Consider the following 72,089-nt stretch of genomic DNA (forward strand, 5'->3'; position numbering starts at 1 on the left):
TGAGTAACTAAAGAATGCATAAAAAAGACCCCAGATGGCAGGTTTTGTCCCTGCTGGGATGTCTGTTCAGAAGGAATCTTGCATGGAGACCTGTAACCTCCCTGGAAGAAGTGTCCTTAAGTGAGAGTCTTCTACTGTATGCTGAAGAATGTCCAGAGAGAGCTATGTGGATGTGACAGCTGGAGGGGAAAGAAGTATTCATTATTTACTAGGAAAAGAGACTGTGACTGCTCTTATAAGGCCTCATGCTAGCTAAGTTGAGAAATGGGACTGTGGCTGTTTTTGCACAGTAACAGATTCTCAGCTGAACCAAAAAAAAAATAATTGGGTTGAGATTCACCCGGCTATACCTGTGTATGCAAAAAGTACCGCTGCTATTGTTTTTTGGGTATCCTGCTACCTGGACCTCTCACCCAGGAGTTAGCAATAATAAATTAAAGCATTAAAGCGTTTGACGCCCAGTTTATTTAATCCACTACATGCCAAGCATCCTGCCTGAAAGTGGATGTGGAAGAGCTACAGGAAAGCTTGAGAACTGAATCATTTAGAGATGTACACTGCTAGAATACCTTGGGGGTGATCCTACACCACCTTGGGAATAGTGCCACAATTATAACTGCATTCTTTCAGAGGCTGCTAGGGCAAATACAAATTTACCATTTTTATCAAAATCCAGTTATACGTTTTTATATGTTCATAGTTCATACTGTATAATTGTCCTTCCAACTCCGTTCTGCAAATGGCAAGACTTACCTAGTGTTGGATTCACGGCCCTGGAAACTCACGAACGAGAACTTTGCTTTGTTCTCTACCTACGCATGCACAGGCTGCTTCTATTCAATTTTACACAGTTCTGCGCTACTAGTGAGAGTGTGCATGAGTAAGGAACAAAGTCAAGTCCTCCCACCGGGGGGCTTAATACTTTTCGGTTTGGTATTGAGCATTGTCCCTGTAGGATTTACAAACACAAATCTTGGAGGTTGGACGATTTTTGTAAGTGTGAATTGAGAGTTATGGGATTACCATCAATTACATGTTTTCCTTGATTATATAGTGTATTTGAATACGTTCCTTGGTTTATATGATGACTGTTATTGACAGGTCTAATATTCTGCTCACTGGCGATATATCTCCCTCCTGCGGGTGACCCATTGTGGTGGACTCTTCCTATCTGGCACCTGCTCTGGGCCTGTTGGGCTGGATCTGCACCATCTCACGTTGTTTGTCGTGCACTCAGGCATAGACAATCCTCTGGTTGGAGTGGTGAGGGCTGCATTGATATTTAAAAAATATGGTAAATACATTTGTGTGCATATACTTATGATATATTTTTTGTATTCAGCCAAGATTTGCATCTGCGCTTATTCTGAAGAAGCCGTCCAGGTGAAACCGGTCAATTAAAGCGTAGTTATATGTGAATTGATTTTATAATTGATGTTTTATTAAATACATTTTTTTTTTATATACACTAGATTTTTCTATTGTCTATTTCTCTTCAGTTTTTTTTTTCATTATAGTCTGTCATCTTATTTTTTTTTTTTCTTACACACACTTTTTTGTTTACAATGCATCTTTTTCTGCATTATTGAGGAGAAACAACACAGGGGCAGACTGTACAGTGAATTATTATTGCTATAGTTATAGTATTGTTAGTACGAGACATGGAGCAAGGGGTTAATGTACATTTTAATGCATAGGAAAGTTTTGGGGGAAAAGTAAGTAAAGGTGAGCTAACCCTTTAAAGTCCATCTATGGACTCCGTGCTTTGATATACTTTTTTTATTTCCCATTTGAGGGAACCAGATGGCCTGGTTGGAGCCAGGGTTGAGGCTGTCATACACTTTCTTATGGGGTTTTGCAGAAATGTGCGACTTCCAGGACTTTTCCCTTTTCCATTCTAGTGTTGATTGTTTGCCAGGGTTGTAGTGGGCGAGACCTGGTTCTGCGCATAGAGAGGGGAGCAAGTGCATCCAGAGAATATATCAGTAAATTGTTGTAGACTGAAGTGGCCAGGTATAGGCAGGACAGAGGTGTGATTTTGTCATAAAGGCATTGGAGGACAGGGGGTTGAATACACAGAGAGTGTGAAGTTGAAAAGGTTGTTGTCAGAGAGAGGAAAAGGGGTGTTAGAGAGGTTGTAGGAAGTGCAGAGGTGGGTGAATACAAGATCAGGGGTGTTGTCGGTGGAGTGGTTGTGGGTGTCCGTTGCCTTAGGTTAATGGATGAGGTTAGGTTGAGTAGATGAAAGGTGGGACCTCAGAGGTGAGAAAGTAGGATATCCAAGCTGAGAAGTCATCAAGTAAGCATGACATTGATCCAGGAGGCTGATAAATCAGTACAATCCTCAGAGAAACCAGAGAAAAAATATGCATACAATGTACTTCTAAAGTGCAGAGAGAGAGAGAAGTGTAGGAAGAAAATGAAAGGTGCTTTGTGGGGATAGAAGGATTCCAACTCCACCTCATTTACATGCTCAAGGTCTGGGCGAGTGGAGCCAGAGGCCACCATGGGGGAGGACAGCTGAAGAGGCAGAATTAGATTCCTGAAGCCAGGTTTGAGTAACAGTAAGTAGGTTGACGATGTTGGAGGGGAAAAGACAGAGGCAAGGTCGTAATTTCCATTTGTTTGAACAGTCAGTGCATTTTAGTAGTGGTTATGTTCTCTGTTCTATGCACACTACAAATCTCATTGTCCTTAGTCCATCTGGGGAGTGAGCAAGAGAGGGTGGCTATGAATATAGCCACACTGTAACATGAAGTCAGATCACAGCAGCAAAAAAAAAGAAAAGAAAAATAAATGTAGAGATTTGAAGGAGGCTGAGAGCAATAAAATTTACTTTTTAAAATTAAGACTACATACTTTAATAGATTTTTTTTAAACCAGTGTTTAGTGTCATTTTAAATACTTTTGGACCACCCATAACAAGCACTCGAATCAGGAAATCATTTAATTATCTGTGTACTTGCAAAAGAACATGATCAGAAGATTAGCAATGGTAGCTTTCATGTTTTTCAAACAAATTTATTCTAACCTGGAATTGCTCAATTTCCACAGAGCTAGTGATTAATAAAAACCCACATCTTCAATTTAATGTTTCAAATATTTAACATTTATTTAAAAAAAATATAACATATACATATCTGATTGTTTTTACAACAATAAAAATATGTATAATAAAGTTTTAGACTTGCAGTGTGGTGACAGTGAGTTTACTATAGCAGCGGATCTTATAAAAGGCTGGAAGGTATCTCCAGGTCTCCAGCTCTATTAGAATGAAGCCAGTCTCTCCCTGAGTAGGCAGGATGAGGCAAAAATAGAGAATCAGTCTAACTAAAAGTAAGATTTCAAAATAACTCTCTTAAAACGTATTTCCACTTTTGCAGTCAAATTATGTGTTTGTTATGTGTTCCTATTCATATGCCTATTTTTTTTTTTTTTATTTTAAGATATTTCTTTCTTTTTAGATCTTTTTCAGGACAAGGTGTCATGGCTGACAGCAAAGTTTTTCAACAATTAGAGTGAGTCTGTCCCAAGTCTGTCCTTATTAACATATAATGCAATAAGTCTATCACCTAAACCTCTAACCCTTTGATAGGACAGACAGTGTTCAAATCTAGTTACAACTGATAGCGAAGATCTGCCTGCACAGTACAGACTATTATGGCAAACACAGCTACCCAGCCCCCTCACAAACAAAGAGAATTAGGTAGCATTTTTTCTTGTTGGAGGGTCCATAATAGAGCATCTAAAAAAAAAAGTAAGCTGAAGTTTTTAAATATTTTTTTACGTTACTTATAAGTTACCGGTATGTTATGTGAATCAGGTACTGTAACAAATATAAAGTAGGTGGTATCCCAATTTGTCCACAAAAGTGGAAATACATCTTGAAGGCTCACCTCTGACAATATTTATATTGCAAAAAAAATAAAATATCATACAGGAATAGAAAATTCCTACTTAAAGGGTATTTTCACTTTTTCCAAAATAATGAAAAGTTAAACTAACTCCAAATTTCTTGTCCACCCCTCTAGACCCTGCATTCCATAGCGGACATGATTCAGATTCAAAATACTTTAATAATCCCAAAAGGAAATTGTTATTAATCCCAAAGGGAAATTATTATTAATCCCCAAGGGAAATTGTTATTTTGATTCCCCTGCTGCCAGTGTAGTGGTCTGTACACCATGCACCGCAATATACAGCCATGTAAGTGGCAGGTGCTTATTGGTCCATGTGACTGTGCTGCCCAGTAAGAAGCTCATCTGAGTCTTCTTGTTCTGGTAAAGTGTCCCAGAAGGAAATAAGTGCTTCTCATTAGTCAACAGTCAGGTGGTCATGCTGACCAATAAGCACTTGCTGTTGCAAGCATCATGATGGATACTCACTGCTGGGCTGTTTATTGCATTCTATAGTGTACAGGGCACTACACACCGGTAACACAGGGTTTAATGGCTGCTATGTACAGAGGGGTCAGGAGGGGTGGCCATGGTATCTGGAGCCATTTTCACCTTTTTAATTTTCATGAAAAGGTCAACTTACCCTTAAAAGTCTATTCTAGGATAAGAAACGTATGCAGTTCTTCCCTGAAATATACTGTAGTCAGATTTCCCCATGTTGTATCCCTTTAAACACCCTGATTGTACAAAACAATACCTGTCAATCTGTCCGGAATGCTCTGAGTTCCTAAGTTCTATCATGGGCTGCCAACACACAGCATTTTTATGGACTGAATGGTGTCAATCTCCCCTTCCCAGTTTGTTTGTTTTTTAATTTGTTAAACTACTCAAACCCTCCCACTCCCACATCTCTACAATATAGACAGTAAGGGTCCATGTATAAAACATTGCGGATGTCTTAACCATCCACACAGGCACCAGGAATGTTTGTTATATTGTTTGAAATATAATTATCTACTAAGATTGCCAACACCATCTAGTAGTCACAATGTAGTATTATCCTGAAATACCTGAATCAAAAACAAAAAATCTGCAATGTAGACACTAAATGGAGCAGACGATTATGGGATATAATTATCCACTTGACGATCAGTGATGTACTGGTATTTTGCTGGACTTCAAGTGGCTATACCAGGATGATGTCTGCAGCTGCAGGTTTCATCCAGGGATTGTTTTTTAAACCAATGGTTGGCTTTCTTGTAAAAGCAATCCTAGCCGCTAGTTAGCTGCTGGATTGCTTTCACAAGCAGTGAGAGGGGAACGTCCCTTCCCTTCTGAGGCTTTCTTGGGTTCTCCAGTACCACCAGAACACCCAAGCGACCAGCCGGCAGAAGCTATACAGGTTTTCAGAGACCGGAATGGCTCTGATCACCTCTATGCTACAGGAAACCGGAAGCGATGAGCATTCATCACTTTCGGTTTCCCCGGATGTAAACAGCGCCATTTTTAAAAAGGTAAAGCATCTGATCACACTGATCTTGGTGTGATTAGATGCTTTTAAGGGCAGAGGAGACCTCAGATCCCTGTGATAACAATAAAAGTGATCAAAGAAAGACCCTTTACACTTCTAAATTCTGTGTGTGTGACAACATTCAGATCAAAACTGAACTGCGAATTAAAGAAAATGATTTATAAAAACATAAAATTCAAAATTCACATCTGCGGACCAAACTCCCAGCAAGCTTTGGAAGTCATCACAGCTTTTAATTAAATATAAATAATTATTTGACATTGCTTTCAGTTATCTTTTTCTAATATTTTCATTCTCAATTGTGTACAGTAAGAAGAAATCCTTTTTCTTCTCGATTGTCTATATATGCCAACTGTGCTGTGGTCCTACATTTACTGCAGCAGACTTACATCACCTTACTCTTTTCTATGGCATCCAGTGCTAACACAAGCTGTAAATGGAGCACTAGAGGAACCAAGAAACTCAAATAAAAGAAACTGAACCTCTGCATCCTGAATTATGTGTCACAGATAAAAATTACATGACAACTTACTTATCAGCCATGATCAATATAGGCCATGATGCTGATCACTTATAGAACTTTGAAAATGTTTTAGTTTCTTTATTTTTGCTGGTTCTTCATCTTTTCTCCGTTCAGGCCTGCTGAAACATTATTGATGTTGATTGCAGAAATGTCCCAGTGTATAATGATTAGTTATCAGTTATTGTGTGGGATGAAGATTCCATGCAGGTCCAGATGCATGTTGGCATTGATACTGGCATGGCCTATTTCTTTAAATGTTTTGGCATCCAGTATGAGTAGAAATGAAGATTTATTTGGATCAGAAGACACAATGGAAGATAATACAACCCCTGCAATGATAAAATTAATATATAATGAGTATTGAGGGATTCTGAAAGAAGGACCATATACTGCAGGTTATAAATTACATTTTAGCCTTTACTGCAACACTGTATAGACAGGGAAGATACACTGGAGGATTTTCAATTTACAGATTTATACAATCTCATTTTGAACTTGTAAAAGGAAAAGTGTTAATTCTTGGAGAATTTTGTATTTTATTTATAATTAACTCTAACTGACATGTCCATATATTTTTAGAGTTTCTTAATAGGTTGGTGGTTATCCTTACCATGTTCTCTGAGACGTTAGCCAATCTCATGTGTGTCGCTGAAGCTATACACTCGGTGTACAATATATCCCTGTAATCTGATTCAGAACATAACTCTTCCAATCAATCTTTTGGCTTAACCTCACGCTTCCACATTTTTTTGCCCTACCGGATGGTCTGCATTGGGTACAACAGGGCTTTCCATATGTGACGGAGTGCCTAGCACCCTACTTGGGTGCCTCCCTCAAGATATAGTTTCCTCCAAAATCAGGTAAGAGCTTGAGCACATTATCCTAAACAATGCAAACTATAAACAGTAATATATTTAAAATATCTAAGGAATAGACAACATAAATAGTAAGCTAATTGATAACTAGTCACCTAGACAAGCCTAAGTGACTCAGGTCACTGACCACCCAGACAGGGCTTTGATTAATCAGGGATCCCACCCCACCTCAGACTGTCCAGCAACAGTCTATGAGACAAAACTTAAACAATGTTCCAGCAGTCTGAAAAAGTGGAATACCTTTATCTTCATAGATTTCTTGATGGCGATTGTTGATACATTTTTATGTCACAAATTGGGGAGCCTCTCCAACCCAGTCTGCAGGAGGGTCACCATATTTCCTCTGACTATTCACATGTACAAGATTAATATTACACCATTCCATCCACTCCAGAAGCGAAGCTTAATTGTCTTTATTCAGAAAATGTATCACATTGTTGTCCATAATTAGAGAATGATCTGCTCTCTCTATTGGATTAGAGGCTGACATGAGCTTTTTTCAATGCTCTGACCGGGAGAAGCAGACAAAATCCCCAGACTCCTCCATGGGCCATAATCAGTGGTTAGAAGGCTAGCCCCTTGTCCCCTCTAAAAGCTTCTGTCTTGGTTAGGTTTGTCACACAATATATTCACCAACTGTATTTCTAGGGCTCTTTTATAACTTTTTATCCCTGTACTACAACAGATGCTAGGTATCACATTAAATTGGCATTTTAGATACTTACAGTGTAGCCATGCTGCTGAAGTCCAGTTAGGACTCTGGGAGGAGATGTACATTTTCAAAATTCCAACTTAGAGACAGCCCCACTTCAACAGTTCATACACATCTCACTTCCACCTTCTATCCCATTCTTCTTGGTGGTAAGTTCCCCCCTCTCCTCAAAGCACTACTTAAAGAGGTTCTAAAGGCTGAAGGTTTTTTCACCTTTATGCACTCTATGAACGAAAGTAAAAAACCTTCTGAGTGCAGCTCACCTCCTAATACTTACTTAAGCCTGATCTGGATTGAGTGATGTGCATGAGAGTAGCTGCTCTTCTGGCTCTCTCCCTCCTCGTTTGCTCAGATACAGCAAGGGGAGCCATCGGCTCCCCCTGCTGTCAATCACAACCAGTGAAAAGGGAGTGAGGGCAGGGCTGAGCCGAGCCCTGTTCTGTGTGTCCATGGACACACAGAGCAGCGCTTGGAAGCGAGAACGCACAAGTGCCCCTCGGGGGCACTCAGCAGGGGGGAGGAGTCCAGAGCGCTTGTGGGAGACCCGAAAAGAGGAGGATTGAGGCTGCTCTGTACAAAACCATTGCACAGAGCAGGTAAGTATAACATGTTTGGTATTTTTTTTAAATTTTCCTTTAGTATCACTTTAAGGTTAATAGTTGATAACCTAAATTGGTTCCCCTTGTGCAGTCCCTGCATTACAGTAAAAAATTTCCTGGTGTTTGCATCGCCCCCTCACAACCCCTTTATCCTTACTTGGGTCCTTTTTTGATCCAGCGCTGTATGCATTTGCAGTGGCTTTCTCATCTCTCTCTGCTCACAGAGGCAGCAGCAAGACCCATTGGCTACTGCTGCTGTCAATCAAATTCTGTGAGTACAAAGCGGGAAGCGGGGTTGAGTGATGCTGTGTGTGTCAATAGATGTACACAGCCTGGCCTGGGATCGACTCCACATAGCAAGTGTCTTTCTATGGGGGCACACAAAGAAAAGGAGGAGCAAAGAGCATCAATAGAGGACCCCAGAAGGGGAGGTCCAGGGCTGCTGCGTGCAAAACAATTAAGATTTTAATGGTTGGGTTTTCATCTTCTTTTAAAGAGCAGTAGGGTGGATCAGAAAGTGGAAGGGCTGAGGCAAGCTCTGCTTATACAGTAGTAGGTGAGATTTTCATATAATTGCAGCTATTTCCACAGAACATTTTAGCTCTAAAATTAAACTCTGAATGAGTAAAACACTTCAGAGAAAGAGGCTGACAGAAACTTGAAGTTCAATAAAGTTTTATTGTTTGTCTGTTGCTGCTGTAGTGTGGCCTTTAAAGACTATTTTGACCAGTGGGTTCACCAAGGCTAGCTTCACACCTTTATGTGCATGTTGTCATGTGTTTTTACATGCCTTATCAATAATCATGCATTTTAATTGTGTCACCATTGACATTAGACCCTTCAATGTGTGTTGATGCATTAAAAAAAACAAAAACAAATGTCACACAGACATGAACTGGCACCATTCAAATCAATGGCTAACCTGAAGTGTATTAAAATCTATGCATTAAAATGCATAGGTATGAATGAGCACTATAACTGCAACTTTCACGAAAAGTTGGGTGTAAATTGCCTACGTTTGTTGCAGGCTTATGTTATTAATGTCTTTGTGAAAGTAGTAGGATGAAACCAACTAAAACTTACCATCATCTTCTTCTTTGGCATCTGGATGTGGTACAAACACAGGTTCAGCAGGCCAGCACATGTCATCAGTCCATTCAAGCATTTCCTTTGTAACAAGGTCAAACTTCACTATCTAAATATTGTACAACAGAGATATGGTTATTACAAACACAGCAAACACATGCATTTAGAAAGATGTCAGTTTTGATTACATTGACATATGCATACTTTGTTGCTTCATAAATATGAGTAGGACTTTAAGCAGTATTAAACCCAAAAGCAAACATTTATTATACAGCAGCTTACCAATTCTTAGATGTGATGGGTGCAATAATTTTCTTTTTTTAGGCTCTCTTTTATTTTCACCTAAGAAAGGAAATGGTCTGTGTCTGCACTATGGATCTGGGAAGATCTCTGTCTTCCTAGATCCATGGTGCAAACACAGAATGGCCCTCACACCTCTCAGCCAGGACAAGAAGCCTCCATCTTCCATCGGGGATACAGAGGAGAAACAGAGAAGAGCCTCAGATAGGTCAGAGCAGAATCAGCTTCACGTCTACAGTCTGCACATTGCAGGCCTAGGACCCCCACATGGTGGAATGACACTTTAAGGGGAACTTTCCCCTGATTGTGGACACTTGTGAGCAGGAGGAAGAGAAGCCGAGAGTTGGGAGAGATTTCCCCCTTCATGTCCAGTCACTGTGCTAGGAAGAGTCAAAAGTCAACCAACTATAGAAGACTCATCAAAGGAGCTCCACATCAACCTCCAGAACAGGACACCGTCAGCCAGGGCAGGGTGGCAATTGATCAATGTGTATTTATGCCCCCCATCTGTGGATGATCCCTCTGGAAATCTGAATGCGACAGGAGGCCACTGTGCTTCATAGAAAAAGTTCAAGGCTTATTGATGTCCGCTATCTGGTGAGTGTATAGATTGGTGGAGGTGCACAGTCGTGGCAGTCCATATTTTTTACATGCTGGGTGAAGTGCTTCTTTTTTTGATGCTTGACAATATTTAATTGCTGGTGAGTGTTTCAGACACAGCACACCTACCATTGGAATCTTTCTGAACGTAGGGAAGAATACCCTCAATCACGGCACAGATTTATTTATTTTAGAACTTTATTTGCTTATCACTTATTAAGATTTTTTGTATGTTTGTCGCAATTGAGCCCTGCCCCCCATTTCCTTGTTATTGACTTTTGAAGGTTTTATATTTACTTTTGTGTGCTAGCTACTTACCTATTCATACAGTGCTTACTTGATTTTGATTTCATTTTCATCCGATGATTTGGCCAGCAAGTCTGTTGTTTTTCAGTTACAGGGTTGAGACAAACTATTTACTACTGACAGGGGTGCTTAAAGTGATCAGCTTTTATATATCTAGGTAAAACCTTTATCTCAATAGGAAAAAAATTGTGGCTGTTACTTCTTAAAAGGGGTTAGCTGGAGTTTGGCTTTAACGTTAGTGCATTTAAATCTGCTTGGCTTCAATGGTAGTATAGTAGTATAGTGTAGATGTCGATCAGTATATATATATATATATATATATATATATATATAATGGAGGCATTCCCCAGTAATAAACAGGGAATGAAAATAATTATATATATATATATATATATATATATATATATATATACTGATCCGCACCTACACTATACATTTTTTGGTAGGTCTGTATGGCCTGAGAATGAGACTCTTGCTGTTTGGGCTATAGAGCGTCCGGTGTGAACATCTCCCTTTTGGACTGACTTGTTCTCAATCTTCCCTCATACCACCCTGCTTGCATGGGTGCCCTATGTTCTCTTTTTCTTCCCCCTTGGGATCTGGGTAGGTACTTATGAGTACTCAAAGGTACATCTATAGTAGCATACTATGTTATACAGTATGTTTAATGTTCAAAAATGTAATATGATAGATTAATGATGTTGAAACAGACGCATGCATTTTTGTATTATGTAGTAATTATACTGTATTTCCCGGTATCAAGTGGAAAGCTGTAGGTGAAACGCGTAGCGATTCATCGGTTTACCACGCTTGAGATCCCTGTTTGGCCAGACGTTAAAGATCACCACAGATTCTGCGCTAACACGTACCAGATCTTAGCTGTATATGGGCATGTAACAGGTTCTTTTGCAAATACTCACCTACCGTGTATAGGGGGATGTTGTATTGTTTCCTACACACAACTATCTTTCTGATATGGTTTTAGTATCTTTTATCATGTTGTTACAATGAAAAAAAAATGTATTTGTACTTTTTGACTACTCGTGTTTCCTTATGGGAATATTAGTGGCTACCTTAAAAGTCCTACCTATTCCTTATCTATTTGCTATGCACTAACTGGATGTGGTGCCACATACTTCTAAGTCACGTCTTAATTTCTAATATATACAGATGCAAAGTATGATCTTTACCTTGGTGGGAATTGGGCGCCATTCAACATGAGAAGCATAAACATATCTGTATTTCTTGCTGTTGTAAGCGTAGTTAATTCTAGGTAGTTCGATTCCTAGGAGTACAAGACACAAGATTACATAACAGTCATGAGAAATCTAAGGTGCTAGCTGATACTACTTTTTCATCCCCTAATGGAAAAAAAATGGTGGCTATAGATTTGGCTTATAATATGAATGACATGAACATAATTCTAAAGATACTTTTTAAAAAGAATAAATAAAAACAAGTCATACCTACCTGCTCTGTGCAATGGTTTTACACAGAGCAGCCCCAAACTTAAACTTCTGGGGTCCCCCACCAGCCCCTCTAGCCCCTCCCCCTTCCAAGTGCCCCCATAGCAAACTGATTACTATGAGGCACTCATGCGGACTACCTTCTGAGTCATGCTGTTTGTGTCTATTGACACACACCGATCGGCTCTGTTCCGCCCCCTACTCACATGGTGTGATTGACAGCAGCCAATGGCTCCTGCTGCTCCCTCGATGTCTTGTGAGAAGAGATTGAGCAAAAAGAGCCACTGCTCTCGGGCACAGTGCTGGATCGAGATCAGGCTCAGGTAAGTATTTAAGGTGGGCTGGGGGGAGGGAACTGATCACAGAAAGTTTTTTTACCTAATGCAGAGAATGCATTAAGGTAAAAATACTTCTGCCTTTAGAACCGCTTTAAAGTCACTACCCAAGTTGCACATTTCAAAATAATATAAATACATATAAAAAAAGGTAGTTTTCTTTTGCATGGTTCAATAAGTCATTTTAATTCGTTTTATTATTTTTTTTTTCTTATGTTCAATCGGTTTTTAGTAGATTTCCAAACAAAATCACGAACAATACAGAGAAAAAAAAGATAACATTGATAATATATAAACTACTGTCATTGCAATCTGGAAAGCTTAAGGTACATGCCAGGTAGTTACCAGAAATGTACAGTAATATAAACTGTGACTTTATTAATCAAATAATAATTGCAAGGTATGGTATCATTGAGCCTCGTGTGTGTGCCTCAACTGCACGAGAGACCCGATTTTATGAGATTTAGCTCAATCTAGATCGCAGAACAAACTAGCACACAGGAGAAACCAGCAACATTAATATAGAAATATATAGTACATGGTGAAACAAGAGATCAGAATCTCTTGTATGGAAGAAGTAGGTATGGAAACTGGGTTTACTTATAGTAACCCAGGTTACTAGGTTATAGTAAGGTTAAGAGAAAGATAAGAGGATTCGAAGAGAGAAAGAAAAAAGAGAAACAAGAGAAAAAAAAAACACTAAAGGGGACAAGGTAAAAGGTAATCTCTACCCCTGAGAATGGCCCGGATCATCCGCTACAAAGGCTGAGGAGAATTGGAAATGGAGCCATACAGTCCACATATTGGAGTGGGCTTCATTTGTGCCTGTGTCCCAGGAAATTATGAGTTCCAAATGTTCGATCCTGTCCATTTCACATGTTCAATCTGCTATGGAGTGTGCAAGCGGCTGCCTCCAACGTCTAGCAATCACAGAACGGGCAGAAGTCAGGAAGTGTCGAATTAGGGTTTTTAAATTTGTTTATAGGAACCGGGCAACATGGACAGTATGGTTATACGAGGATCATTCGAGAACCTGTCCCCTGTGAGTCATACAGGTGAAGAATTTTATCCCAGAAGGGAATAATCCGCGGACAGGAGCTCCATATGTGCGACATGGTGCCAGGTGCCTGCAAACATCTTCAGCATGTATCTGGTATGGCATGGTCAATTTTATGTAGGACAGTAGGGCAACAATACCACCTAGATAAGATTCGGTAATAGCGCACTTGGGCTATAGAGCTGACGAACAATTTAAAAGGAAGTGCCAGTGTTTTGTTCCACTCCATCTCCACACCAGGTACACACAGTTCCCGTTCCCATTTAGAAATAAATGGAGGAGGGTCAGGGTGGGTTTCTTGTAACAAGATCTGATAAAGTTGGGATAACAAGTGTCCTGGTCTGTCAGATTGGGACAGTATTGATTCAAAGATTGTTTTTGATCTAGTCAGTTCATAGTTTTATTATTTTGATGGAGGTATACCTAAAATGAAATAATGAATAAAAATTTTATAGTGTGACAATGCTTGATACTAATGACAGCTTCATATTTCATTGCTGATTCTATTGTAGCTCAGTTATAAGCTGCTTCTGGCAGTTATAGATGTGAGATATATTGTATATATATATATATATATATATATATATATATATATATATATATATATATATATATATATATATATAGCACCCTCCTAGATAGATGCTAGGTTAAAAGCATTGTTATGCTCTATCTGCTTATCAGGGGAGCCTGATCTGTTAGTTATGCCTGTTACATGTGTCCAGGTGTGAGTCACTTGGTCTGAGGGAGTGTCCCCACTGTATCCAATAGGGGAGCCTGTTGGACAGTGGAGGAAACCTGACCAGTGGCAAACGGGCTTTTGTGGCAGTTCCAGTGGGAGGGCACCACTGCAGTGCATCCTGGGATTGACCATAAAAGCCAAGGGCACATGTGACAGGGCATCTTTGGCGGGAAGCATGGTCCCAGTAGGAGGGTGACGGCTGTCTCTCCTCCTCCTGCAGCCTGAGGAAAGTGGTCACGGGCAGTCAGCCTGGTGAGCCAAGTGTGGAGCTGAACCTCAAAGAGTCCTGGAAAGCTGATGGTGGAGCTGCGGGCAGAGTCAACTGGGAAAAACAGTGTCCGTGAGTACCAGGGGGCTTGCCAAGGGGTCTACCCAGGAAGGGGGACCACTCCAGTGAGGTTAGAGGACAGAGGGTCAGCTCACATAGTAAGCAAGAGTAAAGGGGGTGCCGAGTAGAACCCTAGAGTAAGGGTAAAAAGGGGGTGCCAAGCGGGGCCCTGAAGAGTATTTCGCTACATAGTTTGCCTATCAGACACTTCACTTCAGTGGCAAGGTGAAGCAGTGGCCTTGCCACACTCAACATAGCTAGAAGTCCTTAAGTTGTGCATAGTTCATTCAGTTGGAGTATCCCACTCATCCCTTCTCCTATCCCAAGTTCCAGAATAAAACAACAAAAAAACAAATCTCCTGGACTGTTTCCTGACTGAGCCAAGTACTTAAAGCACTGAGAGTCGATAAGTTGTTGCTATAGGTAACCCAGGGGAACCTAGGGAGTAGTGCTATATATATATATATATATACATACTATAATGATAATTTGTTTCAGCTTCTTGCAGTCCCTTGTATAGCAGAGGTCAGACTTGGGTAGGTAGAAGCGCAAGGAGCCAATTAGTTGTGCTACAGTGCAACCAGCATGCTGATAGAAGGAGACAGCAGAATGGCCTGCTACTTCTTTTTACTGTACAGTCACAGGCTGGGGGAGAGGGGAGAATACCTGTAACACTTACTGAATTGCAGCAGAAAATAATCAGGCTTCCTTCCCTGACAGTCAGAGCATGGACATACATACAAATCCTTTGGCAGGTAAAACAGCTCTCTTATATGTATTCCATTTGTGGATTAAGATATTTGCTTGGAGTTCAGCTTTAAGCTTCTTATCCTGTTGTTCAGTGAGCCTTAGGGAATAACTGTGATCTCCCTACCTTCACATTTGATCTCCGGCTGGCAATATATCTCTCCTTCTTTAACTTTGACCGCTGTTGCAGTAGTTTCAGAAAGCCGTACAAGGTTCATTCCCACTTCTGCTTTCTTTAAAGTTAAATAGAGAATGTTAATAGTTATTTTAAATAGCGTGTATACACAATGCAGTAGCAAGCTATATAAATGGACAACGTGGAAGAATAAGTACGTGTCAAAAAGCACAGATAATGAAAAAATAATAAAAATATCGGCATACACTACTATTTGCATAGTACACACTAAATACAAATATTAATAATAATAATACACAATTTATATAGTATCAAAGGTTTTTCACAGAGCTTTACAATATAAAGTATCCCTACAATAAAAATCAATGCAATTCTTCCTTTACAGTTTCTAATGCAGTATTGGAGGAGATGCAAAGATTTACCAATACATATTTTATAATGAATCCTGTACTTTTTGCTGCAGCTATAAGCATGGATGTTGCTGCTGCTCATGGATTTTGGGATCCAAATATCTGTCGGCTGTTAGTAAAAAAGAATTGCCATTGGCTTAGTTTGCAAATAACAGCTGTGACCTTACAATATATATGATCAAAATAAGATCATAAAAAATCTATTTGTACTATTTTACTAATTTCTTGTATAACAGATTTCAAAGACTACTTCCAAATTCCAAGTAACTAATGCCTAGTAATATGTTTTGCAGGATATTCAGGAAAATCCCATACACAGGATTTATTCTGACTGTTTACTTCTTTAATATTTACAATTCTAAGAAGAACACGGCTCCTGCTAATCTTGGCAGGAATAAATCATAATCGCAAGAATTTTGCAGCACCCTTTCCTCATTATACAGTGCATCCGGAAAGTATTCACAACGCTTCACTTTTTCCACATTTTGTTATGTTACAGCCTTATTCCAAAATGGATTAAATTCATTATTTTCCTCAAAATTCTACAAACAATACCAGATAATGACAACGTGAAAGAAGTTTGTTTGAAATCTTTACAAATCTATTACAAAAAAATCCCATGTACATAAGTATTCACACCCTTTGCTCAATACTTTTGTTGAAGCACCTTTGGCACCAGTTACATCATCAAGTCATTTTTGAGTATAATGCTACAAGCTTGGCACACCAATTTTTGGGCAGTTTCTCCCATTCTTCTTTGCAGTACCTTTCAAGCTCCATCAGGTTGGATGGGGAGCGCCTGTGCACAGCCATTTTCAGATCTCTCCAGGGATGTTCAATCGGGTTCAAGTCTGGGCTGGCTGGGCCACTCAAGGATATTCACAGAGTTTTCCCGCAGCCACTTCTTTGTTATCTTGGCTGTGTGCCTAGGGTCACTCTCCTGTTGGAAGATGAACCCTGGCCCCAGTCTTAGGTCCAGAGCGCTCTGAATCAGGTTTTTATTAAGGATGTATCTACATTGCTGCAAATTGAACAATATAATAGCGCACACATACACAAAAAAAAGTTGCTTACAAATCTTGCAAGGCTACTTAAAAACACCTGCTCTTATTAAGTAAATATGGGGGTTTAGTCACACCATATGGCCATATTGTGCTTAAGCCCACCATTACGTCAAAGTACCCCATTTTCAGTGGGTCCTACACTATTCATAGAAAAGATAAATCTCACTTTTCAGAACCATAGGGCATAATCATTCCTTGCATGGGAGAAGTTTGTTAACTGCAGATTCCTCTGCTAAAACTGCAATGAAGGGACCCCTCCTATAACTGCTCACGGGTGGACAATGATAATGAGGTATTGGTGTTGGAGAGTGGGGTGCTCCACCCAGAAGTCTGGTCAGGACTAAACATGTAACAAAAAGATATTGGGGGGCACACCCTAAACACACAATTCTAAGGTTGGTGCTGCTAAAAGACCAATATACAAAATGAACAATATAATAGCGCATACATACACAAAAAAAAAGTTGCTTTCAAATCTTGAAAGGCTACTTAAAAACACCTGCTCTTATTAAGTAAATATGGGGATTTCACTACTCCTTTGGCGGTGCGTAGGTGTCGGGCACGATGGGTGGAGGAGGTACTGGACTTGGATGGTGATGATTGGGATGATATGTGGTGTGCTCCCTTCGCTTACCTGGTCTCTGCTAGGGACCGCCTGATACATTTTAAGTTCCTGCACAGGATCTATTATACACCGGCAAGGCTGGCCCGTTTCTATCCCACGTCTTCTGTGGAGTGTTGGCGTTGTTCCCACTCTCCGGCGGATTTTAGTCATATTTTCTGGTGTTGCCCGGTGGTCCGGGATTACTGGACTGCTGTGCTGGCCTGCATTACAGAGGTGGTTAAGATCCCGGTTCCTAATTCTGTTGAGGTCTGTCTTCTGGGATTGGTCGATGGTTTGGCCCCTGCGAGGGCCATTCGTACGCTAGTCAGCTTGCTCCTCTTTTATGCCCGTAAGGCCTTGCTCCTACACTGGAAGAGCCTGTTAGCCCCCACCATCCTCTTTTGGAAGAGTCTGGTCAATAAGGTGACTCCGCTCTATAAGACCACGTATCTCAGCAGGGGATGCCCTCACAAGTTTGATAAGGTATGGAAGCTGTGGATTGACTCCCCGGCCTTGACCTCTGCTGGACAGTCTTAGGGAGCCTTTTGTACTTATAATATGTGAGGGCTGGGGGATGAGTTATTGAATGCCTGTGTCACCTGTCTACAGCATTGAAGCTGTCCATTTTTCCTTGTCTTTCCATTTATTTGCTTCTCCTTTATGATTGAACGCTGCTGCTGCTAATTGCTGCTCGCTTGCTCTGTGATGTTTCTATGCCCTAAGGGCCTTTTGATGTTGGGTTGAACTAATCTTGAGGGGTTGTCTTTCCTCCTTAGGGGGGCTTTGTTTCTGCATATGGAGACCACTGGGTGGAGCCTGGGGAGGGAGGTGGGTGGGGGGGGGGGGGTTGGGTGACCTGTTGTCCCCTGTTTCTTTTTCTGTGTTTGCCCTGTGTGGCATTGTGATGTGTTATGTGTTGTCTTTTCTTGAAAACCTTAATAAACAGAAATTTATAAAAACAAGTAAATATGGGGATTTAGTCACACCATATGGCCATATTGTGCTTAAGCCCACCATTACGTCAAAGTACCCCATTTTTTTTTCTACATTGCTGCATTCATCTTTCCCTCAATCCGGACTAGTCTCCCAGTTCCTGCAGCTGAAAAACATCCCCACAGCATGATGCTGCCACCACCACCATGCTTCATTGTAGGGATGGCATTGGCCAGGTGATGAGCAGTGCCTTATTTCCTCTAGACATGATGCCTACCATTTAGGTCAAAGAGTTTAATCTTTGTTTCATCAGACCACAGAATGTTGTTTCTCATGGTCTGAGAGTCCTTCAGATGCCTTTTTGCAAACTCCAGGCGGGCTGCCATGTGCCTTTTACTGAGGAGTGGCTTCTGTCTGGCCACTTTACCATACAGACCTGATTGGTGGAGTGCTGCAGAGACGGTTGTTCTTCTGGAAGGTTCTCCTCTCTCCACAAAGAAATGCTGGAGCTCTGTGTCTTGGTCACCTCCCTGACTATGGCCCTTCTCCCGCGATCGCTCAGTTTGGCCTAGGTTCTAGGAAGAGTCCTGGTGGTTCCAACATTTACAGATGATGGAGGTCACTGTGCTCATTTGGACCTTCAATGCTGCACACATTTTTCTGTACCTTTCGCCAGATCTGTGCCTCGATACAATCCTGTCTCGGAGGTCTACAGACAATTCCCTAGACTTCATGGCTTGGTTTGTGCTCTAACATGCACTGTTAACTGTGGGATCTTATATACACATGTGTGTGCCTTTCCAAATCATATCCAGTCAACTGAATTTACCACAGGGGGACTCCAATCAAGTTGTAGAAACATCCCAAGGATGATTAGTGGAAACTTGGGCTCAATTTTGAGTGTCATGGCAAAGGCTGTGAACACTTATTTACGTGCAATTTTTTCCAGTTTTTATTTTTAATACATTTGCAAAGATTTCAAACAAACTTCTTTCATGTTGTCATTATAGGATATCATTTGTAGAATTTTTACGAAAATAATTTAATCTATTTTGGAATAAAGCTGTGACATAACAACATGTGGAAAAGGTTAAATCCTGTAAATACTTTCCGAATGCACTGTATGTACCAGTAAGGCATGGAGCTGCAAAGCTCGCAAACAGTTTGCTGAAGACAAGCAGACTAAGGACATGGATTACTGGAACCAAGTCCTGTGGTCTGATCAGACCAAGATAAACTTATTTGGTTCAGATGGTGTCAAGCGTGTGTGGTGGCAACCAGGTGAGGAGTATAAAGACAAGTGTGTCTTGCCTACAGTCAAGCATCGTGGTGGGAGTGTCATGTCTGGGGCTACATAAGTTGCCAGCAGCACTTAGGGGAGCTACAGTTCACTGAGAGAACCATGAATGCCAACATGTACCGTGACTTTTGGAGACTGGGCTGCAGGGCAGTATTTCAACATGATAACAACCTCAAACACACCTCTAAGACGACCACTGCCTTGCTAAAGAAGCTGAGGGTAAAGGTGATGGACTGGCCAAGCATTTCTCCAGACCTAAACCCTATTCAGCATCTGTGGGGCATCCTCAAACGGAGAGTGGGGGAGCGCAAGGTCTCTAACATCCACCAGCTCTGTGATGTTGTCATGGAGGAGTGGAAGAAGACTCCAGAGGAAACATGTGAAGCTCTGGTAAACTCCATGCCCAAGAGGGTTAAGGTTGTGCTGGAAAATAATGACATAATCACTTAGGGGTGTACTCACGTTTGTTGACAGCGGTTTCGATATTAATGGCTGTGTGTTGAGTTATTTTGAGGGGACAGTAAATGTACACTGTTATACAAGCTGTACACTCACTACTTTACATTGTAGCAAAGTGTCATTTCTTCAGTGTTGTCACAACCAAAAGATATAATAAAATATTTACAAAAATGTGAGGGGTGTACTTACTTTTGTGAGACACTGTATGTATTTATATATATATATATATATATATATATATATATATATATATATATATATATAGATATAGATATAGATATAGATAGATATTTATATCTATCTATATCTATCTATATATATATATATAGATATAGATATATCTATCTATCTATCTATCTATCTATCTATCTATCTATCTATCTATCTATCTATCTATATATGTATATATATATATCACAGCTATAACCCCCAGAGGCAGCTTATAACTGAGCTACAATAGAATCAGCAACAAAATATGATGCAGTCAATAGTATTAATTATTGTAAAAACCTTGAAACCCTTCTCTTTAAAGAAGCCTACCCGGCTACTAACTAATAACGCTGTTTCACTTGCTCCATCAGCTCATCCCCCACAGCTACTGCCTTTTGTATCAATTGACCCTCCCTTTTAGATTGTAAGCTCTAACGAGCAGGGCCCTCTGATTCCTTTTGTTCCAAATTGTAGTGTAACTGTAATGTCTGCCTTCATTTTGTTAAACGCTGCGCAAACTGTTGGCGCTATATAAATCCTGTATAATAATAATAATAATTGTCACACTATCAAATTTTTATCAAAATTATTATTTTTTTTTACATTTTAGGTATACCTCCATCAAAATACTAAAATTAATTAAAATGACTTATCGGATCTGTATTTTTCTATGCTTGCAGTGTCTTTAAAAACACAAGGCAAGATTCCATGATCCCTAGAGATGGTTAAGGGATTGTGGCAACCCTTACCCCAGATTGTCCTCAGTTTTATTCTCTAGCGCAGTCCCACTAATGATCTCTTAGCAGTATCCTTGCATATCTGGTGACACCCTATATACTATTTCCTCCAGAATAGATAGACTATGACCACACATAAACACAAATGAACAATTGCAGTATGGGGTTGTTAAAAATATGTTAGCCAAGGTGGTAGCAATAAATGTTTGGCAAGGGCTTGTAGCAGAATTAGGTGGCAGGAAAGACCCTAATTCCTATGGCTCCACTGACCTGGTTACTGTTACAACTGCTAAACTTCTACTGACCTGTCTCTGCTGCATGTTATAAAGAGTGGTAATATCATTCCCCAGCCTCACCTCAGCAGATAGGGTTCAGTCAAGTACCTTATTACCCAATGTACATCAAGCTGTATTAATAAGGGTACAGTTGTACAATAGTAGAAGCCAAAAAAATTAACATAAACTGACCTTGGCACACTGAAGAGGGATAACAAAGCGCTTGCAGGTTGGTATTGAGGTCATTGCAGTCTCTGGCTTGAGGTTATTTCTTATATTGGCCATATAAAACATTTCATATAAACTATTGTCCTTGTATGCAACAATGTCGAATACAATATGACCGTCCTCTTCATAAGCATTAATGTGATGGTAAACTACCATAGAGTCAGAATAAAACTTTTCTGTGACTGGCTTTTTGGTTCTCTTGTCAATAATATGAAACCAAGTCTGAAAAAAATAGAGTGAAATGTTTACGCTCAATATATATATATATATATATATGAACAGGTGAACCTAATAAAGTGACCGGTGAGTGTGTATATATATATATATATATATATATATTATAAAATTCTAGTTATATATTCATTACAAACAATTACAAGTATTTTTATGTATCACTAACATTACCTGAGTGTGTTGGTATCAGACTCCTCTAGTCCTGGTTTTGCAGTATTTGGCACTGAGAAGACAGCATATGGCTTAATGAAGGACCCTTGGCACTGACAGCTCCCCCTGAGCACTCCCCGAAGCCCAGCATTAACTGACCCTTAGGCTACACCATAAATGTTCCCTTTTCCTGAACCCTAAAACTTAACCCAACCTCATAACGAAATTTCAACACATACTGTAACTGTTAACCTATCCCTGAAGCATTTAATCTGAACCTAATATGTAACCTTTAGGCTTTAGCCTTAACCCTCAGCATTACCAATTGCTCTTGCCCCTAACAATAAACCCCCTAGGACCAAACCCAAACTTCAACTCTTAACACCTTTTTCTAACCTTGACTTAGATGATAAATTTGCATTAACATGAAAAACATCCTCCCAGGCCCCCTCAATATACACAACTGTGTATCCCACTGCAAGTATTTACTTTACTTGGGGGCAAGGGTACAGCTGATGAACTTGTATTTTACAGGCGATGTTTACTGTGTTGGTAAACATTATGATGCAGAATAACCCAAGGAGCACTCACAATCCCAGAGTGAGCCTTAGCAGAAAGAGTGTAAAATTATCCTTAGGACCATAGGCATGGATGATGATGATCTATCTGAGTCTATCTCTGAGATCTATCTGAGATTCAGCCCTTCTGCAGTTGTTACATCTAGACAATGAAGGGAGATTTCCTTCTGATGCACTGGAGATGGATCCAGGAATAGAATAACAATGTCCTGGTTGAGGAGGAAGGCCGTAACCACCTTAGAAAGGAATGAGGTTCTGAGCCTCAACAGCACCTTGTTCCTGTGTAGGATCACAAATGTTTTGTTTTGCAAGTCAAAGCCACCAGCTTACAAATATATCCCGCAGAGGTAATGTCAACAAGGAAGACAAGCTTGTGAGTAAGAGTGGAAATGGGAATATCCACAATAGGTTCAAAAGGAGGTTTTTGAAGTGCTAAAAGAACCAAATTCAGATTCAGACCCTATGGCGATAAAGGTACATGCACAGGGTGAGCTACATGAGAGACACCCTGAACAAAGGTCTTAATTAGAGAACAAGAACCTAGCACTCTCTGGAACAAGATCACGAGTGTTGAGATGTACTCTAGGCCAACTGTTCATCCAGGCCTGATTGCAAAAAGTAGAGGATTCTTCCTATGGGGTACTTCCTGGAATAAAAGCTTCTTTCCTCACACTAAGCAAAGAATGTCTTTCACGTGCAATGATAGACCTTGTGGGAGATAGACTTCTTGGCTTTTAACAGTGTAGAAATCACCAATTTGGAGATACCCGTTTCTCTAGACTTTGACTTGAACAGCCATGCCGCTAAAGCAAGTGATTGTGAAGCAGGATGCTAAACCCGTTCTTGATATATATTGTCCTTATGATCTGGAAGAACCCAATAGAGTATCTGACAGAAGTCTGATCAGGTCAGACCACATCTGCATTAACCTATCTCAATCCTGTCTCCCACTTGTGACACAAGTCTCAGAATACCTCTGGTTGTAGAAAGCAGTCTTTTGCATCCAGGTGCTGCTGACTGAGGGTAACATAGGGATAGATAGCAGCACCGATCTGAGTACAGTATATAAAGTGATAGTGATTTATTGAAAGCAACTCACAAAATGAAAGAGATTAACTAGGCATGTATCAAGCAGTAAACCTCTCTGCATGGGTTTGTGTCACTGTGCTCAATGTTGACTCCAGTCAGGGCTGCACTGGTGCTGTCCAGGGCTACAAGGCGGACAAGTGAACACAGGGCTAACAGTTGTGAGTGTGACATCAACGGATGGGAAGGAAGGAAGTGTGGCGGCCCGTGTTTGGAGCATGCATACTCCTTCCACAGGCCCTGAAGCAGCCATGTCAGTTGTGATTTTATAGACAAACAAGGACTGGCGGACTATAATAGTCAACAAGCCAGCACAACAGTCCACAGGTCACAACAATTTTGAGGTCCTCATTCATGCCACCTGGAGTTATGGTGTCTAGGGTATAGATTCAGTAGGTCTCCCTCCTGCAGAAAAGTTTGAAACCTCTGGTAATGGACTCCACCACCCAGACAGTAAGGAGACTACTGGATCTACACTCTAGACACCATGACTCCGGGTGGCCTGAATGAGGACCATGAAATTCATTCTATTCTCTGATCTAATTTACTAACTCTTGTATATCGTTTTCTTTTGGATATATGTCCATCAAGGTCCATCAAGCCATCATGTTACCTATTTTCCTATTTCATATATATATTTTTTTATATTTTTTATATTAATTATATATATTGTATCTGACAAGGTTCATCATATATTTGGTGGCCACATCATCCCCTGGAATCAGGGTCATTGTAACCCACACCTTTAGAAGCCACACCCCTTAGCATTTATAAATATGTCAGTTTATGTTTGTAGCATGTTTATAATCTTCAATGGACACCATTCTTAATATTGTACAAATATTTGGAATTATGAATTATTTACCATATCATCTAACACAATCAAGCTTAACTATTTACCCTACTAATACCCTACTAATCGAATATAGTCTCATATGGTTTAATCTGTAGCCAGGTGACCTAGTGTTATACCTTTTGTGTGCTATTTTTAGAGAATATCATACATACATATATGTATTAACCTTAATTTTACTTCTTCATTTCAACAGGACCCTTATAATCTTTTTTTTGAATATGACTCATTCCACTGTAAGTACATATGTGATCATATAGAGTATATCTGGATGATTAAAGTCCCCCATTATAATGACATTTCCCATCCTTGCTGCCAATCCTATCTGTAAAAGGAGGTCCGCCTCCCCCTCCTCCCTCTAGTTGGGGGGCCTATAGCATACGCCCAATATTACCTTCCCCACAGTGCCTTCCCTCCAAGTTCTACCCATAGGGATTCTGCCTCGTCCATAGCTCCATTATTAATATCATCCCTCATATTTACCTGTACACTGTTCTTAATATACAGACATACCCCTTTCCCTTTTTTACCTTCTCTATCTCTGCGATAAAGGAAATACCCCTGAATGGTCGCCATCCAGTCATGAGAGCTGTCAAACCAAGTCTCTGTTATCCCCACAAAATCTAAGTCCTCCTCAAACATCAGTAGCTCCAGCTCTCCCATCTTGTTAGCCAGGCTTCTGGCATTGGTATACAAGCCTCGTAATTTTGAGTTTAACGCTAGCCACAACTAGGCTGCTGCTTCATCTTGCCATAAGCAGTGAAATAGAATTGTGTGAACTTCCTGAGGTAAATTGTACTGTACTGCAGAACAATATTCAGGGCCCTTCCTGGCACCCCCTTTGTTCCTATTCTTCAGGGTCAAATACACGGCACCCCCTTTACTGTTAAACTTCCTGTGTGAGCTAGCTCCTTGATCCCTCCACTTCTCTGGAGTGGTCCCCTCTCCTAGGCAGACCTTGTGGCACATCCCAGAGTACTCACGATACTGTTTTTCCTGAGAGACTCTGCCACCAACTCCACTGTCAGCACTCTGGATCCTCTGCAGCTCAGCTCCACACCCGGTTCACTAGGCCGACTGCCTGAACCACTTTCCTCACACCTGTAGGAGGAGAGACCAGCCATCTGCCTCCTTCTGGGACTCTGCTTCCCGCCAAAGACGCCCTGTCACATGTCCCCTCCGTATTTATGGTCAATCTCAGGATGCATTGCAGGAATGCCCTTCCACTGGGACTGCCATTAAACACGATGTGCCACTGGCTGAGATTTTCCTTCACGTTCTGTCCCACAGACTCTACAGGCAGTTAGAGGAAATCTCCCAAAGTAAGGGTAGTCCCTTTCTTAGACAGCTGTCCCTGCAACTGGTTTCCCAAATGGAAGATTTCTCCTTATTCTAAAACTCTACAAATTTAAATTTAACCTCAATTTCTTCCCAGTGACAATGGTCACCAGTACAAATACAGGTGTGAATCTCTCAAATGGGGACACAGACAGCAATAAAAAATTGACAGAGGGTCTAACCCTTCCTAAAAAGACCCATTCAGACCTATGTGTTATGGAAACGCAAATGCAGCAATACATTTACTGTAGTGAGTGGATTCTCAGTTCACTAAACCAACGCACCACAAGTGCACTTACATTAGAGCACACCACAATGCATCATTTTGGACTGCCATGCAATGTGGTGTGCTGATTCAGAAAAAAAGTAGTGTTTCAAATTCAGGTTAGTTAGCAACCTGTTCAAATAATTAGGACTGCCTTAATGCAAGGCACATGCTCTAACGCATTGCAAAGGCCCGAATAAGACTTAGGTCTCATTTACATGGGAGTACTACAATGTACACCCTTGCAAATGGCGTGTTTACTCACATGGGGATGCACAGGTTATCCATGCATGTCTATGCAGGCAGTCCCATTCATGTAAATTGGTATACTGAGGCTACATGGACACAAATGCTGCTCCAAATATGACATCCGCACCAAAAGCATATTGTCTGCTGGGTTCAGTGGCTGTATCCTTGCGTCCCAATTGACATATATGGAACTCCATGCATAGGGAATGCGCGGAATACTTATGAATCTAAGTTCAGGATAAACATGGCCTTCGCATGGGTGTACACTGTAGTATGCCTATGTGAAAAAGGCCTAAATTGGCCCCTAAAACAACTTTAGAATTATTACTTGTTCACAAAGCTAAAGCATTGTGCCAAAAACTAGCTGATTTTCATTTAAACTGGAAAGCCCCTTTATATTCTGAAATGGGAAAACAAATTATTTGAAATGCATCTGTGAATCAAAGTTAATTTTTCTAACATTTAAAATCCTGCAGTACATTTAGCTAAGCATGTGGCTCATGTATTCCATATTTGTAGATGCCCTGGATCATACCTTGTCATCTTTATTGAAGCTAATGCATGAAGCCCAGTTAACATTGCGGAAGTAGGCAGTTGCAAGTTTCATAATTTCCAGCTTTAAGGGCTGTTCTATGAAGATGATGTAATTCTCTGTCATACCAAAGCTATGGTAGTAGCTGGGGCTTAGAAGATGATGGGCAGTAATGGAGCATAGAACCTCAGCATTCTTCAAGGGAGACTTGTTATTATCTACAACAGAATAATGTCACGTAAACATTTTTAATTCTAGTGCAACTATGTTAAAAAATTGAAGCTAGCTCTAGATTATACCACAGCGCAACTGTTACTACACCATTCTGACACCCCGGTATCTGCATACTGCAATATGCTTCCCCTACACATGATCAATGCTGCCAATTTGTGTATTCCCATTCACTGGGGTTCACAACACATTCCCTCAATGAATGAATGGTTTAAAAAAATCAACAAGATTGCAGAAATGGAGGAACTCATAAATATTGGCAAAGATACACCAACAAAATTCTACCAGACTTGGGCATGTTGGTTGCACTTCCGAACCACAAACCAATACACAGGACTTAAAGACGGGATTATCTTACAACAAACATAACACATTTTACAAGAAATCCGCATATAATTTAGGGGTAGTATACTTTTTCCCTTGTGAAATTCAAACTCTATCTTTACAGGGAGATATCCCCCCCCCCCCTACACCAGGGATGTGTGGGGCTATCTCTCTTCAAACAAATTGGCTATACAGTTTTAAACATCTTTGATCCAAACTGGCACATGAAGAGCTATGTCGTATCTTATAAATGATGGTCTAAATTGATCCTGTATTTCTTCTTGCCTTTCTTTCACCCCCCCCCCCCCCAACATTTGTATTAAGTTCTAGAAACCTATTCTAATAACTTCACTTGTTTATGTACCAAGAAGAGTGTTACTTTCTATGTATTCGATTTATGTTGATTATCGCTGTATTGTTGTTCATTTAATTTGAATAAAATAAAACTTTTATTGGAAAAAAAATAAAAAATAATTGAAGCTGTAGATCAGGGGACAGCAAACTTTTCCACATTAAGTGTCTTGTTCACAAGGATTAGACAACCTGCAGCCAGTGAACAGTAATGCATTGTAGACATAGATTGTTTTAAATTTTTGCACTTATAATTGTACTGCTATTGACAAGTTAAACTCATTATTCATCATATTCAATCTCTGCATGCACTTCAGACCTTAAGCCGGTTATACATGGATCAAAATTCAGTCGGTTCGTCTCTTCTGAACTGGCTGAATTTTGATCCATGTATTGGCAGGCTGATTGTACTTAAGTCAATCCATCAATTGACTTGAGTACCACCATCCTGTTTGATTTTTGGCATGAGATTACTGCTGGCAGCTATAGCTGCTAGTAGTGATCATTGTGTTCTGGAAGGCTCCCCGGGTCCCCCAGTCAGCAGAACACAATAGCGCTGTGGACGCATTTCCCATCAACAATGAATGTATTGATGGGGAAAACAAGCAATTTTCATTCCTTCTACCAGTGGTTTAAATTTAAATTAATAAAAAGAACATATTATCCAGATGCCATTAAATTTTCAGTAAGGTAATTTAATTTACTATTGGGTTAAGTGGTTTGCTCCATCTTACCTGCAGCTACAGGAGGAACCTTAAACAACATGTATTTTGTTTTCCCTTTGTCACCAATTGATGTCCCCATATTTATTGTGTTTCCAGCACTGTCATAATGTGGATGAGATGTGGCCAAATTAACCGTCATGTACTTCATATAGTCTACCTGCAAAAAAGCCAAATTCGAAAAGATTAGGAATAGTTAGATATTCCTGATATTCCTGTATACACTGTATGTATTTATATATATATATATAGATATAGATATAGATAGATATTTATATCTATCTATATCTATCTATATATATATATATAGATATAGATATATCTATCTATCTATCTATCTATCTATCTATCTATCTATCTATCTATCTATCTATCTATCTATCTATCTATCTATCTATCTATCTATCTATCTATCTATCTATCTATCTTTCTATCTATTTAAAGTATCTCACAAAAGTGAGTACACCCCTTACATTTTTGTAAATATTTTATTATATCTTTTCATGTCAACACTGAAGAAATTACACTTTGCTTCAACGTAAAGTATTGAGTGTACAGCTTGTATAACACTGTAATTTTGCTGTCCCCTCAAATAACTCAACCCAGCCATTATTGTCTAAACCACTGGCAACAAAAGTGAATCCCCCCGTAAGTGAAAATGTCCAAATTGGGACTAAAGTGTCAATATTTTGTGTGGCCACCATTATTTTCCAGCACTGCTTTAACCCTCTTGGGCATGGAGTTTATCAGAGCTTCACAGGTTGCCACTGGAGTCCTCTTCCACTTCTTCATGACGACATCACAGAGCTGGTGGATGTTAGAGACCTTGCAATCCTCCACCTTCTGTTAGAGGATGCCCCACAGATGCTCAATAGGGTTTGGGTCTGCAGACATACCTGGCCAGTCCATCACCTTTACCCTCAGCTTCTTTAGCAAGGCAGTGGTCATCTTGGAGTCATGTTTGGGGGTATTATCATGTTGGAATATTGCCCTGCGGCCCAGTCTCCGAAGGGAAGAGATAATGCTCTGCTTCAGTATGTCACAGTACATGTTGGCATTCATGATACCCCAATGAACTGTAGCTCCCCAGTTCCGGCAGCACTCATGCAGCCTCAGACCATGACACTCCCACCACCATGCTTGACTGTAAGCAAGACACACTTGTCTTTGTACTCCTTACCTGGTTGCCCCCACACACACTTGACACCATCTGAACCAAATAGGTTTATCTTGGTCTCATCAGACTACAGGACATGGTTCCAGTAATCCATTTCCTTAGTCTGCTTGTCTTCAGCAAACTGTTTGCAGGCTTTCTTGTGCATCATCTTTAGAAGAGGCTTCCTTCTGGGACGACAGACATGCAGACCAATTTGATGCAGTGTGTCACGTATGGTCTGAGCACTGACCGGCTGACCCCCCACCCCTTCAACCTCGGTAGCATTGCTGGCAGCACTCATACGTCTATTTTCCAAAGACAACCTAGCCCATCTTTATGTAGAGCAACAATCCTTTTTTTCAGATCCTCAGAGAGTTCTTTGCCATGAGGTGCCATGTTGAACTTCCAGTGACCAGTATGAGAAAGTAAGAGGGATAACACCAAATTTAACACACCTGCTCCCCATTCACACCTGCGACCTTGTAACACTAATGAATCACATGACACTGGGGAGAGAAATTGGCTAATTAGGCCCAATTTGGACATTTTCTTTTAGGGGTGTACTCACTTTTGTTGCCAACGGTTAAGACATTAATGGCTGTGTGTTGAATTATTTTGAGGGGCAGCAAATTTACACTGTTATACAAGGTGTACACTCACTACTTTACATTGTAGCAAAGTGTCGTTTCTTCAGTGTTGTCACATGAAAAAATATGATAAAGTATTTACAAAAATGTGAGGGGTGTACTCACTTTTGTGATATACGGTATCTATCTATCTTTATATCCACTAGGGAAATTTGCCCTCACTTCCTGTCCCAGAGACAGAGACCCGCAAAGAGGATCGGATCCTCCTAAACAGCAGCCTGCAAAACCTCGTGACCAAAGGAAGCATTCACAGATGCCAACACATCCACCTTATAAAACTTTGTAAAAGTGTGCACTGACGACCAGGTGGCCGCCTTGCAAACCTGTGTCACTGACTTCTGATGACGAAAGGCCCAGGAAGCACTATGCACCCTAGTAGAGTGCGCTTGACAGGGAAAGGAGGAACCAGACCCTTGATGGAATAGTCCTAAACCACCGTCTGTCTGATACATCTGGAAATGGTCGCAGAGGAAGCGGACAACCCTTTTCAAGGTTAGTCCATGAGCACAAAAAGAGAGTCTGACTTTCTGAAAGACTCCGTAGCTGCCAGGTATATCCTATTTGCCCGGACCACATCCAATGCATGCAAGGCAATTTCCTTCAGATGTTTAGACCTGGGACACAGGGAAGACAAAAATGAAAATAAGAGACAACCTTTGGAAGGAAAGATGGACAGGGGCGAAGAACCACCTTATCCCTGAGAATCACCAGACAGGGTGAACGACAGGATATCGCTGCCAGTTCAGACACCCTGCTCGCAGAGGTGATAGCCACCAAAAAGGCCACCTTCTGGGACAGCATAAACAGGGGAATCTCCCGAATATTTTCAAAGGATGGCTTCTGTAGAGCTGAAACCACAAAATTGAGATCCCAAGGCGGCAACGGAGCCCGCACTGGAGGGACCAAGTGTCGGTCACCCTGAAAAAAGGTACGCACCAGGGAGTGTGTGGCCAAAGGTCTTTGGAAAAAGACAGCCAAAGCCGACACCTGGCACTTGATGGTACTCAAGGCCAACTTCTGTTCAACCCCCTGTTGAAGGAAGGTTAAGATCCGAGCCACGAGAAGGAGCAAGGATGAACCCCAAGCGACTCACACCACGCAATGTACGTCTTCCACATACGATGCTAGATCTTCCTAGAAGTAGATTTCCTAGCTTTCAGCAGTGTAGGAATCACAGATTCAGATAAACCCCTATCCTTCGGGCACCTGGCGTCCAACAGCCAAACCGTCAAAGCCAGCGACTGTAAAAACGGATGGAAGATTGGTCTTTGGGACAGCAGATCCTTCCTAAGAGAAAGCTTCCAAGGAACGTTGGCGACCAGCCACACCATATTGGCATACCAAGTGACAGCGGATTTTGCGTCCTTATATACCATCATCCAGCACGAGGATGCTTTATTATCCCTAAATTGGGCCTTAAATTGGGCCTACTCTTGCCCGATCTGCCCCATATGCAAAAGAAATTTTTGGGGATGATGTTGGACTATTGCCTCACTCATAATTACTTCTGGTATGGAGGACAGTTTTATACACAAAAGAGGGGTGTTGCAATGGGCGCGAAATTTCGCGCCCAGCCTCGTGAATTTATTTATGGGTGAATGGGAGGACAAATGCATCCACGCTAACCGAAGAAGTGAACTAATAATGTACAAAAGGTACATAGACGATCTCTTCTTCTTATGGGCTGGGACCAAATCATCCCTAAAAGAATTTGCTGAAAGCCTGAATTTCAATGGGCAAAATATTAGGTTGGATTTCACCTGGAGTCTGGATAGGATCAACTATTTGGATGTGTGTGTCTATTTAATAGATAAACAAATAATGACTAAAGCGTATTTTAAACCAACAAATAGGAATGGATTTCTTCCTATCCAAAGTGGTCACCATCCAAATTGGTTGAGGAACATACCTAAAAGACAAATGCTTCGTATCCGACGCAATTGCACAACGAATGAGGATTTTATCTCCCAAGCAACAATCATAAAAAATAAGTTTGTGGAGAAGGGATATAAGCCAGAGAGTATTGATCAAACGGTGAAAGAGGTATATGAGACGTCACAGGATACCTGCCTTTTAACAACCAACAAAATACCTAATGATGGACACCAATGGGGGTTCATCACGGACTATAATATCCAATACAAAGACTTTGAGGAAGTGGTTAGAAAACATTGGAATGTCCTAGAACTGGATAAAACACTGGGACCGGTTCTACCTGAACATCCCAGGTTTATATACCGTAAAGCACCGTCCATAGGAGATCGAGTTGTCAAAAAAGTGCTTGATCCCCCACAGTTGCCCAAGAGTTTTTGGAATATGACAGGTTTTCATGCGTGTAGGCGATGTAAGGCATGCCAGCAGGTGAATACCCACTACAGAGGGCTGACCTCCTTTACATCAAATGCAAATGGAAGATCATTTGAGATAAAGGAATTATTTTCCTGCCTGTCCACCCATGTTGTATATGGCATGGAATGCCCATGTGGGCTCATATACATTGGACGAACGAAAAGGCGATTGGGTAAACATATTTCAGAGCACATCTATAAGATTACTACGGGCTTTAAAGAGCATAGTGTGCCATTGCACTTTAGAGAGAAGCATAATAGAGACCCATCAGGTTTGAAATTTTGGGGGATAGAGAAGATGCCCCACTTGTGGCGGGGAGCGAACAGAGTGAGGGAATTATCGAAAAAGGAAACTCAATGGATATATTTGACCAATGATCTTACTCCCAATGGGTTAAATATAGATCTAGATCTTAACTGTTTTTTAGGCAATTATTAGTGGTTGTGTTCTAATAATTTTTTAACACCTGATAATTTATTAATTGCTTTTAACATTCTTATTAGTTTTCTGCCATTTAGTATTGCTATGTAACCTAGGTTCAGTATTTTAGTGCAAATTTTATTATGGAGCTTTTTGAGCTTAAGATTTTATAGTAATATGATATATTTATGATTTTAGTCATTGGTGCAATAACTGAATTTATTGTGTATTTATTTGATTTGTTCAAGCATCAAGCATTAATCGGTTTACATAAGGGCATGGATGCATGTGTGGTACCATGCAACAATATGCCTATACAGACAAATTGTCAAAAAATGCAATTTTAAAAAAAACGACGATTGCATGCAGATTGTATGGTGTATGTGGTTGTATACTGCAATACCGCTGATCTGATTGCAGGTCGGGACGGATGCTGCGAGGCGACGCCTTGATGTGTGCACCGCTTATGGAGTCTGGGAGGCCGGACTTAGTGGGGGATAAATTGAACGTCAGGGGAGCGTGCTGACGTTCTCTGTTGAAGTCGTTTTACGACGAAACGCATCAGAACGCCAGCACGCCGCTATCCTGGAGACGCCAGGAGTCGGATGCCCTTGCAGAGAAGCCGTGGCTTCCATAGCAGAGGTGGGAGATCTGCGGGGAGCTGACTGATCGGCCGGATTGGGCTACATACTGGCGGTATTCCGTTAATTTATATGCTGAATATCCTACACTTGAATGTAAGCATGTTTAACAGGGGGGGGGGGGCGGATTGATTGTGTTTTTAGCAATAAACAGTTGAAAACTTTATCACACTATCTGAGCCCTACTCTTGTCTTTTTCCATTGGTCAAATTGTGTCACATGGTACTGGAGAGTCTGAGCACAGGAAACAGGAAGCTACAGCGCGCAGTGATCTGTATCTATTAACCAGAGATTTGGAGAGACAACTGAAAGGCAATAACATAGAGGCTTCTGATCTCTGTTGGTCTGGTGAGTGTTTAATCTAGAGGGGAGCACTGGATGTGTGGTGGTGGACCCATTTCACTTTATCCGGATTGAAGTACCACTATTCATTCGATCATTATGAACTCCATGTCACTCTGACAGTAGAAGACCTCACTGGGGAGTTAAAACTATGGCCCTCCAGCTGTTGAGGAACTACACATCCCATGAGGCATTGTAAAACTCTGACATTCACCTACATGACTAGGCATGATGGGAATTGTAGTTCCCATACAACTGGAGGGCCATAGTTTGAAGACCCCTAGTGTATATTATAGGGATCCTACAGGTATTTGGAATAATGTATGTTCCTTCTTTCTTATTCAAGAATCCTTTCTTCATACCCTTATCCACCAATTTTTCCAGCTCCTTCTTATAAGTTCTTGTAGGGTTATTTTTGTGGTAAATACGTTGCTATATCTTTCAATTGTCTATCTAATTCAGCTTTATAAGCATCTTTGGTCAGAAGGACAATTCCTCCCCCCTTGTCCGCAGGTCTACTCACCAGATTTTTTCTATTTTCTAGGCGTTTGATTACAATCTTAATGTTCTTAGCCTCTTTAACCTTTCGGAGTTAAATTTTTTGTAGATCCTGCGTAACTAACTTTTTAAAAACTTCTATGTGACCATTATCACTGACAAAAGGGTTACATAAAAAAGTATTCTTCAATACCGTTTGTTGATATTCATTACTTATAGGCATCACCCTACTCTCTAATGGTTTTGACAACATGTATTTTTTGATATTCAATTTTCTCACGTACTTTTGAACATCTACATACACATCAAATTACATCATATTTCTCACAGGTGCATATTTTAATCCTTTATCCAAAACTTAAGTTTCTTCCCTTGTCAATTGTACGTCAGTTAAGTTGAATAAACCCTCACCTACTGCTCTCTTTTTGTTTGCTTCTTGTATCTTGCTCTACATCCCCTCTTCCTGGGGGGGCGTCTTCTTCCCTGGTTGTCTCTGTTCGTTTGTTTGGGAGTGCTGTCCTGCTTCCAATCTTCTAAAAAATGCCTCAGGGTCCTGTTTGTTTCCCACTCATCCCTCAACAGCTCATACCTGTTGTAAGTTGGAAAGGGACTTCTCATTTGATATCCATAGTCCCTATGTGGTTTACGCCTATTATAGCCAGGTGATAGGCTCCTCACTTGAAGCCCATACCCTATAGAAGCCTCATGTCTGGGATAACCTTGTCCTGGGCTCCTTCTTTTGTTCCTTTGATTCCCATAATTTTGATAATTATAGTTCCCATTATAGTTCACATTATGGTACTGTCCTCTATTGTGATAATAAGGTCTTTCACCTCCTCCATAATTATTATTACCTCTAGGTCCCCTGTATTAGCCATTATCCTCTCTTGGTTTCCACTGACCCCTTGGGGTTCGATAATTACCTCCTTGCTGGTCCGGTACCAGCCCTGGGCATCTATTATCATGTGTTGTCATTACAGAGCTAGGCCTATTGGAAATCCTCACTTATTTTTCAGGTGTTGTGTTGGGTAATGTGGGTTCTCCTTCTCTAAGTTGTATTTGCCATTTAAAAACCTCATTAATTTCATAATAATTTTTATCTCTTTGGTATTTTTTCTTCTTACGATTTTTTGTTTCTTGATCCTTAATTTTGATATGGCCCAAATTCTGGTGTATCCAATTTATTTTTGTGCTAAGCAATCGGCTGCTCTAATTTTCAAATTTTTCTTTGTTTTCTTTTTAGCAAAAATTGAATTAGCTCTAGACCTTTGTTGATGAAAAATTGAAAACTATTCTTTTATGGACTCTTGATTTACGAGCCCATCATTAATAGGGACATCCCACCTAAGCCTTCTAGGTACTAGATTTGCCTTGATATACCTCTCATGTGATATAGTGTCCCACCATGTGTTTACTTTTTTTTTCCATTAAGTGTCCCAACTTCCTAAATATATTTTCAATATCATCCGACTGATTAGTGTTGGTGGTGTTAAATACTTCATCTAAATTTACTTCACATGCTTGTACAAACCCGAAAACTTAAATGGCTCTCTTTCTATGTGTTGCCCTGAATCTGTATGTGAACAGTGTGGAGGCATTGTGGGAATTTGAATGTCAGAAAGTATTCCTAATTTTGCTATGTTGACCCCTTGTGGGTCTAGAGTGGAGGTGAGCATGCACTACACCTGGTGATTGGAGAACGTGTTTAAAGGTGTGTTTTTGGGAAGCGCATCAGTATATTAGAGACTTTGGATTCTGCACATATTAAAGGAGGATCACCACTAACTTTATGCTAGCCCTTTGCAGTGTTTTTTGCACTTTATATTCAATAATAGTAATTTTTGTGCTGTTCGCACCAGGACTTTTTTTGATTTTATGTTATGTAAAATACATTTGTTTTTTTTTTCTTTTATTTGTTATACGTTTTATGATTGGGTTAGCAGCGCTATCACATTTTTGTAACAGGAACTGTTCCCACAAAGTTGGGAGCATGAAATTGTCCAAAATGTCTTGGTATGCCGACACCTTAAGAGTTCCCTTCACTCGAACTAAGGGGCCAAGCCCAACCCCTGTTAAACAACCCCACACCATGTTCCCCCCACTACCAAATGATTTGGACCAGTGCACAAAGCAAGGTCCATACAGACATGGATGAGTGAGTTTGGGGTGGAGGAACTTGACTACCCTGCACAGAGTCCTGACCTCAACCTAATAGAACACCTTTAGGATGAATTAGAGTGGAGATTGCAAGCCAGGCCTTCTCTCCAACTTCAGTGCCTGACCTAACAAATGCGCTTCTGGAAGAACGGTCAAACATTCCCTCACTCCTTAAACCTTGTGGACAGCCTTCCCAGAAGAGTTGAAGCTGTTATTGCTGAAAAGGGTGAACCAACTAAATTTTGAACCCTATGAACTAAGACTGGAATGCCATTAAAGTTCATGAGTGTTTAAAGGCAGGCGTCCCAATACTTTTGACAATATAGTGTATGTTTCTCTTTCTAATACTGTATGTTTCTTTATATATAAATGTAGCCCGATGAAGGCCTGGTAAGGTACAAAATGGATGCTGATAGTTACATTGTCTATTATTTTGGACAGAATAATATTATTATAATGCTTCAGTCTTATTACTATTATTGTTAATTGCAATGTTGTAATTGTATTAATAGTAAACAGAGGCACACTGCCACCTTCTGGCTGCAGAGACAACTACAGTGTCATCTGTGGGCTAAAGTCTATTTTGTTAATGAAGCCTCCAGCCTGCAGGGACCACTACAACAGAGCTGACATAGTAATCACATGAACAGCAATCACTTTGGATGGCAGTCCCTAGCAGCCCAACATTTGTATTATATGTTATAGGGCACTTTTTCAGGGTGTTCTATATTACAGACTAACCTGAGAAACTGATGGAGCCAGCAGCTAAACCATGCACCAGAATATGAGGCTATTAGGGACACCCACACACGCATTTCCCTTCTGTACAATGTACACTAAACGGAAGTCTTACATCATTATATATAGAGAAGGCAGTCAGTTAAGAGCTGGTTAATATAATGAGTATAATGTAATTCTAATCTACAAAGTAGAAAAATAAACAGTTATCACACTTAAATACCTTTTCTAGGGTATCCAGAGTCTGTGTATCTATTTTTCTGATAAAGTTGGTTTCAGAAGAAGCATAATAATCATCTCCAAACTTTATGATGTTGATTAAGCAATTATCAGTGAACTCAGGCACCACATGTGACAGGTACGTGAAGGCTCTGTCATGTAAGCGATAAAGCATTAAAGGTGGAATGAGATGGCTTTTTATTACCAATTCTATAGTTATTAGTGGCTACAGCATTTATAACTGAAAATGACAGTATACCATGTTCTACCTAAAGCTTCCAAGCTAAGGTTATTGATGTATAGACAGTGCTATAAGGTGGCAAATCGTAAATGCATGGTCGCAGACAGTGCTGTTTGGAACCATTGCAGTTGATAGAATAAGTATAAATCCTCCACACTCCATAATGCTGTCTTCAGTGCCCGACCGACCCATTATTAGGCAGAATAATATAACATGGGGGGCAGAGGTGTGTGCCTTTGCAGATATCAACTTTCAAAAAATAGCCATTTGCATTGGAATTTCAGGGCTCCGACAGGCACTGCAAAAGTCCCTAAAGTAATTATATACAGCAGCAACCTTAGTTTAAAAGGTATTAATAAATCACTGGTTTGCTTTAAAGCCAATATTTATTCTTAAAATTTTACTTATGTTAAAAAGACATATTTATAACATTCACCAACTTGTACAGTCATTTTAAAGCCAAGACAACTGAGGCAGCTACCATTGGACCTAATGCCAGTAAGCCTCCAGCAAGTACTGTACATGTTCTTAAGCATCAGAGGTTGGCCTTATAAATTCAAAGGCACCTGAGCTCACCATCGCCTTTTGTTTATATGTGAATATGCAATTAGATGTCTTCTCTATTTGGGTTTATAATGTAATGGCCACACATGCACAGTAGACTCAGCAGAGAGGACTAATGCCTTAGCCAGCATAGGCTATGGTCAGAGGAAGTAGTTGGCTAATACAAATGTTTTACTTAGATATATGTGTGGGTAGGGTTAAGAGCATGTGGGGTAGGGGAAGGGAGCAGTTGGCCCAAAAGTTTTTTTAAAGTATTGTCATCCTTAAAGTGGAACTAAACCAATTTATTTAATGGTTTAAAAAAAACAGTTACATTCCCGGCATGTCACATATACAGGTGCTGTCAAACAAACTGTCAAACCATCCAATGTCTTATGTCATAACTGATCACATGTGCAGCATCATGGCAGTTGAAGATCAAACAAAGGCTAAGATGGCAGCTTCCTTGGTTGAAAAGAAGAGGAGTGTTTACATCCACTTTGAGCCCCGGTTCACACTTATGCGATGCGGGAAGGCTGCGAATTTGCAGCCTGTTCCCGCATCGCAAACGCACCCCCGGCAGTTCACACTGCCATATGCGATACGCTGGGGGTGTCAATGTAATCTTAACGACACCCCCAGTTTGATCGCATATCGCAGTGCGATCTTGCAGTTTGCACAGGATCTGCTGTACGATCCAATCCTGATGCGGCTGCAAAAAAGGGTCCTGTGCGTCTTTGCTGCGGGTGCGGTGCGAATTTAGCCATACAAAGTGTTTGGCTAAACTCGCACCGCACAGCCGATCACATGTAATGAAGGAGCAGTGCGCTCCGACATTACATGCGATCGCCGCAGCCGCATCAGTGTGAACCGGCACTCAGTGCACATAGTCCCTCCAAGGACATGGGGACAGCAACCAACAAAAGGACTCTTTTCAGTGGAGTGAAAATGTATCAATAGTGGAAAAAACAACCACTCTTTTTGCCTGAATGCTCCAACTGCCATGTATTTTATATTAGGATTTGCTTTCCTCATTGATCATGAATTGGAATCCTCCATTAAAATCTAATTGTGACTCAAGAAGCAGTTGTGATATATTAAGATTAAATAAATAGTGTTGCTTTGAGCCACCTAGATGACATCACTGCCACAAGCTCTACATTCCACCTAGTGGCTAATAAAGAATTTTCCCCAAGTGGAGCTCACTACCAGCTGATACTAGACACCATTTGTATTACCTTGAACAGAGGAAGCCGCAATTTAAAGCTGCAAAACCCATTTTATTTGGGAAAGTAAAGTATTGAAGAACGTTTAACCAAAGTAGACAACTCATGCCTATCCTTTAAACAACTACATCCTCTGCCAATCAAACTACCTATGAGCCTTTTTTGCACTGACTTCTTCTACTACTTCGTTTACCCACCTGAGAGCCCCCTAAGAGCACGCAGGATGGGAATGTGAGAGACAGGTTTACTCCACCTGCACTATAGGAAGGCCATTTGTTTCCCCAACAGCCTGGGTGGCCACAGCCTCGACAGTTGTAAGTCCATTTTGACCTTTTTTCCTATTATTGTGTTAGGACAGGGTTCCCCATTTAATTATGTTTGTGTGAGTGTATGAGTTTGTGTGATAATCTGTTTTATGCTCTACATGTCTTTGTAGCACGATTCGTGCATGGACAGTAGGAAACTGGCAATTTCATTGCTGGTTTCCCTTAGCGAAGACGGCGGTGCCATCACTCAACAGCCGATTCAAGAATTGGCTCAGGTGAGGACACTGCTGGATGCCTGGACAGGTAAGTGCCCTAATAGTAAAAGTCAGCAGCTACAGTATTTGTAGCTGCTAATTTTAAATGTTTGGGGGCGGGGGGCCGGAAATCCTTTTTAACTGACTCTTTGCGTCAACGGGCTCAGGTGCTTTTCTCCTCTCCTCAAAGCTTCAGTTGTGGGCGGAGCCTTGGCAACATCATGTACAGTCCAGGGCTTTTAACTCTGTATAGTACGTATTGGAAACAACCAAGAGCAGCTTAAAGAAGAGGCTGTGGTAGACCAGTCACACAGATCGAGGGAGCCTGCTGGAACATGGGGGGTCTTCTGCAACCCCCTATTACGTGTTTAAGCCTTGCAGTGTAAGGGGGGGGGGCATTGCAGGGGTTAGTTTTTGGTTGTGCTTAGATTAGAGCTTTAAGGCCTCCTTCACTCTGTGCATTGCCAACCATTCAGAGTGGTATGCCAATGTACTATTATAGCATTTGCCACTGGTTCCCAATGGCTAGGTCTGCTGTTTGATAACTCAGGCACCAAGTGTTCTGTTATTGTGTTGTCAAAGTGAGGGAAGGAGTGAGGGAATGCTTTGTTATTGTGTTGTCAAATACCTGCTCACCCCTTGCATTGCCAACTCCTACATCACTATGGGTCATAGGGGCATAGGGGAGGAACCAAAGCGCGGGGGGGGGGAGGGGGCAGGTAATGAGCACACCCACAAGTGGCACAACCAAGACATTGGTTGCCAGAAAGGTTAGTATATGCCTTCTACTTACAAGCTAGGCTAAGTATTATTTACTCCAACCACAAACAGGGTCACTTTAAAGTATAGACACATGAAAGCAATAGAAGCAAATGGTTTGTAACTTACTTAGAAAAAATATTTTTGCAGGGGTCTGGATAAGCCATGGTGCCAAATTCTGACACCACTATTCTCTTGGATTCCATGTTGGAGTTATAGGTGTCACTACGCAGGAATTTACTTCTGTAGTATACTTCACCTGCAAACAAAAATGATGCAACAATACAATAGATTGCATTAATGAAATTTCTTATTTTGACTTTATTTGTGTATTTGTTTGGAGTTCAGCTTTAATCTTACATTGGCCAGAACAGCAGGTGTTTGGCCCTTTTCACACGATCGGACCTGCCTGTCCATTTTTCAGACGAACACGATCGGCCCACCCATTGTCCTCTATAGGGAGGTGGATGTCAGCGGACGTGTGCTAACACCCGTCTGGCATCCGATCTGACAAAATAAGCTAAAAACAGACGTATGGCAATACGTTCGCCATCTGTTCAGCGGGTTGGAATGGATGACAATCAGATGGAAACAGACACGCAGTCCATTTCTATCCGATCGCCCCATAGAAGAGAGCAGGCTCCGTCCTTACCCGCTCTTGCATAGCAGAGCGGACATGGACCTGTCATCCGACTGCTCAGCAGGGATCAGCGGACAGATCCCCCGCTGAGCTCCGCTTGGGCAGATCCGCCCCATGTGAAAGGGGCCTTTATAGCAGCACATCAAGATCATGTGATTTAAGCTTTAACACCTACACTCAGGGTGGGCTCCTGCAGTGGGGAGGTGGCCAGGAAGCAAAGATTGGTGAGTATACTTTGCTGGGATAGATGGACTATTAAGAGACAACCTTACTTTGCCATGAATAAAGCAACAATGGCAACTGCTCAGAGAAATGTAATACTCTAAAACAAAATTAAAAGGTTAGAATGGCCAGGGCAATATACAGAGCAATAGAACATTTTCCTAACATGATTTTTAGCTAGCCAGAAAAAAAAAAAAACGAAATTGTCTTGTGCATTTCCCCCCTTTTTTGCTAGTTTATACATTGATCTGAGCAGTTGCCAGTGTTTGTTTGGTAAGTTTGGTCTGGACACACCTGGGGGTCTTTATCTGCTACTGAGTAATGCTGGGCTCCAGGTGTGAGAGGGCTGCCTCCTTGTTACCTACTTTCAATTTATGCCTTGCTCTACAGATATGTCCCATAGTTGGTAACTCAGATTAGCTTTGAGTTAAGGACCACACTTTACAGAGCTGCCTTGACATGGCAATATGGCTTTACATGTATTTGCAAATGTAATCATCAAAAGCCTTTCTGTCCCCATGGGGCAGATTTACTAAAACTGGTCCACTCAGAATCTAGTGCAGCTGTGCACGGTAGCCCATCGGTTTCTAAGCAGAGTTGTACCAGATTTTGCACTCTCAAGTTTTAGTAAATAACCTCCCATATGTCATTCATGACAGGTTGACTTTAAATTAGTGGGTACTTTAGGGATACCACCCCCAGAGATTAAAACATGGACCTGAACTTTAAGTTTAAATATAACCTCTTGTATAAATGGAGAGAAACACAAACTTACCATTTTTAAATGTAAAACTATGCAGTAAAGATAGCCCATCAAACCAGTGATTATAAGTCATCTCTCCAATAGTGTGAATTCCCGGACCATTGCGAAGAAGAGTTCCTTGCAGCCACTTTGGTATGTGCCCTGCAGAACAAAGACAAAGTTTTGTAACGATTTATGTATAAGTATAAGGCTGGCCATAGATCACTTGTCTTCTTTCAATCAGCCAGTAGGCTAATAGAAAAAAAATGGATTCCCTCATCTACACAAGTGAAGTGGATGGAGGAATCCTCCCTGCTGGAGCATTGTACTCCACTGTCAGAATACATGAATCAGCAGCCGCAGCTGATTGGCTACATCCACTGATTGACAACAGTTTTCCAACATCCCCATTCAACAGAAGTTGATCGTTAGATTGCCTTTTTTTAAAGCTGGAACAGCCAAACATGGAATATAATTCAGATGGTCCCTACTGAACCGGCCAAATTTCAATTAATCTATTTAGATTCCATACACACATCTGCTTGTTAATTTAAATTCATGATAACATTTTAGAATTTTACATATTTTACATAGTCACATGTCAAGCACTTGGCCATTTGTTTAATTTATTGGCCAGAAAATTTAACTATTTTTGTCACTTAGGTGAATTTAGACACTTTTACGTGCGTTTAGATGCATTGGGTGTTCTTTTCTTACCAAATTCTCCGGAGCGCAGTTTTGGTGTGTTCAGATTTCTGCCCCTAAACGCAGTGTGCATCAGGCCTAAGAAGGAGGTCAAGACTCTTGTATTGTACTTGTAATGTCCATTACTGCATGCACATTAACATATTATGTGTTAAGGCAGCCCATTCATTTTTAATTGGCTGCCAATGCATCGTAATAGCCAATGTACGGATAGTTGCCATCTGTGTGTTATGTTACTCTATAAAGCATGTGCATTTAGGTTCACTGGTAAAGAACATTCAGACAGAAAAACAGTGGAAAGAATTGCAACACCAATTGTGTTGCATTGTGCTTCAGTGCCATTGTCCACATACAGAAATAGAAAGGACAATGTAAATTAAACCGTGTGTGTTTAGTATTACTTTAAACTCAGTTAGGGAATACTTTAAATGAAAGTTCCCATCTGGGTGCCCTTGAGAGAGGATGATGTACGCCAGGGGGTCCTGGTAAGCACTGTCTTTTATAGAGGGGTAAATACTTTAAAATGAAGAATAATAATCTATATATATATATAAAAGCAAAAATAATATTACAGTTGTAACATGCTGTCTTTCCTCTTACTTAAAAGACGATTGTTTAAAAAGAAATCAAAGGAAATAACAGCAGAGGCTTACGTTCCTAATTAGTAGCCAGTGTCCTCACAGCTTTTGGGTTCTATGAAAGAGAGGACGCCTGATTAGTAAATTGTGCAATGAGGTGAAATTAGAGGTCATCATGTCATGCTCCACAGATTAAAGGTGGAATCTTCCCTCTTTGTTCTATGGTTTCCCACATTTTATACGCTCCAATTTCTCCATTTATAAAGCTATAGTAAGTTGGATGTGTGTGTTACATCAGGCATATAAGGGATGTTCTTTTGTTGCATACCTGCCAACATTTTGAAATGTTTCCCAATAATGATTTGCTGCTAGAGAGTTGTTTAGAATAATGCAAAGGTAGGCAATCCATTTTCCCAAGGGGCCACATGAGAAACTAGGACTGTTGTGGGGGGCCAATCTTATTTATGCTCAATATTAATTTTGGACCTAGGAAGGTCCGTAAGTATGTAAACATATAGAAAACAAACACCTGGCACTAGGAATAATAGGAACAAATAGATCATGAAATAGGTCTCTTTTGGACCAAACTGTAAAATAAGAGCTGGTTGGGACTGTTTACATGCCGCAGCCACAATTCTTTGCTTCGGGGTATAGAGTTCAATGAGCGGCACCGCTTGCCAATCTCATCCTTTGAGTTCAATGGGGCCGCACCGCAACCGGGTGCAATGCATGTTATTGCAGCGTGGCAGTGCAGCATTATAGTGTTAAATCAGGCGGTGAGGAGGCGATATAACACCTCCTCACTGTCTGTCAGATGTCCTTTGAAAAGCACTATAACTGGAAAGAGAGAACCTGAGATTTGTAAAGCAGGGATCCGGCATATCCTGACCTGCAGTGAAGAACAGCTGCATGGCTCCTAGGGTTTGCAGTGTGCTGGCACTAAGACAGAAGGAAACTGACCCAGTAGCAGAGTGGCAGGAGAGCATCGGGACTTCTCTTAGGTAACGCTCTCCCGGTAGAACAAAACCTTCCCACAGTACCGATCAGCTCCTCAGGCTCTCTCCTTCAAGTTCTTTTAGCTCTCCACATAGACATCTGTCAGTGTGCCTCTCTGAGCCTCTCGGCTTCCCCAGAGAGGACGCCGACAGGCTCAGAGAGCTAGAATGGACTCTGAAAAAGGAAAAGGACAAAAAAGCAGCGCCATCTAAGTGTAGCAATAGACAATTTAATAAGTAAAAAGGTATACTCACAAGATTCAGGTAATGAGGAAGGAGCATAATTCAATAATAAATGGCATCATGTGAGAACACTGTAAAGAGTTATGTAGATCTGGTGTTAACAATCCAAGAGAAAACATTCAAGACACATGAATTGTTTCTGTTGAATCATTATGGGTCTTAGTAATAGCTGGAACTCTTCTCTGCTTGATAAATGAAGCTATACCATCACATTGGACGATAGTGGTTGTGACAATGCAGCTTCATTCCCCGCTCCCTATGTCAATGAGATTGTTATCTGATAAATTCAGTCCAATATACAGATAGCCACTAGAGGTAGCATTTATTTATGTATTTGTGTAACAATAAAAGATATGCAACAGAATGCATTTTTTATTGTCTCACCCAAAAAGGTAAGTATTACAATAATAGTTCAATATACTGAACTGATATGGAGTTACTTAAAGCGGAGTTCCACCCTGAAATATTATTTTTAGATAAAAATACCCCCTGGACAATCAGGGCTAGTGCATTAAAGCAACAATAGCCTCTGAACTGTCCCGTTTCACTTATCTTTTAGAAGAAATACTTACCTTGAAAATGTGTTGTCCAGCGCTGCCATCTCAGGTGTGGGCAGCTGAAGCCGGAGCATCCTCTTCGGTGTCCTCTTCGGTGACGTGGGAGTCCCAGAATGTCCTGCACGGCCCTGCCCATCACTTCCGATGCAGGCACATCATCCCTGCACAGCTTCTGCGCATGCCCAGAAGCTGTTCAGCAGGGATTGACAAGCCTGCACCGGAAGTGACGAGCAGGGCCGGTGCAGGCGCATTGACTCCTGGGAGCGATGACCCTCATCTCCCAGGAGTCAATGCAAGCAGGAAGTGACGTCGTGCGCCATGTCCGCAGAGGGAGGAAGAGGAAGGAAGGTAAGTATATTTTCATCAAAAAGAAGGTGAGTGAAACAAAAAAAAATGTAAATTATCCAATTTTTTTCAGGTACATTAAAGAAAGCGGATGGTGAAAAGTTGATTTTAAGGGTGGAACTCCACTTTAAAGTGGAACTAAAGTTAAAATCTAAAAAATTGTGACCTGGCAGGGTCTGTCCCAGAGAGCAAGAATAACTTGCATAAAAATCGTGGCATTGTTGAATTGTAAGTCTTGTTAACTTGCTGCACATTTTCACTGGTAAGTTTTATACTTGCAGAGCACTTGAAGCACAAGTTCTAGTTGACACTTTTCCAATTTGTAACAAATTTGCGTGGCACGTCTCTAGCAAGAGTAAAGTTGCATTGGTGAGTCTACAACAAGAGCTCTGCAAGTCACAGTGACCCCTGTGGTGGGATGACTAATGCACAACATAACTGACTGTTCAGTAACTGTTTGGAGCTTGCCTGCGTCATCCTGACGTCATTTCCACCAGGCGCTATCTTTGAATGGGGTCCGGAGCCACTCCTAGTATACACAGGACCACATACGGCGAGCTCTGCCAGATAACTAATGCTGTAGACAGCGGGTGCCAGGTAAGCAGGCACCAAAGCAAGTGAGTGTACTACATATTTTTACATTTAATAAACCTACCAAAATTATTTTACCATATGGGCTTCCTTCTACTTTCTTCTGAGCGGTATCACTGAACTTACCGGCTACTGCGGTGGCAGCATCCGACAGGCGATGGAAACATCGGCTGCGGTGTCGACATCGCTGGACTCCAGGACAGGTAAGTGTCTTAATATTAAAAGTCAGCAGCTACAATATGGAGACCGGAACAACGCTTTAAGCACCTTATTTGGTTTGGAATGTTTGACTAGCATTGTATACTACAACTGAACCAGAAATTGCAGCAGACTTGCAGAATGTTTGCAAAGAAAGTTGATCAGGAATCATACAATGTGGACTTACTGCAACCTCGCAACAAACTTGTGAATCCTGGCAAGTCTAGCAAAAGCTTAGCAAGTAATTTTCAAACTTGCAGCTCAATTGCTTGCTATCTGGGCTATTACCAAAGAGACACACAATCTCTCTTCTGCAATAAAGTATACTTACTTGGCTATTTGCAGTCCTCTGAGGAATATACACTATGCTGTGCATGCGCAGCTCAGTTTCCATTCTGGCACACTAACACTGACAGTAGACCAGGATGACTGCACTCCCGCGCATGCGTGGGAGCAACATCATCCTGCGCCAGCCAATCAAAACAGTTAAAGGTCACGTCCCATCTATGACCACCAAAAGAAATTATCATTTACTTGTCTGATTTTACTAAAATGCTACAAATCTGATTGCTGCACATGATTGTACACCAGTGCTCTTTGAACTGTGCCATGAAATGCTGTTATCTGTGTATTATATATGCATATGCAGTATTAAGTAAGCCATAAATTATGCAATTTTCTTTCTTTCAACCACGAGCCGAAGGAAAGAAAATCACTTAATTCTCCCATCAACACAGTCAAGGTTGATGGGGGAACCCCTCCCATTGCGCTATTGTATTCTGACAGCAGAATACAATAGCAGCGGGCAGTGATGGCACAAAGAAAAAGGGACCGCCTGCTTGTTCTGAAGTCGATTGATAGATAGACTGACTATAGATGGATTGGAATTTGGTCGATCCCCGCTGAACAAAGTCTGTGTGATGTCAAGTAATCAGATAAGGATGTAATCTTTTACAGCAGTGCATAGCAAATGTGTATCTAAAGAAATGCTGCTAGCTGTATATAGAGTTGGTAATTAAAGTCACACCACAATTTGTATAACACCCATTATAATTATTTAATGCTGCATCTATATAGACAAACACTAGCTCAATATAAGGGCCCATAAAAAACAATTGTTTTCTATGTTTCCTGCTCACACGGTAATGCTGCTGTAGCACTCCGCAAGGTAGGTGCTAGGCAAAGTATAGTGGACCTTAGCTGCCTAACAGCAGGGCCATGATTTTCAGCTGGGCTGTCATGTCTCCCAGGTGTAGCTGTTGAGACTGGGGAGTCTCCCCACTGTGCTCCATGAGAGGGTTCTCATTGGGCAGTGGAGGAAACCCAGCCAATGGCACACTCAGGCCTGTATCTACCCCAGAAAGGCAGATTCTGCCGCACAGGATTCTGGGAGTGGGTATAAGTTTGAGGGGAGCGCATGACGCAGCGTCTTTGGCGGGAAGCAGAGTCCCAGGAGGGAGAGTATAACTGTCTCTCCTTCTGTCAGCAGGATCGGGTGTACTGGGTGGCTTGCCTGAGGGGACGAAGTGAGCTGAGCTGAGCTGCAGAGAGGATCCGGTGTGCTGAGGACCAGCGGAGCAGAGGGGGTCCAGTTTCAGGAAAGCATTCCCAGTTCATGAGTACTGTAAACTGCCCCAGGGGGTCTGCCTAGCAGAGGGGTCCACTCCGGTGAAGGTCCAAGGGATCCAGGAGCCAGCTAGCTGAAAAGGGGGTGCCAGTGTTGACCCTGAAGTGTAGAGGGGGTGCCTAGTGAGAGGACCCTGAAGTTCAGAGGGGGTGCCTAGTGAGAGGACCCTGAAGTTTAAAGGGGTGCCTAGTGAGAGGACCCTGAAGTGTAAAGGGGGTGCCAGCGGTTGGGCCCTAAAGAGTTAAAGAGTACAGCGTGCAGTGTGCAGTGTACAGAGTTGAGAATTGCAGCAAGCACAAGCAGTTACAAAGAGCTAAACGTGATAGTGTGTCAGCGCTGCTAAATGAACATTTCTTATAATAAATAAATATACCATCAAATAAATAATCATAAAGTGCCAAGTGCAAAGTGTGCTTAGTATGACACAACAATGTCCTTCCAATGCATAATAAAACAATAAAGCAATAAATAAATGTCCTCCAATTGCTGTGCAAATATGATAAAGGTGACAAACAAGTGCTTCTGTGCTCCAATCTTGCAAAAAGTGCTCGTGCTCCCCCTTATGCTTCCCTACTCACCAGAACCAAAATGAACATAGGCGGCCTGTAGGTCACTCTCAGATCACTCTGTGATGTTGTGCTCTCCTATATGGCCAGAAGTCCCAATATTGGTCCTGTATGTGCCTGCGGGAAGCTGCTAGAGGATAATGCTGGCCGTGGTATTCCTAAACACAAGGTAAAAGATGGCGATGTTCGGTCCAATGGTTTCTGCTCCCGCAGCATGCGTTCCACCGGCCGGATATGACGTAGTATGCTCTAACCTTGCTCTAGTACGCTCTAACCTCGCTACATTTTCTTTTTACAATTATTTTTTTAAATTCAGCTCTCAGCAGGGAAGCCTTAACAACCTATTGACTGTGCACTCGGCGGGCGAACATTCCGCTATGTGCCGAGAAAGTTCAAGTATTAGGCGAGGACCTGAATGGGCGATGTTTAGGCCAAACTTATGCTCGGCCCAAACCGTTCACCCATCCCTAGTGGTGCCTGAACACTGTAACCCCTCACAGTTACTCTTGCTGAATGCCGGAACATGCCCTACTGTTAAGAAATTGAAAAAAACATGGCATTACATGCACCTGTCATACAGGTGCAGAAAATTTGTGCCTTGGGTGTTGGTGGTGCCTGAACACTGTAACGCCTCACAGTTACTCTTGCTGGGTGCAGGAATGGGCCCTGCTGTATAAAATTAGAAATAAAAATTGAAATTACATTCACCTGTCAGACAGGTAGAGGAAAATTGGGTCTTGGGTGTTGGTGGTGCCTGAACACTGTAACCCCTCACAGTTACTCTTGCTGGGTGCAGGAACGGGTCCTGCTGTAAAAATTAAAAGAAAATTGAAAATACATGCACCCGTCAAACAGGTGCAGAAAATTAGGCCTTGGGTGTTGGTGGTGTCTGAACACTGTAACCCCTCACAGTTACTCTTGCTGGGCGCTGGAACGGGCCCTGCTGTATAAAATTAGAAAAAAAATTGAAATTACATGCACCTGTCAAACAGGTAAAGAAAAATTGGGGCTTGGGTTTTGGAGGTACCTGAACACTGTAACCCCTCACAGTTACTCTTGCTGGGCACAGGAACGGGCCCTGCTGTTAAAAATTAGAATTTTTTTTTTAATTACATGCACCGTTCATACAGGGGCAGAACAATTGGGCCTTGGGTGTTGGTGGTGCCTGAACACTGTAACCCCTCACAGTTACTCTTGCTGAATGCAGGAATGGGCCCTGCTGTAAAAATTTGAAAAAAAAATTAATTACATTCACCTGTCAAACAGGTGCAGAAAAATTGGGCCTTTGGTGTTGGTGGTGCCCTAAACCAAAAACATTGTTGGAAGCTAGCATAATCAAGATTTAGGAATAGGATAGGCAGCATAGGCAGTCTTCAATGAATCCCAGATCCCTAGCAAATTCAATCAGTTACATCAGCATCAGGGGCTTGATAGCTGCTGTTGATTCAGGACTGATTAATTTTGATAAATGTTAGCCGGTCAACGGAGTCTGTGGACAGACACACTCTTTCATCTGTCACAAAACCTCCAGCAGAACTAAATGTCCGTTCGGAAAGCATGCTGGAAACAGGACAGGCCAGTAGCTTGATTGCATATTGAGCAAGTTCTGGCCAATGGTCCATCTTCAAGACCCAGCAACCCAGTGGATGCTCAATTGGAAAGATCTCCAAGTCTGCACTTGCCCCTAAATATTCCTGCACCATATGCTGCAGACACTGCCGATGGTTGCTTAAACCTAACAGCCCTGGGTGCTAAAGACTAAAGAATTGTTTAAAGGCATCAGTCAGCCGCTTGCTTTCTCCACCGCTCCTTCTTTGACCGAACGAAGCCTCAGAAACACTTTGTCCAGGAAATAGTAACTTCCCAGTGTCTGGAAAGGTGATACACAAATTTTTCTTCAAGGCGGCCTCAAGATGTTTCATCCTCTGCTTCCTTTGCAAAGGCAGGATGAGCTCTGCAACTTTACTTTTGTAATACAGATCAAGAAGGGTTGTCAACCAATAATGATCCCTCTCCTTCATACTAGGAATCCTCAGGTCCTTTCGCAGGCTTTGCAGAATCAGGGAGCCCATGCAGTGTAAGTTTGAGGAGGCATGAGATTTTGAGTCCTCTGGGTCACTAAGGATGACATTGTCAGGAGCAACCCGGCCCCAGCCACATACTACTCCAGGGGTTTCTGGGGAATGAAAACCATCCCTTGAAGACTGCTGCATGTTATCCTCTACATCCATGCTACCACAATCCTCCTCCTCCTTCTCCTCCTCCTCTTCCTCCTGTGCATTTTGTGGCCCACAGGAATGGTATCTGCATAAAGGCGACCTTGTGAGGAAAGGAAGTCCTCCTACTCCCGCTGTTCTGCCTCAAGTGCCTTCTCCTTGATACTACGAATCCTCAGGCCTCCTTAAATGGTGACAGGACAGTGCATGCATCATTTATCAGCAGCCACTGGCGTGGTGAAAAGAAGCCAAGCTCCCCTGAGCCTGTCCTTGTGCCATATTCACACAGGTACTCATCGATGGCCTTCTGCTGTGTGTGAAGCCATTGCAGCATTGCCAATGTTGAGTTCACCTGGTGGGCATGTCAAAAATGAGGGGGTTGGTGGGCAGGTTGAATTCCCATTGAATGTCAGCCAGCCGAGCACTGGCATTGTGTGTCCGCCAGAAATAGCCACAGACTTTTCTGGCCTGCCTCAGAAGATCTTGTAAGCCCGGGTACCTGTTCAAGAAACGCTGCACCATCAAATACAGGACATGTGCCAAGCATGGAACATGTGTCTAGTGTCCCTGTTGGAGGGAGGAGAGAAGGTTGGTGTCATTAATGCATACAAGGGGGCAGAGTCTACCAGATGAAAAGGCAGCAGTTGTAGTGCTAGCAATTTGGTCAAGGTAGCATTTAGACGCTAAACATGTGGATGGCTGGGAAAATATATTGATTCAGCAACTGGAGTAGCGAAATTTGCCTAGTGGTGAAATCAACAGGTGGTGTACTACTTGCAAATTGGGTTCAAGTACCTGTGGCACCCATTGCTATACCATCATCCCTCTCAGTGCAGGTTTTTGAGAAGTCTTGAGGTATAGCAGGGGTAGAGATCTCAGATGAGGAACAAGGAGTAGTCTGCATTTTTTTATGATTTGGGTCTTTCAGGTGCTGTTGCCAACGGAGTGCATGGCAGATCATCATATGTCTTGTCAAGCATATGGTGCCCAAGCAGCTGGTGTTCTGGCCACGCTTGATCTGCTTCAGACAGAGATTGCAAGCGGTCTGCTGCACATGTGTGGAAAAAAGCCCACACCAATGACCTTTTGTAAGTCAGCGGAGTGTTAACAGCACCCTGCACTTGTGGAGCTCTGTGGTGTGATGCAATAGGGTGGCTGCCCTTAACCTGGCCCCTGGAGGACATCCTACCTCGTTGGAGTTGTGTCTCCTCCTCACTTTCCTCCTCTATTCTCTCAGGCACCCAAGTACAGTCAGTGACCTCATCATCCCCTCCCTCCTCGTCACTGGAGCAAACTTGGCAGTATGCTGCAGCTGGGGGAACATGACTGCTAGTTTCTTGTCTGTCATTGTCACCCCCTCTCTCTAGGATCACCTTATTCCCTTCCTCAACCTGGGAACCAACATCCAAGCATTCAAATTGCTACACATCCTCCAGCATCATGTAACTGACAATATGATCGAATAGATCAGGTGCCTCCTTCATGCATAATTGGGGGGCTATGGAAGGAGTAGTTGTGGACAAGGAGCCTGTAGAATAGCCTGCTTTGGCAGATGCGGTGGAAGGCAAACTAGTATGAGCTTGGGTGACAACAGAGGATGAGGACAGCTTAGTTATCCATTCCATCAACTCTTCTGCATGTTGTGTCTCATTAACACGGCCAGCACCGGGACAAAAGGACAAGTGTGCCCGCCTGCAGAGGATGCACCATACCTGCTACCACCACTTTTCACTGTGGACACAGAGGCTGCTTGCCCTCTTTTAGTGGCCTGTGAGCGTCTATCTCCCCTTGTTGGCCTTTTGGACATGATGGGGATTTTTTGGGGGGTTTTATAACTTTTTATAATAGCATGTGGGAAGGAATATGGTCCTTGGGTGCAATACTTTTGTGCGTGGTGCATTATAAACCAGTTTATTATAGTTTTTTCTTTTAATAAAAAAAAAATGTAAAAAAAAGCCCAATAAAAAGAAAATCCCTGCTGATGTAGAAGAAATGGCACCAGCGACACAGAAGGGGGGACAGCAGTTATGCCCTAAATATTATTAGTGCTGCTGTGCCACGAAAAAAAAAAAAAAAACACACACACACACCCACTGTTTACGCAGGTGGAATAGCACCTGCGACGCAGAAGGGGGACAGCAATCATGCCCTAAATATTATTAGTGCTGCTGTGCCATGAAAAAAATAAAAAAACACTGCTAATGCAGAAGGAATAGCATCTGTGATGCAGAAGGGGGGACAGCAATTATGCTCTAAATATTATTAGTGCTGCTGTGCCACGAATAAAAAAATAAAGAAACACACACACACACACACACACACACACACACACACACACACACACACACACACACTGCTTATGCAGAAGGAATAGCACCTGCGAGGAAGAAAGAGGGACAGCAATTATGCCATAAATATTATTAGTGCTGCTGTGCCACGAAAAAAAAAACACACTACTGACGCAGAAGGAATAGCACCTGCGACACAGAAGGGGGACAGAAATTCTGCCCTAAAGATTATTAGTGCTGCTGTGCAACAAACAAAAACCCTGCTGATGCAGAAGAAATAGCACCTGTGACGCAGAAGGGGGGACAGCAGTATGCCCTAAATATTATTAGTGCTGCTGCGTCACAAAAAAACCCCTGCTGACACAGAAGGAATAGCACCTGCGACACAGAAGGGGGAGTACTAATATTGCAGCAACAGAACCTGATGCTGCAAAAAAATGAAAATTAAAAAGAAAATATATCAATGAAAAAAAAAATGGGATCAGTGGGGTGACACAGACGTGTTGTATACACCAACATTTCAGTGGCACCACTACACTGTGTTACACAAGAATCAGCACGGCACTACACTGACAGCACTACACTGACAGCACTACAGTATGTTACACAAGAATAAGCCCTACACTACACTGACTGCATTAAACTGACTGAAAGCACAATCCACTAACTACCCTGCCTAATCTCCACTCCTAACACACTACACAGGGCTGCCGTGTAAGGAGCCTCATATAGTGTGAGGCATGAACTTAGCCCCTGAGCCATGATTGGCTAAAGGCACCCTGCCTTTGACCAATCATGTCTCTTACAGGACATTGTGCTGTGATTAGCCAAAGCATACAGGTCAGGTGCATGCTTTGGCCAATCACAAGCACTTAATGCACTGCAATCGCGCAGTGCATTATGGGGCGCTCGTCGGCGGGCTAACTGCCCGCTGAGTGCCCCGGGTGCTCATGTGTTCAGTGTTTCGACCACAACATAAAGCCCATCACTACCCGCTAGTTGTCGCCGCCTTAGAGGCCGCCATATTTTTGTTTACTAGAGGGCAGACTAACAATCTCCACTAATTATAGCATCTATCGGAGTGTAAAGGCTGCTGGTGTTCTGTGAAGACACCAAGTGGTCGAAATCTAAAAGTATTCCTGGTGTGCACTCACCAGAAATATTGTCGTTGGAGTTCTCGGCAACTTGGAGTTTTTGGCAGAACCCCCCCCCCCCGGGCTCGAAACTCTGTAAGAAAAATACCTGCAAGTAGTTCATAGATTTTCCTTGTGTTTGTGTGGAATTCCTCTGGATATTCTGGTTTCCTTCACGTTCCAAAGACATGCTGGTAGGTAAATTGGCACCTGTCTAAATGTGCCCTAGTTTATGCTTGTAAAGCTAGCCATACACACTTTTTTTTTTTTAGTTTAGCCAGCCAGATTCCTCCATCCATACAAACAAGGTGGATGGAGCAATCCCTCCCCCACCGGGACATTGTATTCTGGCAGTGGGAACCACTGGTGTCAGAATACACAGATCAGTGGCTGCAGCCATTGATCAAGAAAAGTTTTCCAACGTATCTATTTGACAGGAGTTGATCAAACGTTTGACTTCTGGCAAACAGAGACCACCACACACCGACTGAAATTCATCTGGGCCCTGCTGAACCCGGCTGAATTTTGATCACTGTATGATCAGCTTAAAGCGATAGTAAAGTCGGCTGTGTGATTTTTACCTACAAGTAAGCCTATGTTAAGGCTTACCTGTAGGTAAAATTAATATCTTCAAAACGTGCACCGTTTTGGAGATATTTACCCTGGATGCAGCCGGTGACATCACTGGCGCATATATTTTGACGTTAAGCCATACCGCTCAGAATACCACCCCGTAACCTGAGGACTCCTGCATGCATGCGGGGGAGTGCTGTCATCACAGCTCCGGCCACTCGCCCAGCCGGAGTCCGCAAACTGGGAAGGAAGATGGAAGCCTTCTCATCGATGAAAGCGCGCCGCTGGATGCATACTAGCACATTATGCTATTATTTTAAAGAGGGACTTTTTTTTATTTTTATTGCAGCGGTTTACTACTGTTTTAAGATAGGGACCTTGGGGCCTATTCACCTTATTTGTATTTAACTGTGCTGAGCAGCCTTGCCCAGTGCAGTCCCAACATGAAGACAAGGCAATTTACCTTGTTTTCAATGATGTAAGCTCATACCACTGCGTTGCCTGAACTACATACTGATCACCACTTTTTTTTTTTTTTTTTACAACACATCGCAATGACACTGCATTGACCAAAACTCTTATTTGTGTCATTTCAACAAAGTTGTAACAAAAAAAAAGAAAAGAACAGTGCATTGTGCCAGGATCAGTATGGTTTGATGGTATGAATGACCCTTTATATAGTAAGCTCCTGGTGTGAATGTACAATGTGTAATGGCCCATACACACGAAAGTTGTATGAAAAATACAGCTTTTGACGCAATCGTACGATAATTTGGTCGTTAGTACACAGCTTTCGAGAGCCGATCACGACAGTTTATCTGAAATTATCGGAAGGGACAAGAACGAAAATGTTTCTCATATAATACCAGATCGTACGATTTTCCTTTAATCAGTACAGTTGTCATTCGAAAATATAATACAAATACACTACAACACATTACATCACATCTGATTCTGTCCTACGAAAATTTTCGTAACTTTAGTAAACTCTTTATTTTCAATATGAGATTAGCATGCAAAAAAAAAAAAGAACAATCATTCGTCCAAAAATCTCATCGTGTGTACCAGGCATTAAGCACTGTGTAAATTGTCAGCGCTCTGTAAATTTATCTTGTTTTCATATATGTAACTTCACACCACTGCGTTGTCTGAACTACATACACCACTTTTTTTTTTCCAACAACACATCACAATGGCACTGCATTGAACAGAACTCTCATTTGTGTCATTTCAACACAGTTGTAACAAAAAAGAGAAAAGTAAACAGTGTAATGCGCCAGGATCAGTATGGTTTGCTGATATCAAAGCTCCTGATGTGAATGTACAATATGTAAAGCACTGTGTAAATTGTCGGCGCTGTGTAAATCTAACACACTTGAGGAAAATCGGACGAACTATTGTCCGATTTTTCTAGCTTATGCTCAGCGGTCATAACCGTTTTTAGTTGACAGTGCATAATGCTGCACGAAAATTTCTGGTCCGGTTTCTTTGTTTTCTTGGGACGTTTGATCGTAGTGTGTGATGTAAGAACGTATACGTGTGACCCCGAGCCCGAGGTGATCATGCGCGGTCTTACGTATCCGATTTTTCACGGACGTATTGCATACACATTAAATGAAAATTGGACGGGCTGAGGATGGGCGATGAAAATTTTGGAGTTTGTCCCTCAGTTTTTTTTTTCGTTGAAAATGTCGGAATCGGCTGCTGAAAGTTGTGTACACACTAGCCGAAAATCGTACGATCTTTCCTGGAATGGAAATTTTCTGCCGATTTTCTTATAGTGTGTACCCCACTTTACCTGGTTTTTAATTACGTAAGTTCACACCACTGTGTTGTCTGAAGTACATACACCACTTTCTTTTTCAACGACACATCACAATGACACTGTATTGAACAGAACTCTCATTTGTGTAATTTCAACAAAGTTGTAACAAAAAAAAAAGAAAAGTAAACAGTGCAATGCGCCAGGACCAGTATGACTTGCTGATATCAATTAGCCTTAATATAGTAACTCCTGGTGTGAATGTACAATATGTAAAGCACTGTGTAAATTGTCAGCGCTCTGTAAATTTACCTTGTTTTCAATTACGTAACTTCACACAACTGCGTTGTCTGAACTACATACACCACTTTTTTTTTCCAACAACACATCACAATGACACTGCATTGTACAGAACTATCATTTGTGTCATTTCAACAAAGTTGTAACAAAAAAATAAAGAAAAGTGCAATGCACCAGGATCAATATGGTTTGCTGATATCAATGACCCTTTATATAGTAAGCTCCTGATGTGAATGTACAATATGTAAAGCACTGTGTAAATTGTCGGTGCCCTTTAAATACCTGCAATAAATACATATCATCGCTGCACTTTGCACTGCCATAATAAATAAACCTGATGGCAATTTTTAAGGTAGTGCAAACTGTAGTATAACAATGAAAAATGGTAAAAATAGAGAATAGAATATGTTGCCTTCTCGTCTTGCGTACATCAAATGAGCCAGGCGGCCCTGAAAAACAATAGGGCTTACCTTGTGCCTCTGCTTTTATTGGCTCAGGGCACTCCTGGCGGTTTTTGGAGAAGAGGACTCCTACCACAGATTCCACTGAGTCATCTGTACTCTCCATGTCTGGTACACAGCCTCAGCTCTGCCTGCCTTCCACTTCTCCTCCTCTCAGCTTATTTATAGAGATGTCTTGGTCAAAGTACAGCATGGCTGATAGTGTGTTTATAACTGCACAATGAGCGACCGGCCCCTTCACTTCCTCACTCTCCTCCTCCCTGTGTCAGGAACAAGGAGCTTATCTCTATCCTAGGAGAAAAAGGTTCAGGAAAACAAACGCAGGGTTAACCTGTGCTGTACCAAATGCAAATGTAATGTCGTCATATACATGTGGTTACTAGACAGCGTCATGTGCTGCTTATCGGAGAGGAAATGAGGAAAAGAAACATTACAATGTTACATATAACTACCATTGTCAGTGTTACTTCAGCACACAATCATACTGGAATCTAGGCATAACTACATCATGGGCCCCCATAGCAAAATACCAATGGGACCCCTTGGCTAAGCCTAACTCTCAGGCAGCGACAGCGCGCGTCATTTATCTTAACCGCATTCTTATATGAGGGACAGGCAGCAGGAGAGCTTCACTATAGGAAATATCCCACAGGAATAGAAGTTGTAGTAGCAATGATACCCAGAATAATTCATATTATGACTAAATTATTCATTTTCTGCACACAATTACTCCATAACCCTAAGCGCTTCAGGACCGCCCCATGCATATATACTGCGGCAGAGCAGCCCTTCAGCGCAAAATCACGTATCCGTAAGTCTTTTTTTCTGGGGTCTGGGGTGCGCACCGCCAGGGACTCGCTACCGCTGTGTGTGGAAATAAAAAAATAATATAAAAGCAAGTAGTCCGGAGCTGGACTTTAACCGCTGCCGGACCACCCCACGTACATATACTACTGCAGGGCAGCCCTTTAGCGTGAAATCACATACCTGTACGTCATTCACATTTCCGAGTCTGGGGCACACATGCGTGCCTCTGGCGACCCGCTCCCACTGTGATTGGACACAGCGAGAATCAATCAGCGGGTCTAGCGATCCTTTCTGAGAGAGGCAGATTGGCGGTCTGCATATGTAAACAAGGCAGATCACCGTTCTGTCAGAGGGGAAGATGGAGATCCTGTGTTTCTGCTAAGAAGTCCCCCCCAGTCAAAGCATCCCAACACAGTTAGCAAGCAGTTAGCAAGCACTCCCAGGGAACACATTTAACCCTTTGATTGCTGCAAGAAAGAGAAAAGACAACACCGCCCCAGGTGAAAGTAATCCTATCTTCGATAGCCGGGTGCCGATCGGTGGTCTGACCATGTAATCCAAAGAAGAGAGAGGGTGACTGCATTCCAGTAAGAAAACATTTTTTATTCTGTAAAACCATCCAACATCAAGAAATATGTTCATAATAACATTGTGACACAGACAGAGGGGGGCACAGTTGACATGTCAAACGCATTAGATGTTATTGTGAACATATTTCTTGATGTTGGATGGTTTCACGGAATAAAAATTATTTTCTTTGCATCCTGGAATGCGGTCACCCTCTCTCTTGTTTGGATTACAAACCTTTATATTGCCTAAGATGTTAACCTTTTCCCTGCCAGTGTTATTATTACAGTGACAGTGCATTTTTTTTAGCAATGATCACTGTATTGGTGTCACTGGTCCCCAAAAAGAAGCACTTAGTGTCAGATTTGTCCGCCGCAATGTCGCAGTCCCGCTAGAAATCACTGATCGCCGCCCCATTACTAATAAAAAAAAAATCCATAAATCTATCCCATAGTTAGTAGAAGCTATAATGTTTGCGCAAACCAATCAATACACGCTTATTGGGATATTTCTACCAAAAATATGTAGCAGAATACATATTGGCCTAAACTGATGAAGAAATTTGATTTCTTACATTTTTTTATTGGGTATGCTTTATAGCAGAAAGTAAAAAGATTTTTTAACAGAGCTGGCAGCTGTCAGAATACCTGAACAGCGGCTGTGTCCAACCTCAGAGAAAGAAGGGGACTCAAGGTTAGGCTACCAGACTAAAGACCAATGGGAAAAATTAGTGGTGGTGTTCGAAGGTGGATGGGGAAGAGAAACTGAGGGAGGGCCCATGACTGGAGTTGAACTTTAACTCCTCCACTCCCCAGAAATTTGTACCTTTCCTTTGCTCCTTTATGGTTTGATTTTCGTACCAAGAGAGAAGTGATTTTCCCACTCCTTTTGGGTATGGATGGGCAAATGATTCACTTATGACAGACCCACCCAGGACAGAGTCTTTTGGAGGGGATTGCAGGCTAGCCTCTTGCCTGCTGACTATGGGCCCTTGCTTTTAGGGAACACTACTCTTTGTGAGGTGTATGCTGGAGGGACCCTTGGAGTAAAGTTACTTTGGATTCAAGTCGATGTCTCCCTTAGACACACAGACTCTGGGACTCTGTTTAGGGCCTAGCCGCCCAATTACCAATAAGGACTGCTCCACACAGTCAGACACATTGCAGATATTATATCATCAGCTCAACCACCTGTATTCCACACATTGTTAATTATGCTAATTAACACACCTATTGTCTGATAGCAAACTATTGAGGTATGTGTTTACACTTGTAATAATGTGTAATGTCATTTGTGAGCTCTATGCTGGCAAGTCTGAGCTGGAATGAGATTCCCTAATTGTCCAGGTGGCTAGTTTAATTAACTTAATGTTTATAGTGTTAATTATATTTCTGTATACAGTTGTGTTTGCATATAATAATGTGATCAGCCTCACCTGAGAGTGTAGTGTATAAAAAGCCTGTATTCTTGTTCAATAAACAGTTCCAGTTTTGAAGCTAAACTATACAACAGGCAACTATACTAACTGATATTGTCACAAACCTGGTGGAAGAGCCTGATACGATGAGGAATGCCTCTCTTACACCTCTGACTTGGGGAAGTCAGAAGCAGGGGAAGACCGTCGGTGGTCTGCAGCGGAGTGACAGGAGCAGGCTGAGGCCATCAGTAGATTGCAGCAGAGCAGGAATGCCGGATGGACACCAGTGGAACATAGGCAGGGGCTTGCAGCAGGCAGTCCAGCAGCAGTAGAGACAGGAGCAGAGTCAGACAAACCAGGTCATACACAGGCAGACAGATCAGGTGCAGATGTGTAGGTAGAAGCGCGGTCAAAGGCAAGCCGGAATCATTGCAGGCAGAGTTCAGGAGAAGACAAGCCGGGTCGGTAACAGTAGTCAAATGCAGATTTACAGGTTTCAGGTATGCAGGGGAAGGCTGTAGACAAGACAGCACGGAAGAACAGCACAGGCTCAGTTTAAATAGCCTCCTTGGCACCAATGTGAGCAACAGATGCGCGCATGTGAGCAATAGCCAAAAACGTGCATGCCTGCGTGCGTGAGCACTTGCACAATTTTCATTAGCATGAACAGGAATATTGATTAGCGTGTGCCTATTCACAGGAAGCTGAATGGGAGCGAGGAAAAGGTGACTATATTCCTGCATTTTTAGCCAGAAGAGCCTCTTCTGCACCTAACCCTGCACACTCCAGCCACCTGTGTCTTGATGTTTGTCCTTTTATAGCTAGGGGACCCTTTACCAATAGGAAGAACTGGAAAGTGCTCCCTTTAGGGTTCAGAAGGCTACACAAGGCCAGGAAGTTGACAGGCCAGCAAAGGGGAAACTTCAGATGAGCTCCGATCAATGGTTTTTAAGATAAAGTGTCAGAATAAGCAATGCTAATCAGAGGGGCAAATAAAATATTACATAAGTGCAGCACCCTCCTAGGTAGGTGCTAGGAAAAGCATATATGTGGCCCTGTCTACTTATCAGGGGGGGCCTGATCAGTTAGTTAGACTGTCATGTGTTTCCAGGTGTGGTCTGTTGAGTCTGGGGAGTTTCCCCACTGTATCCAATGAGGGCTCTTGTTGGACGGTGGAGGAAACCTGGCCAATAGTGCACCAGGGTTTGTAGCTGTCCCAGTGGGCGGAGTTCACTGCAATGCACCCTGGGATTGGGTATAAACCTGGCTGAAGCATGTGACAGGGGGTCTTTGGCAGCAAGCAGAGTCCCAGGAGGAGGCTGACGGCTGTCTCTCCTCCTGTCAGAGTGAGTGAAGGTGTCCTGGGCAGTCGGCCTGAAGGACCGGAGGTTGAGCTGGGCTGCAGAAAGGGATCCAGAGTGTTGCTGACCGAGTGGAGCTGCTGGGCAGAAGTTTCCAGGAAAAACAGTGTTGTGAGTACTCGAAATCTGCCCAGGGGTCTGCCTAAGAGAGGGGGCCACTCCAGAAGGTCAAAGGGATCCAGGAGCCAGCTAACCGGTAGTTGTGGCTTAGAAAGGGGGTGCCAAGTGTTAAGCCCTGAAGATAAGGGAGTGAAAGGGGGCGACAGTGTGGGCCCTGAAGCGTTCAGCAGTGCAGCAAAATTGTACAAGTAGCTACCTCAAAAAGGAATACCTAAGGCAGCTAAGAGAGGATTTCTTTAGTTGAAGCTCAGCTACAGGAATAGTTCAATGTTAACCGGCATCTGGCCAGCATTAACCAGCGTCAAGTCAGCATTGGCGGACATTCAGCCAGCGTCAAGCCAGCGTTAAACAGTACTTCTCAAGTGTCTCCGCCAAATTGTGCATAGTGAAGTTAAAGGAGTATCCCACTCATCCCTTCTCCCATCCAAGTTCCTAAATAAATCCCAAAGATACTGGACTGGTCATTGTCTCAGTGCTCACACTTGGGGAAACATGCCTAAATGTGCTGTTGTTGTTAGCAGTAACCCAGGGGGACCCATATCCAGCAAAACGGCTGGGAATTGTGCTACATAAGTAAGACTTTTAACTATTCAGTTTCTTGATTAAGCTTTGTTGAGACTGGTTCTCTTTAGAAAAAACTCAACTTCAAAGTTTTTTTGATAGTATTTTGAATAACTTGGCATTGTTACGTTTGCCAAACAAACTTGTTTTTTGGAAAAAAAAATTTAATTTGTTTGTCAAGTGATGCAAGTTGGGTAACTTAAAGACATTTTTGTTCCCTCTGTGTTTTAATTGAGATCACTGTCCTTGTTTCACTTTCAGCAAAGAATGACCTGTTATAACACTAACCCACATTACTATGAAACCAGTTGTTTTTCCTTTGTAAACAATAAATCATCAGTTTATGTGGCCTGTGCGCTATTTAGAATATCTGCAAGCACTGCAATAGGAAATGCTGTGCAGGGTGATTGAAGTGTATGTGAATGAAAAGTAATGTAAATAAAAAAACAACAGTAGACACTATCAAAGTCACACAGCTCCATGGTTAGTAAAAAAATAAATAAAAAAGGAATTGGATATACCTTTTTCAGCTTCCTTGGTCACTTCTACTGGCATCATACTGGGAGCTCCCCAATCTGCTCTGCAGACAGCATGGCTCCTGCACCTGCCAATCAAAATGTGGAGGGCTGGATGGGGGCATGGCAGCTACACTATATTACCAAATGTATTGGGACGCCTGCCTTTACACACACATGAAATTTATTGACATCCCAGTCTTAGTCCGTAGGGTTCAATATTGAGTTGGCCCACCCTTTGCAGCTATAACAGCTTCTTCTGGGAAGACTGTCCACAAGGTTTAGGAGTGTGTCTATGGAAATGTTTCTCCCCTTTTAATCTCTGCTCACTGTGCAGATCTCTAACTCCTCTTGCCCCCTTACATCAGACTCCACACAGTCCTCCTTACATCAGAGTCCGCAGAGCCCCCTTACATCGGAGTCCGCTGAGTCCCCTTACTTCGGAGTCCGCAGAGCCCCCCTTACATCAGAGTCCACAGAGCCCCATTACATCAGAGTCCGCACAGCCCCCCTTACATCAGAGTCTGTAGAGCCCCTCTTACATCAGAGTCCGCAGAGCCTCCCCTTACATCAGAGTCCACAGAGCTCCCCTTATATCAGAGTCCGCAGAGCCCCCCTTACATCAGAGTCCGCAGAGCCCCCCTTACATCGGAGTCCGCTGAGCCCCCTTACATTGGAGTTCGCAGAGCCCTTCTTACATCAGAGTCCACAGAGCCCCCTTACATCAGAGTCCACACAGCCCCCCTTACATCAGAGTCTGTACAGCCCCTCTTACATCAGAGTCCGCAGAGCCTCCCCTTACATCAGAGTACGCAGAGCCCCCCTTATATCAGAGTCCACACAGAGCCCCCATAATATCAGAGTCTGCAGAGACCTCCTTAAATCAGAGTCCACACAGAGCCCCCCTTACATTAGAGTCCGCACAGAGCCCCCCTTACATCAGAGTCTGCACAGAGCCCCCTTACTTTAAAGTCCACTGGGCCCCCCTACATCAGAGTCCACAGAACCCCCCTTAGATCTGAGTCCGCAGAGCCCGCCCCTAACATCAGAGTCTGCACAGAGCCCCCCTTACTTTAGAGTCCACAGAGCCCCCTTACATTAGAGTCCGCACAGAGCCCCCCTTACATCAGAGTCCACACAGAGCCCCCTTACATCATAGTCCACTTAGCCACCCTTACATCAGAGTCCACGAGCCCCCTTTACATCAGAGTCCGCACAGAGCCCCCCTTACATCAGGGTCCACACAAGAGCCCCCTTACTTTAAAGTCCACTGGGCCACCCTTACATCAGGATCCGCAGAGCCCCCTTACATCGAATTCCACAGAGCCCCCTTACATCGGAGTCCACAGAGCTCCCCTTGCACCAGAGTCTGCACAGAGCCCCCTTTACATCAGGGTCCATACAAGAGCCCCCTTACTTTAAAGTCCACTGGGCCACCCTTACATCAGAATCGACAGAGCCCCCTTACATCGAATTCCACAGAGCCCCCTTACATCGGAGTCCACAGAGCTCCCCTTGCACCAGAGTCTGCACAGAGCCCCCTTTACATCAGGGTTCATACGAGAGCCCCCTTACTTTAAAGTCCACTGGGCCACCCTTACATCAGAATCCACAGAGCCCCCTTACATCGAATTCCACAGAGCCCCCTTACATCGGAGTCCACAGAGCTCCCCTTGCATCAGAGTCTGCACAGAGCCCCCCTTACATCAGGGTCCTCAGAGCCCCCCTTAGATTAGAGTCTGCACATAGCCCCCCTTACATTAGAGTCCGCAAAGAGCCCCCTTACATTGGAGTCCACTGAGCCACCCATACATCAGAGTCTGTACAGAGCCCCCCCTAACATCAGAGTCTGCACAGAGCCCCCCTTACATCAGAGTCTGCATAGAGCCCCCTTTACATCAGAGTATACTGAGCCACCCTTACATCAGAGTCCGTACAGAGCCCCCCTTACATCAGAGTCTACAGAGCCACCCTTACATCAGAGTCCGCACAGAGTCCCCCTTACATCAGAGTCTGCACAGAGCCCCCTTACATTAGGGTCTGCACAGAGCCCCCTTACATCAGAGTCCACACAGAACCTCCCCTTACATCAGAGGCCACACAAAGCCCCCCCTTACATCAGGGTCTGCACAGAGCCCCCCCTTACATCAGAGTCTGCACAGAGCCCCCTTACATCAGAGTCTGCACAGAGCCCCCACTTACATCACAGTCTGCACAGAGCCCTCTTTACATCAGAGTCCACACAGAGCCCCCCCCCTTACATCAGAGTCTGCACAGCTCCCCCTTACAGAGTCCACACAGAGCCCCCCCCCTAGATCAGAGTCCGCACAGAGCCCCCCTTACATCAGAGTCCACACAGCCCCCCTTAGAATCTGCAAAATGTCCACTTTCACTGTAAGGGGGAGCTCTGTGGACCTTAATGTAAAGGGGAACTCTGATTTAAGGGGAACTTTCATGTAAGGGGTGTTCTGGGAACCCTGATTTAAGGGGGAATGCTCCGGTGTAAAGGGGAACTCTCATGGAAGTGGGTTTCTGTTCACCAAAACCCTCTTCTGGGTTTAAACTTTCCGCCCAAACATCCCCAGAGAGTGTGGACGGGACAGACCCTGGAGGAGAGGGGTGGGAGGAGTAGGAAGAGCAGATAAGCACTCTTCCCTTTCGCATCCGTGTGGGATGCGCCGGCTCTGAGGCTGAGCTGTGTGTGAGAAAGATACACAGCTCAGACCTGCAGCCATCAACCTTGTTTTGTCGGAGGAGACATTGTTATGGCTGCAAAATGGGAGGTAAGTGGCGGCTGTGGCCTGTGTTGACCCTGTCCAGGCCGCGGTCGCCGCCTACCTCCTGTTGTGCAGCCATAACAGTGTCTCAGGCCACTCAGCAGGCCACGGCGTGGGTGGCCCCCGCACACCGGGAAAATGCCGCTCTGCCCTATGGCCAAGTCCGGGCCTGACCCCAATACACTAATCTTGGTTGGTAGGAAGATGTCGGTTGCAGAGCATGATTGGTTGCTAAGCTGCTGTCGGCTGCATAGCTCCATTGGTTGTCAGGATGCTGTCAGCTGTGCAAATAACAGCGCCCTAGCAACCAAAAAAAAGTTAAGTGGTGGAGGCTGACGAAGTCTCTGACGCAACGCGTACGGGGGAGGAGCCTGCTTGGAGTACGTCGATTCCTGGAGGTGTACAGAGAGCTTTTAATGACTCTGTAAGCCCGCACTGCTTTAAGTGCTTTTCAATGTAAGTGGAATTTCATCTGTTTGAGAGAGAATAAATAGCCTTTTGCAAAACAGAGAGCATTAGATCTTCTCTTCTTTTTTACACCGGATTCCTGGTCTATACGGAGGGATAGCTGGAGGCGGTGAAAGAAAGGGACATCAGGCTGCTATACTTATATCCCAAAGCGTGTTTGACTCTCATGAGTCTAATCCTAAGGTGAGCTGCTTATCTTGCACCAACCACTTGGAGCACTTGGAGTGAAGCATGCAGCACTTTAATTTGTGATCACAGATGAAGATTGATTTGTTCATTTTTGATTTCACTTTATGACTCACTAATAATTGTGACTATTAAGATCACTGGAAATCACTAATAATAGAGCTGATTTATTAAGATTGATTTGATATTTAAAATTATTCTGACACATTTATTGATTTATTCACTTGGTGCAGCAATATTATTTATTGATATTGCAAACAAAAATATGCCTTGCTTTTTACTACATTGCAGCCCCACTCTGAGCACTGCGGTCTGTCTCTGTACACCAACCTAGAGTTGGTCTTAATTACCTCCAGTTTCCTTTTCTGCAAATTGGCAGTTATTTTCTTTTAAATTGTAAAAGTGGCGCACATAAGAACTGCCTGAATTTCTTCGGAACGTGTGGAAATTGGCAATGGAACTGCCGCACGGTTTTCATGAATTAGGGGGAGGTCTTTTGAATGCACCAATACCAACAGAAAAGTGTTGCACGTGCTTTATTGAATCACAGTCAGAGTGTCTTTCAGATAATTATTATAGATGGTCTTGATAAAAACATGCAGTATGTGTAATCTACCAAAATCTTATTAGTGTATGTACTTTCAAATGCCAGAGCATAATCAGATAGATCTGCATTCAGGAATCTGTGCTTTTGTTAGCCCAGTGTATATATAGTTTGTTCCTGTTTCCTTTCACATGACATCGCTATTCACATGTAAACAGTTCCTCTGTACAAACCATGTTCATTCTCAGTGCTGAAAGGACGCCAGACCAGTGACACAAGGTTGTGTGGTCATGTACCGAGAAGTGGAAGTCATTCACTTACAGAAATATATATAGTTTATGCCTCCTGTGCTACCCCAAAGAAATATATAGTGACATAGATACCTTTATCAAGTGAAAGAAAATGTGTTCACCATGCAAAACAAAGAAGTAAACGAAGGATAAAACATGAAAATCAGCTTCTGCTGATACACTAATTTGTGTTCCAACAAATGATACAATGAAATTATAAATAGTGCTGCGCTGCTGGAATGTTACTATAAGGAAAAAAACAAATCATATTTAAAGTGTAGTAATGATACGCAATATATAACAGTGTAAAGTGTGATAAAACTAGTGTAACAAAATCTTAGCCACCAGGGGTGTAACTTTAGGGGTAGCAGGGATCGCAATTGCCACCTGCACCTATGCTTCAGGGTGCCCCTGAATCTCCCCGGTCAGATTTGTCTGCTCCTCGATAGGAGGGGCAACGGAGCGGCTTATAGAAGAACTGAAACTCTCCATTATCCTTCTGGCTTCTGCAGCCGCTGAATGCCTGCGGCAAGGAGAGGAGGAGAAGCGGGCTTTCAGCAGATGCAGGAGCCAGGAGGATAATGGAGGGGTTTGGTGCCCCTGAATCTCCCTGGTCAGATTTGTCTGCTCCTCGATAGGAGGGGCAACGGAGCGGCTTATAGAAGAACTGAAACTCTCCATTATCCTTCTGGCTTCTGCAGCCGCTGAATGCCTGCGGCAAGGAGAGGAGGAGAAGCGGGCTTTCAGCAGATGCAGGAGCCAGGAGGATAATGGAGGGGTTTGGTTCTTCTATAATCTGCTACCCCTCCTATCCAGCCTGGTGCCCGGGTTATTGGTCTGCCTTTCAGCTCCGCCCCTCGACTTCCGAATCCCACAATTCCAGGCTTCTGCTGCTGGGTAAGTCTTGCTTCCTGGGCGAGTGTACAAATGCATTCTCTGCCCCCCTACTGTCACAATGCCCCCCTGTCATACTGAGCCACCCTGTCAAACTGCCCCTGCTGTCACGCTGCCCCTCTGCTGATATACTGCCCCCCCGCTGTCACACTCTCCCCCCGCTGTCATACTGCTCCCCCTGCTGTTACACTGCCCCCCTACTGTCACACTGCCCCCTCCCCCGCTGTTACACTGCCCCCTCCCCTGCTGTCACACTGCCCCCTCCCCCGCTGTTACACTGCCCCCCTGCTGTCACACTGCCTTCTTGCTGTCACACGCTGACATACTGCCCCCTGTGGTCATACTGCCCCCTGCTGTCACACTGCCCTCCTTGGTGTCATACTGCACCCCCTGCTGTCATACTGCCCCCACTGTTGTCATACTAGCCCCCTGCTTTCGCACTGCCCCCCTGCTGTCACACGCCCCCTTACTGTCATACTGCTCCCCTGGTTTGATACTGCCCCCCTGCTGTCACACTGCCCCTCTGCTGTCATACTGCCCCCACTGCTGTCATACTGCCCCCCTCCTATCACACTGCCCCCCTGTCATACTGCCCCACTCCTGATACACTGACCCCCTCCTGTCATACTGCCACTCTCCTGTCACACTGCCTCCCCATCCTGTCACACTGCCTCCCTCCTGTCACACTGCCCCCTCTCCTGTCATACTGCCCCTCTCCTGTCATACTACCCCCCTCCTTTCACAGGCCACCCCTCCTGTCACACTGCCTCCCCCCCTCCTGTCACACAGCCCCTACTCCTGTCGGGCAAAGATGCCAAACTGCAAAAATTTAGTTGAAAGCAAGAGGGACCAAGGTGGCTACACCCACTTCAGGCTGCCTGCAGAAAAGTACAGAAGAGAGCGAAGACCAGACCAGTCACCCTGCACACAGAAAGTGAGCAGCAGTGATGGGTAGAGATGGCCTTGCGGTTCGCCCGGTCGGTTTGCGGCGAATTTTGCTTGTTCGCAAATTTGCGTAAAGGCAGTTTTTTGCCGATGTTCGCGGCGGCCATGTTAGTTTAAATTGGGGAGAACTTTGACCCATGACACAGCCGTCAGGTGGAACGGGACAGCCAATTGAAACATTTCAGCACATGGACATGACCCCTACCTTATAAATAGACCAGAGCTGGCGGCCATTTCACATTCTGCTTTTTGTTAGCATAGGGAGAGGTCTGCTGTGTTCATCAGGGAGAGATTGCCAGACACAAATAGCTCTGTTAAGAGGGCTGGTATTTGGTATAGGTCTACTACACTTTCTTTTTAGTTTAGGGACAGGTATGCTGTGTTAATCAGGGACAGATCGAGATGGGCAGTGACACAAATCTCTCTGTTAAGATCCACAAAAGTCCTTTTAAGGGCTGGTATTTGGTATAGGTGTACAGTTTCTGTTCAGTTTAGAGACAGGTATGCAGTGTTCATCAGGGACAGATCGAGATCGGCAGTGACACAAATCGCTCTGTTAAGATCCACAAAAGCCCTTTTCAGGGCTGGTATTTGATATAGGCGTACAGTTTCTGTTCAGTTTAGGGACAGGTATGCAGTGTTCATCAGGGACAGATCGAGATCGGCAGTGACACAAATCGCTCTGTTAATGTCCACAAAAGTCATGTTAAGGGCTGCTATATATTTGGTATAAGTGTGCAGTTTTTAAGTTTAGGGACAGGTATCCAGTGTGCTCCAGGGACAGAGATCAGCAGTGACACAAATCGCTCTGTTAATGTCCACAAAAGTAATTTCAAGGGCTGCTATTTATTTGGTATAGGTGTGCAGTGCACTATATAGGGGTGTAATCCACGGTATAATATACTTTGTAATATAGAAAGCATATTATAGTGGATTTGTATTGTGCACTGTGCAGCATTGTGACTGGTGTGTTGAGCGTTGCTGCAGAAATACTACAAACAGTGACAAAAGCACTTTTAATTTATTATAACTTGTGTGATAGACCAGTGGCCCCCCAATACCACATATTGAAGTGGGGTGTTATCTGAGTATACTTTTACAAGTGTATTTGTGTCCTGCAACAATATTGCCTCTTTTGCTGTGTTAACTCTGATACACACAGTGCCAAACTCACTGGCCAATTTGTTGAACAACTGGTGTGATAGACCAGTGGCCCCCCAATACCACATATTAAAGTGGGGTGTTATCTGAGTATACTTTTACAAGTGTATTTGTGTCCTGCAACAATATTGCCTCTTTTGCTGTGTTAACTCTGATACACACAGTGCCAAACTCACTGCCCAATTTGTTGAACAACTGGTGTGATAGACCAGTGGCCCCCCAATACCACATATTAAAGTGGGGTGTTATTTAACAGTATACTTTTCTAAGAGTGTATTTTAGTCCTGCAAAATTTGGCCTCTTTTGCTGTGATACACACAGTGCCAAACTCCCTGGCCAATTTTTTGAACAACTGGTGTGATAGACCAGTGGCCCCCAATACCCCATTTTGAAGTGGGGTGTTATCTGAGTATACTTTTACAAGTGTATTTGTGTCCTGCAACAATATTGCCTATTTTGCTGCGTTAACTCTGATACACACAGTGCCAAACTCACTGGCCAATTTTTTGAACAACTGATGTGATAGACCAGTGGCCCTCAATACCCCATATTGAAGTGGGGTGTTATCTGAGTATACTTTTACAAGTGTATTTGTGTCCTGCAACAATATTGCCTATTTTGCTGCGTTAACTCTGATACACACAGTGCCAAATTCACTGGCCAATTTTTTGACCAACTGGTGGGATAAACCAGTGGCCCCCCAATACCACACATTGAAGTGGGGTGTTATTTAACATTATACTTTTCTAAGATTGTATTTTAGTCCTGCAAAAATTTGGCCTCTTTTGCTGTGTTAACTGTGCTACACACAGTGACAACAGTTACTGGCCAATTAATTGTAGAACTGGTGTGAAAAACCTGTGGCCCCCCAATACCACAGATTGAAGCGCGGTGTTATATACCTTTTTCCAGATATACTGCGATTCTCTAGAGACTTTTGTCACAGGGTAATTTAAAAAATGACAGGCAGAGGAAGAGGCAGGCCCTTCCGCAGGGGTGGTAGGGGTAGGGCAGGAGCAGTAGGCCGGAGCCAAAGTGTGAAGTTTCAGAAGGTGCGTTCAATTACGTCAAAGGACGCACCAGACTTGGTTGAGTGGCTCACTCAGCCTTCCTCTTCTGCACCCTCCTCATCCTCTCTGTCTGCACCCTCTTCACTCTCTGCTGTGTGCACCCCCCAAAGACACCACCACAAACACCTCCACCACATACCCTCCGCTTGAGTCACTGGAATTAATTTCTGATCCATCACAAGACATTTGTGATGCGCAGCCATTGTTGGCATCGGATCAGGAAGAGGAGGTAGCAACAGCCGCCACTCAGCAGTCTGACGACAGTACCCAGATCAGCCCAAGAAGGTTGGTCCCTGCTGTTGCTGCCTACTACGAGATCTCGAATGTTGGTGGTGGGAAAGGTAACGTGGATGATGACGTGTCTATGGACGTCACACGGGTGGCCACAAGAGAGGAAGAGGAAGGGAGTTCAGAGGGAGAGACAGACCGGCAGATAGGGAGGAGAAGCAGGCAGAACTTGCATTGCACAAGAGGTACAAAGCAGACTGCAAATGTATCAAGAGCGAGCCATTAACCATGTACAGTCACATCTGGCGCTCCCAGGACGCTGGCACATGGCTCCGCAGTGTGGGCTTTTTTCAATATGTCTGTTGCTGACAACAGTGTTGCCATCTTCAGCCTTTGCAGTCAACGCATAAGTCGCGGTAAGCCCAACACTCACCTAGGGACAACCGCCTTAAGAAGGCACCTGAACTCCCATCACCGAGCCTAGTGGGAGCAACAGCTTCAGAACCCACAAAGCCACACTCCTGGCTCTCACTGTCCAGCCTCTTCTCCTCTCTCCTCACAATTGTCCTCCACTCCACCTTCCATCATGCTGTCGTCAAGTTGTTCTG

General features: G+C 42.8%; 1 protein-coding gene across 1 annotated transcript; it reads right to left on the reverse strand.

Annotated features, from left to right (window-relative positions):
- Nucleotides 1–6,124: 6,124 nt before the first annotated feature.
- On the reverse strand, nucleotides 6,125–57,741 carry LOC309565618 (beta,beta-carotene 15,15'-dioxygenase-like; the record flags this gene model as incomplete). Its single annotated transcript, XM_082270573.1, has 11 exons — nucleotides 57,580–57,741; nucleotides 42,466–42,594; nucleotides 40,958–41,087; nucleotides 37,544–37,691; nucleotides 28,385–28,532; nucleotides 26,748–26,962; nucleotides 21,424–21,681; nucleotides 15,231–15,336; nucleotides 11,619–11,713; nucleotides 9,220–9,331; nucleotides 6,125–6,279 (listed from the first exon to the last, which is right to left on the reverse strand). Exons 1-11 carry the CDS (start codon nucleotides 57,674–57,676, stop codon nucleotides 6,125–6,127), a joined length of 1,593 nt encoding a protein of 530 aa, XP_082126699.1. The 5' UTR covers nucleotides 57,677–57,741.
- Nucleotides 57,742–72,089: the final 14,348 nt, after the last annotated feature.

The sequence above is a fragment of the Pelophylax lessonae genome (assembly GCF_965119305.1).
Source record: "Pelophylax lessonae genome assembly, chromosome: 10".
Lineage (NCBI taxonomy): Eukaryota > Metazoa > Chordata > Amphibia > Anura > Ranidae > Pelophylax > Pelophylax lessonae.